The sequence below is a fragment of the Eublepharis macularius genome, chromosome 2, assembly GCF_028583425.1.
Source record: "Eublepharis macularius isolate TG4126 chromosome 2, MPM_Emac_v1.0, whole genome shotgun sequence".
NCBI lineage: Eukaryota > Metazoa > Chordata > Lepidosauria > Squamata > Eublepharidae > Eublepharis > Eublepharis macularius.
In genome coordinates, this window is record NC_072791.1 from 224,645,195 (window position 1) to 224,717,283 (window position 72,089).

Consider the following 72,089-nt stretch of genomic DNA (forward strand, 5'->3'; position numbering starts at 1 on the left):
AGCAGACTCAGCAATAAGGGAGAAAGAAGATACTCAAAATGTATACATTATAAACATCACAATTTTGGGGAGGGGGAGTGGGGCGCATGCTGGGAGACTTATTGTGCCAGATGAGAATTCTTTGTATTGTTTTTATCCTTAAGAAAATGGAGGTTTAAAAAGAAACTGGACAAATGCCAGTTAGTATTTAAGAAGTTTTTTTTTAAAATGTCTTTATTACAGTATTAATGAAAGAGCAAATACACACCTTGTAGCTTAGAGCTATTCGGTTTTGCCACCATTTTTTAAAAAATGATCCATTGGGTTTAAGACTGCAGTAACTCAATAGAATTATAGCATTATCTACTTACTTCCATAAAATTCCTCCCTAGACATTTTACAAAAGTATCATGTGCAATGCTGTTCCTTTAGGATAAGCTTAAATCCTGGGGAAATGACTGAATGTGAAATAGCCCCCCTCTCCAAGAAAGTCATACCTCCTCTGTTCATAAATACTTTAAAAAGAAACTTAACTCATTAATAAAACTGACCCACCTGAAATGAACTTATTAATCAGAATATTTTCATTTGTTATCACTCTGTGGAATATCTTTTTCACTTTCTTATGTTAAACGTCTGTATAATACAAACAAAAGAAAGTGCCTTTTATTCAAATACTAAGGGTGGAATCCAGAGAAACTTAAGTGAAACTCTCCTCATGGAATATTCATGCACACAAATAAAAAACAACAACATAGACAAAGATGTGACAATGCAGAACTTGTTAAACTTGATTTACTAGGAAGACAACAATCTCAAAATTGATCCCAAGATCTGGAACACAATCAAATGACAAGTAATCCTCAGGTTTGGAATATATGGGAATATATGTTGGAATATATGCAGTCTTTAACTTTTTAGTAAGGTGTAAAGGGTTACTTTAGTACCAACACTGGGGGTAAATAGCTTGCAAATTCCTCTGGACTCCAGTCAGAACATTTAATACAAAATACATCATTACATAGTATTTAGAGATTACTGTGTGTACTCAGGCCGAGATTCTATTGGTTTACAAAGTTCTTTCTTCATACAAAGTTATACATTGATAAAGCTCAATCTAGTTTAAAACATGACTTTTGGCTTCTGTGAGTATTAAAGGGGATTAGTTCTGTACAAATTCCAACTGAAATATTTTAAGACTGCCTGCTTAAATCTCCTTGGCCGTTGCCACTGGATATAGGGGGCCATTCTTATTTGAGGGCAGTATTTTTAGAGCCATTTCAGCTGACAATTTATAAAGCAACTGGGCAACACTAAATGAAAAAAAAATCTCCACCTAAACCCCACAATTTATTAAGATTAAGATAAGAAAGAGAGAAGGAAAGGGAAGCTAATGGGAAATGGTGTGAAGTGATAATGCCGTAAAGATAAACTTTGGCGGAACTTGTGAATTGTTTTTCTGTCTTGAGAATGTGGTTGACAATCAGGGCTTTTTTTCAGGGGGAACACGGGGGAACGGAGTTCTGGAACCTCTTGAAAATGATCACATGGCTGGTGGCCCCGCCCCCTGCTCTCCAGACAGAGGGGAGTTGAGATTGCCCTCTGCAGTGGTGCAGAGGGCAATCTAAACTCCCCTCTGTCTGGAGATCAGGGGGCGGGGCCACCAGCCATGTGACCCTTTTCTCCGAGGGCAACCCACTGAGTTCCACCACCTCTTTCCCCAGAAAAAAAGCCCTGTTGACAATGATCAAGAAGATAAAAAAGGAGGAGTACAGAAGGCTCTTAAAGGGAAGACAGATGAGTTATAGTGAATACTGAGGCGAGGAGTTCCAAAGAGTAAAGGATGCCAGAGAATAAGGCCAAGGTGAGAGAGAAATTTAGCCTCTTGCAGAAATACAATTCCTAATTATTCAATCCTTTAGTTGCGGGAGCTTGGGAGAGCTCTTGTTCAGATCGAAGACTTCCATATTGTTTAGCTTCTCTTGCACGGTGCTCTCAGTTTCATGTTTCCTGCCTCAGTGCTGCTGTTTTGGAGTCTTTCTTGAGTTTAACTGCTGAACACAGTTCCTTGGCACGCAGCAAGACTTTTTACCTCTTGTAACCTTGCCCATGCTCCTGTGAGGAACTGGGAAATAAGACCGGTGACTAGGTCTTGCCCTCAGCAAAACCCTGCACTCTCACACACCCTTAAAACAAACAGAAAGGGAGGGATAAGACTGCATCCTCCTGGCCCTTAGAAGGAAGCAGTAGGAGAATTGGCATTCAAATGCAATAAACCCATCTCTTAGGAGGGGAGGACTATTCATGGAGGTTTTATGTTGGCGCATTTATGCCCCATTTTCCTCTCCAATGGAGGCCCAAGGTAACTTCCATAATGCTCCTCTCCTCTATTTTATCCTCACAACAACCATGTGAAGTAGGCTAGATTGAGCGCAAGAGACTTTTAGTAGCTCCTGAAAAAAAACAAACCGAGGTTGAGTATTTTAAAAACCAAAGCTTGTCAGAAGCAACATGTAATAGAAACCTCATAGGATGCTTGACTGCAGGCAGGAGAAACTTCCTCAAGATTCCCAGAAAACAGTCCTCCTCCTCAAGGAAAAGGCCTGGCTAAAAATCTAAGAAGAGGGGGAGGACGAAAGGATGTGTGGACTTTCAAGAAATTCATCCTTCTAACTTTTAAGATGCTGTAACTAACATTGTCAGAGATTCTGAAAGATATTGCTTAGATCGACCAGTGCCCTGAAAAGGCACATCGGCTTATGCAAAAGGAAGGGGGGAAGCCCACTTTCCAAAGATCCTTTTTTCTGCTGCACCCCCACCCCAACACACTCCAGAATTTTTCAGAGACTCCCAGCTCTCAGGCCTAGTTTATTAGGGGCTTAGGCCAGAAGAGCAAGATGGAAAATCCTCTTCCACAGCAGAATTAATAGTAACAATAACAACATTCAATTTATATACTGCCCTTCAGGACAATTTAAAGCCCACTCAGAACAGTTTACAAAGTGTGTTATTATTATCCTTGCAACAATCACCCTATGAGGTGGGTGGGGCTGAAAGAGCTCTGGAAGAGCTGTGACTGACCCTGCTGTCTTCAAACCCGGCTCTCCAGATTAGAGTCCTGCCGCTCTTAAGTTAACCACTACGCCAAACTGAAACTGCTGCTTTGTTTCTTGAACGCCTGAGGTGTTTGGGGAGGATGTTATGCAGAGCTAGTTTAAATAAAAAGCAAGTTTCCCTGTTGTCATTACAGGCTGCTCATTTTTAAGAAATGGAATAATTGGCTTGCATCCTATCACTCCACTAAGCAAAGTTTGAGGCCTTCCTCCAGCCTAAGCTAGGAAATGACCCAATTTTTTCAACTCCCCCCCCTTCCCAAGCGTGACACGTTATTGGCAGCATATCAGCAGGTTATTTATTATTCCAATGTGCAGTATGATTTAAGCCTTCTCGAGTTCTAGTCAGGTTTTAGCTGGATACCTCCACGTCAGTTCCAGTTTGTTCTGCGGAGTTCATATACGTGAAAAGATCACGATGCATTTATTACTTTCTGTAACATTTCTCAGTGGAATTTCATCTCATTTACCCTAACACTGAGAAACACACATCCTGCCTTCTTTCTGTTTTTGTGGGCAATTGCAAATAAAGTTTCTACTATGAGAACAGGGCCGTTTCCAGATGGCTTACTTGCCTCCGGAACGTCGCGCCATCTTGCGGGGAAAACGCGAAATATCGCGTTTTCTCGCGCGAGTTTTGCGCGACGTTGCACGACGTCGCACAAAACTCGTGCGAGAAAATGCGATATTTCGCGTTTTCCCCGCAAGATGGCGCGACGTTCCGGAGGCAGGTAAGCCATCTGGAAACGGCCCAGGGTTCCCTGAAGAAAATGGCAGCTTCAAAGCGCAGATTCTACAGTACACCATAGATTCTAGGGAAAATCCTTCTCCAGATTCTCAACTCCACAGGCACCACTCCATAACTTTCCAGGAATTTCCCCACACCACAGTTGGCACCAACCCTATCTCCCGGAATTTCAAGGGCTCTTCTGACGAGAGAGATCAGTTCCCTTGGAGAAAATGGGAGCTTTGGAGGGTGGACTCTCTGGCAATATATCTCCAGTGAGCCCCCTTTCCAGCCACTGCCCCCAAATCTCCAGGAATTTATTGAGCAACCCATGAGAATCTTAATGAGGATTCTTTCTGCCATTAATTGTAAACATTCACTGCCAAATCTAGTATCTCAGCCCATCACAAAAATGTCTATGCTGCATTTCATGGGGAGGGAGTGTGTGTGCGGAGACCCAAACAAACCCTTCTGTTGTGCTGCTAGTGACTGAAGCGATGGAGGCGTGTGCTGGAAAAACAAGTAGATCTAATGAAGGACATCCTGTAATTACCTCAAACACAACAGACACCACCCATTGCTATTTCAATCAACTAATGTGTTAGACATTGTAAATTTATTGTCGTGAAGTTGTTCCTGTAATTGTAACCATCGTGACAGGCAAGCCAGTCAGGACAGTTGCCCTAGACCTGGGGATTTCTTGTGCAGAAGAGAAGAAAAAAGGTGAAATAACCTCATGCGTCCAACTTGTTTACATCGGAGTACGTTTGTACTTTTCACTGCGAGAGGGCTGATTGGTTAATAAAGTGCTTGCTAAAGAGACACGTGGAAGGGCAGAAGAGCTCAGAAGAGCTGCACACCTTCCCTTCGCAAGGAAGACAGAGAGGGCGGTTGAACTGGTGGCTTCTGAGCAGATGACGACAAATTGGCCTTGATCGCTTTCTATTACTAAAATCCCTCATTAGGTAGCCATTCAGGCCTAGAGAACTGGCTAGAAAGTGCCTGAGGACATGAAATAGCCAGAGTGCAGGGAATGGCGATGTGGTTGAAAGGTTTCCCGACCAGCAAGTTTGTACTTTTTTGCCTCATGCAAAACTATTTCAGTGGCTTTGCGGCCAGCGTATGCTCCAAATCTAAGCAAGCAGTGGTTACACATTTTGGGGTGGCCTTGGCAACCAGCCAAAAATCATTCTCAGCACAGCCTTGAACTGGCAGAGCAAAAATTTATCTCTGAAGTCATCCTGAACTTTGGAAGTGCTTTAGAAATAAGTAGGGAGACGATCCTGTACCTTTAAGCTCCAAGTTTTGCAGGAGCGTGGTTGATCTGTGTTGTACTATGCCTGGAAAGCTCTCTCAAGAATATCTCCTGCTCTGAGGCCTGGGATATTCGCTGTCACTCAGGCTGCTTTTGCAGCTGGAAACGGCAGTCTCTGCCTTTTTTGCCCTTTTCCGATTATGAGCTGGTGCCCGGAAAATGGAACCACTTCAGTCCAGCGGAGAGAATCCTCCCACACTCCAATCAGTTTTGACCGGAAAGGGAAGTACCATTATTGTGCATGCGGGGAATTGTTTACCATGAGACCTGCAGATTTGTGGACTTCTGCTTGCAATGCCTCATGTTCTTACACGACCGCTTTCAAGGAAAGGGATTAGAAAGATTCATGGATAGGTGTCTCAGTGGCTTCTAGCCAGGGCTTTTTTTCTGGGAAAAGAGGTGTTGGAACTCAGTGGGTTGCCAGCACAGGGGGCAACTCCTGGTGGGAGGTGGTGCCCCTGGTATGATGTGCGCACGTGCAAAGTCGCGCACGCTTCTGGGACCACGCAATGACGTCACTTTGGGTCAGCTGGAACAAGGGGGGAGTTTTTAAAAGTTTGAATTGCCCTCAGCCAAAATGGTCACATGTGACCATTTTCAAGAGGTGCTGGAACTCTGTTCCACCGCGTTCCAGCTGAAAAAAAGCCCTGCTTCTAGCCATGGTGAATAAAAAATCTGCATACAGAGGCAGATCATCTCTCTGTACCAGTGCCAGGAGGTAATACTATATCCTGTTGCTGGCTCTCCAGCGTAACTGGTTGGCCTGTATGTGGATCCAGATGCTGGATTAGATGGACCACTGGACCGATTCAGTAGGGCTCTTCTTATGTTAAGGCTACAACAATGAATGTACTACAGCAGATTTTCTTTGTGTGTGGGACAGGGAGGCTTGGTGCTTGCTTGCTTATGATCCTTTGCAAATGCGTTGAATAACTCTCAGGAAAAAGAAGGGGCATTGATACCTTAAAAGAATACCTCCCCCCCCCACAAAAGTCTCTGATGGGAGATCAAAGTTATCAGGATAACTAGAAGAATCGTGTGAGAGAGGAGGTCAGTGGGGGGCGGGGGGGGACAGGTTTTGACAAGTTAGCATTCCTCCAATGTTCTGTTTCTACCTGGTTTCAACCATCTTCAAGACAGATCACAGATAACCCACGACAGATGGGTTAAACACAAATACAGCTCTAATCTGGGCTAGCTCTAACAAAACTACTTCCTGCGAACCCAACGATTTGGAGGTGCACAGGGGGATTTGACTTCCTTCGAACAGAAGCCCTTCAATTGTGTATGACACACTGCTTTTGAAACGTGTCTCATTTTCTTAAAAGAATAGATTTGCGCAATGGTCTGTTTAGGTCCTACGATTTCCGGAGGGAAGCAATAATGGACCTCTGGCAAACTTGCTTGCCAGGCACTTCCCTCTTGATAAGCCCTGCTATCAGCCTCCGCTACAAGGCATAATAATGGTCTAGAGACAGCTTACCCTGACCTGCATAGCCCAGGCAAGCCGGACCTTGTCATATCTGTTGCTAAGCAGGGTTGGCCTTGGTTAGTAATTGGATGGGACACCTCCAAAGACTAGGGTTGCTAGGCAGAGGCAGGCAATGGCAAACAACCTCTGTGAGTCTCTTTGCCTTGGAAACCTGAGCAGGGTCACCCTAAGTCAGCTATGACTTGACAGCACTTTCCACTACCACCAGATACATATCAGGCCCAAGCCTATTTGCTTCCTGTTAAGAGAAAAATTTCCATACCAAAGTGACTCTCTTTCTTGGTCATGTACTTTAACAAAGAAGGCATTCTACGGCAGATATAAAATCTGTAGACGTGCTCCAAAAAAGTACCAGCTGACTTTTCCCTGGATATGAATTTGGTACCATCCTAACCGAACTGTTCTCTGTGGAAGTTTTGTCACCCACGTTGAGGTATATGATCTGTTTCATTAGCGTCTACTTAACCTTGTTGTAAACCACTTGTAGAATGGAGTAGTTTGAAGTTTAGTTAATACAGCTAACTCGCATGGGATCTAAAGAAATACCTAAAGAAATTAAAAAAAAAACTTTTCTTCTTTTAACAGGTTTCACGCCTCATATAACAAACAACCTTTGCAGTTCCCCTTGACTTCAAAATAAGCTTGCCAAGGGGTGTGTGTGTGTGTGTTGGAGTGGCATTGCTGTTCCAAGCAAAAAGCTGGGTGTGATATACCCACAGACACTTGGAAGCATTATCTGATGAACAGTTTTCAGCCAGCTGCTGTTTCCAGTCCTTTTAAGACACCTCTCACTTTGGGACCCATCTGCTCTCTGTGTTTGACAACAGTGGACTGGCCTGGAGCCTCACATTTCAAATTCTGCCTCAAGCATTTCTAGACATTTTAAGAATGTGTATTAATGGGTATTTCATTAAATTCTGCTGCCTATCGTAACACACAGAATTTCCCAGGGCTTTTTTTTCCTGGGAAAAGAGGTGGAGGAACTCAGTGGGTTGCCCTCAGAGAAAATGGTCACATGGCTGGTGGCCCCGCCCCCTGATCTCCAGACAGAGGGGAGTCGACTCCCCTCTGTCTGGAGATCAGGGGGCGGGGCCACCAGCCATGTGACCATTTTCAAGAGGTTCCGGAACTCAGTTCTCCCGCGTTCCCCCTGAAAAAAAGCCCTGGAGTTTCCTCATGCTACAGCTTCTGATTTTGGGAGAAAAACCTGCTCCTAAAGCAGCTTTTATTTAAAAGATTAAAATTTTGTGCTACGTTCTGGCCAACAGTTGCTCAGAATATAAATTCAGAAGTACATGGCTGTAGATCAAGCTTTGTTTTCCTCAAAAGACCACCGCCATGCAAGAATATTAGATTACCACTGAAACAATGACCTCGGGTAACTCTCTGCAGGAATACATGATTAATCTGTGACAGGAGACTGCTTATGTGTCTTTGAAAACACAGTTTTATTAGCAAAAAAAAATTCTCATTAAATTCTTGGTAACAAATACAAAAATCTCAAGTGCGTAGAAACATTGTCTGCCTAGAGGGCTGATACCCAACTGTAGTCGAGTTTTCTTAATTTACGTAGCTCTTTTTCCTGAGCTTTTGACAATTTTGGTGCAACGTCACCCAGACACTCTGTTGCCTGTGGCGCCTGGCTGGGAATTTCACTAACTGCTCCCTCCTCTTCAGATTCGCTGTCTCTGCTGTCAGTTTCCATTTCCATTTCATCAGCAAATTCATCAGCACTGTTAAAAAAAAGAAGACAATCAATAAAAACATACGAGCGAATAAGAACGATTTTTGCTTATTGGAGCTACCAGGGATAACTCAGTGAGGTGTCCATGGCTGAGCTGTCCCATTTCAGCCAACACGTGATGAGAATTTAATGTCTGAACTCCCAACACACACACACACACCACACACACACACACACACACCACACACCACACACCAGCCTACCTTCCTATAAGTACAAAATTAGCACATGGAGGTGGTTAGTTTTTAGAACTTCCCCTTTGACATATTAAGGATAAGGTGTGCAGGTAGCACTTCATGCTGAGGAAAATTCAACAGACATATGATGAGAACCAGTGGTTAAAATGTCAGAATTGAGGAATTGAGGAAACTCAAATACCAAGACAACCACAAAGTTCAGCCCAACCTACTTCACAATGTGTTTCAAGGAAAGAAGGGAACTGTTTACACTTCTCCCGAGTCACTTGGAGGAAGGGTGGGACAGAGGATAATAAATAAATGGTGTTGGGTTTCTATCTGAGCTCTTAGAACTCTAGCACATGTTATGATGTGAATGTGGGATTCCCAGTTGAGGTTTGCCTTGGACAGCTGATGTGAAGAAGCTTTCAGTGGAGAATCAGACGGAAGGAGGGGGACGTGCACTTTACTGCACCCCCCTGGACTGATTCTTATTTTAAAAAATTTGTTTCATGTGTTTACTATGTACAAAAAGGCCTCTGAAACCAGTAAAATTACTGCCACGAAACAGATCAAACCATCGGAACCACGCAACTATAAATAACACAAATAAAAATAACGGCCACAACGTTCAGCCCCCTTCCATACAAACCTTCAAGCCCAGCAACCTTCCCCACATGCTTTCTCTGACAGGTCATGTCAGGAAGTGGGTGTTGCCACCGACAGAGGGGCTGTGTATTTTACTGACAGAGACCTCATGTACCTCCTGAACGGAGGGTATCTCTAGAAGGCAACAAAAGGCAGGCCTAAGTAGGTTAGTTGGCCTATAAGCACGCTCTTCAAATATGAGTCACAGATCATAAAGGTCTTTAAATTAGCGCTTGAATATTGGAGAAATGATTTGGGGGCCCGTCGTGAAATCCCCGAGCTCCTCCCCTTGACTCCACTCAATTCCAGACCGCCCCCCCCCCCCCCGGTTTACTGGTTGACCTCCATTCTTTCCAGGTGCCTTAGAAGTTACTCCTACCGATGCTAGGATAATTGTGAGCCAGGTTTAGAAGAGCATATGCAACCACAAATGAGTGTTATTGTGTTGTTGCTCTTGTAAACCAATCCCATGCAAAGCCCCTTCAGCAATTAACTCTCCCTCTTTCTCTCTGCTTTCTCCTATGCCCCCTGCCCAAAGCCTTGCTCTAGTTATCTCCCAACCTGCTTCAAATCTCAAAGCTCCATGGGATGTGCAAAAAGCGAAAGACCTTTGGAGGACTGTAGCCGAACCTGCCCACCCCATCCCGTCCCGACCTCCTAAGTCAAGATTGATTAAAGACTTCAAAACCAGCTGGAAGCAGCTGAGGAAATTAGTTCACTGCCACTATCCAAGCTAGGGTTTGGTCATTCATGGCAGGTCTAGACCCTCTTCCGTAATCAAATCATGAGTAAGTGAAAACATACCTGGCATTTACCATCATCAAGGTCTTAGTGGAAGGTTCAGGAACCTCCCCATCTACAAACTGAGGGGTGTACTAGTTTAAATTCAGAGCTACTCTGTAGACAATTCTCTTCATGCTACCATCTCCCTTTGGCATAGCTCGATGTCCATTCAGCATTGGGATGCAATCAATACTATTAGCCAGGGCTTTTTTTCTGGGAGAAGAGGTGGTGGAACTCAGTGGGTTGCTCTTGGCAAAAATGGTCACATGGCTGGTGGCCCCGCCCCCTGATCTCCAGACAGAGGGGAGTTGAGATTGCCCTCTGTGCCGCTCAGCAGCGCGGAGGGCAATCTCAACTCCCCTCTGTGTGGAGATCAGGGGGTGGGGCCACCGGCCATGTGACCATTTTCAAGAGGTTCCGGAACTCCGTTCCACCACGTTCCCGCTGAAAAAACCCCCTGCTATTAGCCCACAACCTCCTCAAAGCCTCTTCCAAATCTTACCTAATGAACTTATGCTCATTTGCCCCCCCAAATAAAGCTCTTTGGACAACAGCAAGAGTCCCTAAAATCTCTTTAAAAAATGAACAACTTGCCAAAAACGTTGGGTTTTTGGCAAGAAAGTCAAGGTCAACACACTGCACCTGATCATGGCGAACGTGGAAGGCTTTTGTGCCAGCTCCCCTGCTCCTCCGCAAACCAGGCCTTACTTTTTTAAAAAAACTTCTCAAGAAGAAATCCGTCGACAGTTTCTTACCTTTTATTTGTTTTGGATACCAGCAGCGAGTTAATAAAAATAGGACACAGGAAAGAAGCAGACGGCAAGACATGGGCTGGAGTGTGAAGAAGCTAAAGGAGGGGAGGAAAAAAAGAGGCTCAACAAAATGGAAACTTTGTTAAGGGGGCCCGTTCAGTATTTATACTTTTCCAGCAGGCCTTGTGTGTCTGGGGGCTGCAATGCCAAGAGAGCTTTTCGACCGCTGAGGATGGCTCTACAGCAGCTCTTCACGGGAGAGGAAAGATGAACAGCCAAGCGACTTCAGGCTGCATTTCTGTAGCCAAATCCGTCAGGGGTTGGCACGGGCAAATGAAGTGCTCAGCTTAGCATGGTTGCACAGAACATACAATGGGCCGCTTTATAGCCCATTCACTGGCTTCTGACTGGTTTCTGGGCCCAATTAAAAATACTTTTAACCCCTGAAGAGTCTGGGATCAGGATATACCAAGAGCCCCTCTTGTCCCACAAATCCCATCCAGTTTCCCTTGGTGGTCCCTTGATCTGGATCTGGCTGCCATCAGAGGTAGACTGGGGGTATGTAGGACAGGGACTTTTCAGCAGTGGCTTCCTCCTCTCCAGGGAATCTCGCTTTGCTCTACCTTCTTTGGCTTTTACATTTCAGGAAAGAAAGCTTTTATTTCACAAGCCTTTAAGAAGGCTCCAAAATAGTAAAGAGTCCATTAGCACCTTTAAGACTAACCAACTTTAAAGTAGCATAAGCTTATGCTACAATAAAGTTGATCATTCTTAAAGGTGTTACTGAACTCTTATTTTGTTCTCTGTTTTGATTTATTATTACTTTTTTTGAAAAGCATGACGGAGTCCGTGAAGTTTTACTGGCTGCCCTTGGTGCAGACACATTTTACTAAGCAAACAAAAGAACAGGTTCGATGTATTGTCGAAGGCTTTCACGGCCGGAGAACGATGGTTGTTGGGGGTTTTCCGGGCTGTATTGCCGTGGTCTTGGCATTGTAGTTCCTGACGTTTCGCCAGTAGCTGTGGCTGGCATCTTCAGAGGTGTAGCACCAAAAGACAGAGATCTCTCAGTGTCACAGTGTGGAAAAGATGTAGGTCATTTGTATCTACTCAGGAGGGGTGGGGTTGAGCTGAGTCATTCTGTAAGAGTTTCCCAGGGTGTGGAATGCTAATGGCAGGAGGCTTCATTGTATCCTGAGGAGGTTCTTTTGCATATGGATTGGTGCTTGATGTGCTAATCTTCTCTGCAGGGCTATTGTCGGGTGTGGAGTGTTTTGTTGGCCTGGTGTTTTTCAGAACTGGAGCCCATGCTCTGTTCATTCTTAAGGTTTCTTCTTTCCTGTTGAAGTTTTGCTTATGCTTGTGAATTTCAATGGCTTCCCTGTGCAGTCTGACAAAGTAGTTGGAAGTGTTGTCCAGTATTTTGGTGTCCTGGAATAAGATACTGTGCCCTGTTTGAGTTAGGCTATGTTCAGCCACTGCTGATTTTTCAGGCTGTCCAAGTCTGCAGTGTCTTTCATGTTCTTTTATTCTTGTCTGGATGCTTTTGTCGGGACCACAAAGCGTAGCATCCAGACAAGAATAAAAGAACATGAAAGACACTGCAGACTTGGACAGCCTGAAAAATCAGCAGTGGCTGAACATAGCCTAACTCAAACAGGGCACAGTATCTTATTCCAGGACACCAAAATACTGGACAACACTTCCAACTACTTTGTCAGACTGCACAGGGAAGCCATTGAAATTCACAAGCATAAGCAAAACTTCAACAGGAAAGAAGAAACCTTAAGAATGAACAGAGCATGGGCTCCAGTTCTGAAAAACACCAGGCCAACAAAACACTCCACACCCGACAATAGCCCTGCAGAGAAGATTAGCACATCAAGCACCAATCCATATGCAAAAGAACCTCCTCAGGATACAATGAAGCCTCCTGCCATTAGCATTCCACACCCTGGGAAACTCTTACAGAATGACTCAGCTCAACCCCACCCCTCCTGAGTAGATACAAATGACCTACATCTTTTCCACACTGTGACACTGAGAGATCTCTGTCTTTTGGTGCTACACCTCTGAAGATGCCAGCCACAGCTACTGGCGAAACGTCAGGAACTACAATGCCAAGACCACGGCAATACAGCCCGGAAAACCCCCAACAACCAAAAGAACAGGTTCATCTTCTTACTTCTTTGATGGCAGGTGACTCTTGTGCCAAGGCCTTTTGGGCAGGCGCCTTCCCAACTTCTGCAGCCTCTCTTGTCTGTTGCTGGTGCTTCCCCAGTAGCAGGTAAAACGGGGTCATGAGGTTCTCCTCCACAGCCAACTAAGAAGTGACGCACACATAAGGAGCGAACAGAATCAGCTCTTTCAATATAGGTTGCTCAAAAATTATTAAAAGAAAAAATATTGACCCTATTTGAAGTACACGCTCACTGCAGGAGGATACAAAATATTGATAGTATCTGATTATTAGTAAAACAGCAAAGAGTCCAGTAGCACCTTTAAGACTAACCAACTTTATTGTAGCATAAGCTTTTGAGAATCATAGCTCTCTTTGTCAGATGCATCTCGAAAGCTTATGCTACAATAGTCAGTTAGTCCTAAAGGTGCTACTGGACTCTTTGCTGTTTTGCTACTATAGAATGACATGGCTAACTCCTCTGGATCTATTATTATTAGTATTGCTCCTAATGGCTTTCTATATGGCCAGCGCTATAGGACCCTATATAAGAAGCCTAATAATTAAATAGAAATAAGCCCTCAAACTGTATTACTCACATGCAAATCCCACTGAAAAGTGAAAAGTCCTCATGAACAGAAGCCTGAACCAAAGTTTCAAACTTATACTCTATCAAAGCTGGTAAAAGGCCTGGTTCTTACAAGGACCTATATAAGAAGCCTAATAATTTAATAGAAACAAGCCCTCAACAGTAAAGTGGAAATACTCACAGGCAAATCCCACTGAAGTCAGGGCTTGAATCAAAACTTAATCTCTGTCAGTGGCCTTTTCCACCCTGGGCCTCCTCACCAACTCCTGCCTCACTTACCAAGGGAGTACATTTGTACCCCCCTGCCCCCCCACCAAGGCTGGTCTCCACAGAACTGTTGAAACCCAATATCCCGTTGTGTTTATTTTCTTGCATCAATGCTTGGGCATGTCTGTGTACCAGTAAAACTCATGGAATTCAGCGAGAATCGCTCACTTTCCAAATCTGAACAGGCAAGCATAAAATATTTTAGGCTTTTCAGAAAGGAATCAATAAAGCAGAATTAGGCCGAAACGTGAAAGGGTCCAATCCGAGGTTTGAGAAGCCTACACAAAGAAAGCAAAATTTCTGGCAAAGTTATACACATCATCGCTCCTCTGAATGGGAATCATTGGGCATGGAAGTCCCTGACAGGATCAACTGGGTGGGCCAAAATTCCGCTTTTGCAAGCATCTCTGACATCCTCCGTAACTGCAAACCTCTGCACTATACGACCCGCACAAGTCCTCCAATCCTCCACAACAGCCTTTTAATTGCATCCAGCATTTCATAAATCAAAAACTGTTCAGGTTAAACTCACAAAATGGATTCCCAGGTCTTTTGTACATGCCCTCAACTCTTCTAAAAGAAATACCTGTCTGCTGGAAGGTGTCAGCCTCTCTTCTGGAGTCTTCGTGCTAAATGTCATCAGTTCCTAGACAGTCAGAATGAACAAAACGAGATTCACAATGCAACAGGCTTCCCCTAGAGATTCCAACGCATCTCAAACGATGACGCCCATTCTGCAGCGTTTATTGTGAGGCCTATCATGGGAACAACGCAACAACTTCCTCGTGGTCTAGCTCTTTATTATTGCAGAAATAACCAGATCAAGAGACAGTTGACTTCGATATGGCTGGAGACACTCTGTTCTCCAGAAAATGGCCAGGAGAGCATTTTGCCGCATAAACTGACTTTCACATGAATGGGCGACCTTCAGAATGAAGGTGATGCCCTCCAGCAGTCTGCAGTTGTGGAGCACATGCTCCAGGCACAGTTGCGAGGAAAGGCATGGTAATGTTTTAAAATAAATCAAATCAATAAATAATCTATCCATTTTCCCCTCACACCCTTCCAAGGAACTCAGGGCGCTAGACAGGTTCTCCCTCCCCCAACTTTGTTCTCACAAGGACCCTGTGAGGTAGGTTATGTTGAGGGAGAGACACCACCCCGAGGCTGAACAGGGAACGTCACAGGACAGTCATAATCTGAGCCTGGGTTTCCCACATCTTAGTCAGACACTGAGGTCCATGCAAAATCCAAGAGACAGTGAGGCAGAGAAAGAAAACAGTGAAGCAGGGAGTATCGGTTTCTCACATTTTGAAATGATTGCTTGTTCCCTTACAAGAGAAATTACAGAGCAAATGAATCAACGTATCTTGATTAAGATGTGGCAGCAGCCAGGGCTTTTTTTTCTGGGAAAAGAGGTGGTGGAACTCGGTGGGTTGCCCTCGGATAAAATGGTCACATGGCTGGTGGCCCCGCCCCCTGATCTCCAGACAGAGGGGAGTTGAGATTGCCCTCCGCGCCGCTCCAGAGGCGCGGAGGGCAATCTCAACTCCCCTCTGTCTGGAGATCAGGGGGCGGGGCCACCAGCCGTGTGACCATTTTCAAAAGGTTCCGGAACTCGGTTCCCCCGCGTTCCAGCTGAAAAAAAGCCCTGGCAGTAGCACTGCCTTGGGGTATTAATCTAGTTTGTGAAAGGCCAGCTGGCTATCCCCTACCTGGACAGAGGAACCACCCGGGCAGTAGGCGCCATGTGGATCCTTCCCATGCCATTCCTACTGTCTTGGGCGCTCTGACTCTAGTGCAGCAGTATCTGGATGGGGGCAGCAGTGAAATGAATGGAGCAAACATGGGTTGCTACTCATTGCTAAAGCATGATGAAAAGGGGCAAAACATCAACAAGAAAGCACATTCAAAGGTCGCAACAGAATCCCAGTTAACAGGCAGCGTTTAACTAGCGAAAGGCATTCACTTTAGGAATAAAAATAAATCAATGGGGGGGGGGGAATTGTCTTGGAAACAAACACTTAAATAAGGAATCATTCTTTTTATTTCCCTCCCTCCTCCAAGGGGCTCAGGATGGCGCATGTGACTCTCCCAATCTCCATTTTATCCTCACAACCACCCAGCCAGGTAGCACAGGAAGAATGCAAGAGGAAGTACGTGCACATGCCGCTGGCTCGAGGTCACCCAGTGAGCTACTTGGCTGAATGGAGATTTGAACCCAGGGCTGCACAGTCCCACCACAAACATGCCAGCCGCTGCACCGTGCCAGTCGCAGGTGGTGCCAGGGACAGAGAGCTGAGTTTGGAACGTGAGACCCAGGTTCATCTCCACACTCATCCACGAAGCTGACAGTGTCTCTCTGAATAAATGCCTGTGATAATAAATGTGGTAATGGCAGCGGTGATGGAGAGTGCTGTCCAGTCATAGGTGACATATGGCGACCCCTGCTGGGGTTTCAAGACAAGAGACAGAGGTGGTTTGCCATTGCCTGCTTCGGCCTAGCAACCCTGGTCTTCCTTGGTGGTCTCCCATCCAGCTACTAACCGACCCTGCTTAGCTTCTGACATCTGACAGGAGCGGGTTTGCCTGGGCTGTCCAGGTCAGGGCTGTGGTAAGGACAGCATGATGAAAAGGCCTACAAAAATGACATCATCTCAACGCGACTCTCTGTTCCACGTGGCACTTACAATCCTGTTCCCGTTCAGTTGTTCTTACTTACATGTGTTTCAGTCAGGAAGTAGAACTGCGACTGGTTAAGCCACTGGTATTTTTCTGAGGCGATGCTGTCAGGCACCTCTCTTGGCACAAAGACAGCCCACCGAACTTTGCCTCTGCAGAGCTGCTTCTGGATACAAACAGGCCGCGGCTCGCTGGGTTTAAACACAAACACTGAGAAAAAGAAGGATATGTTTTTTATTTAGTTACATTGTACATCTAAACGAGCCCCCACGACAAACTCCGCTCCTCTGCACAAAGGGCAGATCTCGGGGGTCGGGGAGAAAGTTACACTCCGTGGGTGGAAATGTTCTGTTGTGTCCAAGCCATTGGCTTTGGTAGCGTCTGCACATAAGCTGCCTCTCACTTCCACCTAACGTCTGGATTGCACAATAATACAGCAGCCCAAACACGGGCATTCCCTGTGGAACGGCCTGTCTGAGGAGGTCAGGAGAGCCCCCTACTCTTTTAGCTTTCTGCAAACAATATAGAATTGAATTATTCAAAAAGGCTTTTTACTCAGATAGGAGAGCTGTATTGTAGGGAGGGGATCTCAGATGCCTCGCTAATGAATTAGGGACCTCACCGTCGTTGCTTCACATATTATCTGTTGCTTTAAATATGTACTTCTATATGCTACCTGTGCTTCATGTGGTCTAATGCCAGTCCTAGAATTGATTATGTTCTGTTTCAGCAATTCTTCAACTCCGCATTGGATCCTTACTAATGCTATGTCTTTGTAAACTTGTGTTTAGTTACCCTATGGCATTGTTTATGGAAATGTTTATAGATATTGATAGTACTCATTTCACACTCTGTAATCCGTCTCGAGTCTCAGTGAGAAAGGCGGACTATAAATGACATAAATAAATAAATAATTGTTCAGCCTCTGCTGCTCAGCAACAAAGCACACGCCTTGCACGCATAAGGCGGCAGGTTCAATCGCCGGCATCTCCCAGTTGAAAGAATCGGCTTCCTCTGTCCAAGATTTGGAGACCTAGTGCCAGAATAGGCAATCGCTAGATGGACCAGCGGAAGGGAGGCCTGCTCTGACGTGAGGCAGCTTCATACGTTTGCGTGTAACACTCCGAACGGCATCTGGACCGAGGCCTGCTTGTGGGAAGAGCAAGGGAATCCAGTTCAGGTGGTACGGTTTCCACTTTATATTTTTAAAAGCGTTCTTTTAAGTGGCCTTCTGTTCTACGGCAATAAAATATTTTCCTAGGCTGTACGTTTATGTAGCTGTGGTCAGTCCTCTCGAGGCAAAAATGAAAGAGGCTTTTGTACTCACGGTCCGAGTAGTCCGAGAGGTATGAAATGGCAGCGACGTTTTCAGACAGACAGTCAGGTTGCAGAACCAGGACATTGACTTGGGCACTCCACTCCACTGAAGAGCAAAAACAACCAGATATGAACACTGAGCCACAGCCTCAAGCAAGCATTTTACCACAAGGGGGGCCCAAGACAGGCTTAGAAATGTTAACTAGGCGTTCAAGTCAAGTTTCTCGGATCAGCTATTGTCAAAAGAGGAGCTAAGCGTCATCGCGTAAACGGAAATATTTCAGATCAAGACCTTATGTCTGATCACTGCCGAATAAGTAGTTTAGGATAGTTTTGCAATGAATAGAAAGTTAATAATAAAAATTAGAAATGTTTGGTATTATGCTGAAATAGGATCACTCTTAACGAAAGACAGCACATCTACACAAAGAAAGCAAAATGGTCTTACATGTACAGCTCAACAAGTTCCAGCAGCACAAAAATCCATTACTGGTAGTGCCAAGAAGGTATTTGGAACAACTAAGCCTCCCAAAACACAGGTTTCTGGAAAGATAAATGGCAAAGGAAGATAATGAACTCTACGTCTTTTCTGCGTGAAGCTTCACTACGAAATCACAATCTGAGTTACTTCCTGGATCTAAACGGTGACAGCTGGTAAGTCTGCAGTGACTTTTCTTCAGAGGGGAAGTGACGGGGGCTCAGGAGGGCACCCCTTTGGCATGTAGACGATCCCAGAGTTCAGTTCCCAGCATCTCCAGTTAAAAGGAATGAGAGGCAATTTGAAAGGCCTCAATCCGAGACCTCGGAGAACCTGTCAGTCAACAGACGACATCGACTCTGACAGACTAGTGGCCTTTCTCGGTATGAGGCAGCTTCACGTCTTCAGAGATGTCCGTTTTTCAGGTAGACAAGCTTCATCCATTCCCTGCCACCCCATCATGTCGACTGACCAGATACTTCACCCCGAGGGTTTATATCCTAAGGACAGCTGCAAGTTATTTTATAGGTTTGATACTTGTTTACTAATTCAAGGAATTAATTTCATTTTTAAAATGAAAAACTAAGTACCCTCAAAGCAAGTGGGAAGTCAGATGCTTATGTTGAGGCAAAATAGACATTCGAGAGCGAGCAACCTTTGCCTTTCTTCTGCTATCACCTTCTCGAGCAATTGCAGGACTAGACTTTGGGATAGGTCCCATTTTATGACGGCATAATTTCTCTGACTGTGTACTTGCTCGCCCCCCCAGGCCGCCTCCACTAATCTGTTTGCAATCAAACTGTTTATTCTTCAAGTACGGGCTTAACTGGGATCTACAGAGACATACGGAAGAACAATAACTTCCTACCAAATTGTTTCGGTATGTTCCATTTACGATAACTCTGCAGGGCACAGGTGTTAAAGGGCAACACAGAATTTCCATCTCTTCCAGACAGGCTGAACAGCCTAAGAGCAACTGGCTGCACCCAGGAAAGAAAGGGGCCAGAGATTCATGGCGCATGGAGCACACCTTTATCATGGCCTGCAGTTAATTTACTGACCTAAAATGTACTGTGCTGCAGGAGAACAACCTGCAGTGGGAGACTAGAGCCCCACAATTCAATGGGGCTCTAGTCCCCATTGAATTGTGAAAGAAAACAATTTATTTTTACCTCCATGGTAGAAGGGGGTGGGGGGGAAAGAGATGGAATATTTAGAGTAAACATGAAATACATGCCTACCAAGCCAAAATTTATTTTACTGCTTTAAAAACTGCATTGTTAATAACTTAGTTACCAGAGAACTGTACTCTTTGGCAATATTTATGAAATTTTAAATGTGCAAGTTGGGAACACTCGAGGACTTGCCGGGGTCCCTTTACGGCCCCCTGCATCCTCTTCCCCTTTCTCTTCAGCTGGCAGCCCCCCTATTTTCTCCTCTTTCTCTGCTTCCTCTTCTCCTTTCCACTCACCAATCAACCTTTCTTTTAACTTCCCCCCCTTCAGCTTTATTTATCATAATTTATTTCATTTATACCCCACCTTTCTCCCCCATGGAGATCCAAAGTAGTTCACATCATTCTCTTCTCCATTTTATTATCACAACAACCCTGTGAGGTAGGAAAGGCGGAGAGTGTGGGACTGGCTCAAGGTCACCCCGTGAGCTTCCATGAGAGACTGGGGATTTGAACCCGGGTCTCCCAGATCCCAGCCTGGCACTCTCAGCACCCCACCACACGGGTTCTCAGCTCTCTCGCCTTTGCTCCTCCCAGCGACCCATTCTTGGGGGGAAATCTGGCTCAGCTGAGGCAGCCAAGTTGTGCGGTGGCCGATGCTCGGCCTGGCCAAGTCATGCAAGTTGTGTGGAGGCAGCCAAAGGGCCAAGAAGAGCTGTGCGGCCTCAAGGTCACCACCACACATGGGAGAGTTGCTCAAACTGCACGGTAACCAGTTGCCTGATGGGTGCTGCTGGCCCCGGCCCCAATGAGTTCTTCCCTCCAGGGCAGGGAGGAGCCGGGTTCAACCAGGAGGCCAAAACAGCCTGGAAGGGGGCCTGCCCCTTTCTCCCTACTTTTCATGGACAGCAACCAAGGTTGCTTATCTATCCCCACAACAGCCACTGAGATTTCAAAGGGCATTCATTACTTAAAAATACAGGTGCTGCTTCTGTTATTGGGACGGGGGTGTTTAACCTCTAATGTATTTCTTTACATTTCGGATTCTTCCTCAAACCTGGAACTTTTCTCAGGTTTGTAGAACAAATTTGTCTTGTTGGTTGATGGTTCCGATCTCTGGATTTACATATCAGAAGATGGGGCCGTGTTGTATGTTATTATCCCCGCAACAAAACACCCTGTGAGGTGGGTGGGGCTGAGAGAGTTCTGAGAGAGCTGTGACTGACCCAAGGTCGCCCAGCTGGCTTCAAGTGGAGGAGCGGGGAATCAAACCTGGCTCTCCAGATTAGAGTCCCACACTCTTAACCAAACTGGTGTAGTGATCTAAATGTCCTGCCTGTCTACAAGAAAAAATTGTGAGTATATCCCGTACTAAAGACAGATGGAGCTGCGTGTACCTGAGTGTTTGCCGTGGGAAAGGTAGGGGGGAAAAACAAGCTGAAAGCAGAGAACACCTTTTTGAAGTAAAACAAAAGAAATGTATCTGGTACAGTCACAACATGATGTGCAGCATATGGAGATATCAAGTTAAAGTTTGCAGCACTGAAAACAGAATTCTTAAATAGTGTATCAGACGCATTAAAGCAAATTAGTTTTGGACAACTAAGAAATATATCCTTGAAAATATGGCAAATAACTACTATTTGCACATGAAAAATCTAACTACAGATATTATACAACAAAATTTCATACTACACATTTTGAGCAAGTAAAGCCTTTCCTCAAAATAGGGTTGCCACTCTCCAGGTGGAGCCTGGAGATCTCCCAGAATGACAACTGATCACTAGATTAAAGATCAGTTTCCCTGGAGAAAAGGACTGTTTGGGCGGGTGGACTCTATGGCATTACACTCCCGAGGTCCCTCCCTAAATGCTACCCACACAAAGCTCCACTGCCGAAGTCTCCAGGAATTTCCCAACCTGGAGCTAGCAACTGTAGTAGGGCTGCCAACCTTAATGTTGGGCCTGGAAATCTCCTGGAATTACAAATGATCTCCAAAATATGGGGATTAGGTCTGCTGGAGAAAATGGCTTCTTTGGAGGGTGGTTTGTATTGCATCATACCCTGCTGATCATAGAATCATAGGATTGGACGGGGACATCAAGGGTCATCTAGTCCACTACCCCTGCACAATGCAGGAAATTTACAACTACCTTCCCTCCCACACCCAGTGACCCTTACTCCATGCCCAGAAGATGGAAAAACACCTTCAGGATCCCCAGCCAAACTGGCCTGGGGAAAATTGCTTCCTGACCCCAAAGTGGCGATTGGCATTACCCTGGGGATGTAAGAAGGGGCCACGAGAACTAAGCACTGATGTAGCCCTTCCTGCCCTCCCTCTCATGATGTGCCCAATTTCACAGACTCAGCATTGCTGTTAGATGGCCATGTGGCCTCTGCTTCCAAAGAAGGAGAGCCCACCACTTCCTGAGGAAGCCTGTTCCACAGAGGGATTGCTCTAACTGACCGGAAGTTCTTCCTAATGTTTAGCCGAAAACACTTTTGATATAATTTCAACCCGTTGGTTCTGGTTTGACCTTCTGGAGCAATGGAAAAAATTCTGCGCCATCCTCTATATGACAGCCCTTCTGGTACTTGATGTTCTTCCCTTCCCCAACTCCACCCTCTCCAGGTTCCACCTCCAAATCTCCAGGCGTTTTCCCATCTGGAGTTGGCAACCCTACAAAGCAGCAAAGTGTGAAAGAGGAACCCTTTCTGGTGACGTACTGTATCGTTCCAGGAGGGTGGCAGAAAGTGCATTTTAGGTCCCATGTCTCCGAGTCCCACACGGTGACTACTTCTTCAAAGCCAACGGCAAGCAAAGAACCATCTTCGGAGAAACAGCAGTTGGTTGCCTGATAGTTGTGGTAGCTTCCTACAAAATCACAGGTCCAGCCTGCCCTTCGGTCTGTTAGATATAAAAACACCCAAGGCTGAAGCAGACGGAATGTCTTTAATGGCAAACATGGAAAAGTAAAACCACACAACAGCAGACCTAAGCATATCAAGGCTAAGTCAGGATGTTCCTAAAGACTGCGAGAAAACTTCAGAGTCTTGCAAAAATCATTCCTTTATTTATACTGCCTATTGTTGCTGACACCATGTTCACCAGCCTGCCATATTATGGGGTTCTCCTGTACAAATGTATTTTTGTTAGAAAATAAAAAGCACTAAAATGTTCTTTAAAAGGACTCTCCTTCACCCCTCCAAACCCTTGTGCTTGAATAACAGGCTGGGGAACTTCCCAGATAGAAGCTGATGTAGTATTAAAAGTGCTATTTTAATAACTCTATATTCTAATTTTTTCCAAAATTTTTTTAACAGTAACAATATATAAACTTTTAACATCAAACAACCGGACATTGTAGCAGTATGCAAGGTATTAAGATAAATAGTTTAATACAAAAAGTTATGTGCCATATACAATTAATATAGGGGGGAATCCTTTATTTTTTTTGGTACAGAACTATCGGTAGAGGCATAGTTATTGACATATTCAAGCAAGGGGGACCAGGTTTCTATATATGAGGATTGATAGTTGGGATTATTCACAGATCAGTTATTTTTTTCATTATCGTTAGGTCCCAAACTTTCAGCAACCATTGTTTAGCAGTGGGCATTTTATCTGTCTTCCAAGTCTGAGCTGATGCAGTCTTGGCAGCTGTCAACAGTATAGAGAAACATCTTTTCTCAGATTTGGAACATAATTATCATTCCACAAGTAGTTTGCTATTTTTAAGTGTACAGGATAAACCTCTTTTATCGATAATATATTTATTTTTAATTATTTAGCTACTGATACTCCACTTTTATTCCCAATGGAGACCCAAAGCAGCTTACAACATCATTCTTTTATCCTCAGAACACGCACTCTGTGAGATCTTTCAGGAGGGTAGCCGTGTTGGTGTGTAGTAGAAGACCAAGATTCGGGTCCAGTAGCACCTTAAAGAACTAGATTTCCAGAGTATGAGCTTTTGAGAGTCAAAGCTCTCTTTGTCAGATACAAGGAGCGGAAAAAAGATGGAGTCCTTATTATCTAGGCAGAGAGTGGGAAGGGTATTGTAAAATAGAGTGTCAGGAAGCTGGCTATAATACCTGTTGTAATTAGCTTGACAGAGCAGGGGTGCGAAGTGCAGACAGTCCGTGAGGTGTATTAGGGTGAGAGTGTGTGACTAGCCCAAGGTCACCCAGCAAGCTTCCCCGGCAGAGCGGGGATCCAAACTTGGGATTCCCAGATCCTAGTCTGGGATTCTAATTACTGCTACACCATGCCATCTCCTAAACCATTTCAAAAAACCAGGCCTCGTATTGTCTTTAAAATATAATATCAAAGACCATCACATTTAAAGTAGGTAGGACATGTTTCGTCAGGAGCTACTGAAAGCATAAAAAGAAGAAAGTCTCTTCAGTATTCAGATGGGAAGCAACCTAAACTTTCTGTACTGGAATGAAACTTATTTGGAACAGGCAGATTTCAGATTTGTTGTAAAGTTTTATTTTTCAGAGATGTCGGTTTCTAAAAGATGGTGCCTAGCCTATATTAATCATAAGTAGTTTTAAAGTGATTTTTTAAAAAATACAGCTTACTAACATGGCAACATCCTTCTCCCCTCGCCATTGAGACCCATGAGATAAATATGACATATTCATGGAACAATGGGGAAATACGTGGTTAAAAGAGTTAAAATATACATTTTTTTATAAGATGATGTACCATTGGTATATGACTGTTGAGAAACTGGCTAGAATGTTTAAGGGTTCTTTGAACTTGTGCTTTTTTTGTCTTTATCTTCACTCTCTGAAATTTTGTTTCAGCTTTTCAAAGGTAAAGTCCACAGAAACCACAAAGTGAGGCATCTAGTCCTAAATGAGAAAATAGGAGTCCAGTCATGGTGTGTGGAAGAGGTCTCAAATAAAACGAACTGGGGCGGGTGCACCTTTAGCTCTTGGAGATGCAGTTCATATTTTGGGCACGATGTGTCACTATTTCCTTTTAATGAAAGCTGAGGAGTCCCATTTAGCTCAGAGGACGTCTCCATGTTGGCAGGAGGGATCCCAAGATTCCCCCTGAACTTATTTGCAGTGACATGAATTTTTCTGAAAATGTTCCAATGGCCCCAATTGACAATTGGTTTCTGGTTCAGCATGGCTGACTCTTGCTTTGTATAAACCGCTAAAAAAAGTACACTAAACCAATTTTATGTGCTGCATGAATACCTCAACAATATTTTAAAATAAAATACCTGATAATGAAAATATCAAATTTCCTTTCCATCATAAAAAGGCACTTAAAAGCCCTCATACCTGAACATGCTAATTTTAGCACATTTGAGCTGAAAACACCATTTGACTGATTATTTTACCAATTTCAAGGCCTCTTTCACTAGAGTGCGTCAAAGACAGCTTTATAAAGTATCCAGATTACCAAGTACAATATGAAAGGACAGAAGCCTCCTTTGTCTGTTCTTACTGGCAAAGGCATGAAATGGGAGCATAAAGGAAGAGACACACTTACTTTCCTCGTCGTTCTGAGACAGCAGCATCCAGACTTTAAACTGTCCATCTTTGCCAGCTGTCACCATGGTTAAGGGGGTGCTGTTGGGATCTTCAGTGCCACGGAAACATAAAGCCGTGACCTGATCCTCATGCGGCATATTTATTCGGGTATTCAGAGCAAAGCTATTGCAAAGGAAGAAAAAGAATGTTTTCATGAGTTCAGGAGGTTGACATGCTTCTGTAGTCAGCGGTGGTCTAAGTATATCATTTCAAGCATGAGCATCACACTGGATTTCCTGCATGGAACATGGAGCTGGAATAGATAGCTCGTAAGAACCCTCTCGGACTTCAGAACTCTGCTACGACTGGACACTTTATTTTTCACTTTATCTTTAACATCCATTTATCAAACGAGGATTACAGTCTATATTTATCACTGAATAGTTGTAACAACAACAAACAACAACATTCGATTTATATACTGCCCTTCAGGACAACATCATACCCATCCATCCATACTGCAGCCCAAACTCTGCTTATGACCTGAGTTCGATCCTGGCGGAAGCCGGGTTCACATAGCGAACTCAAGGTTGACTCAGCCTTCCATCCTTCTGAGGTTGGTAAAATGAGTACCCAGTTTCCTGGGGGTAAAGTGTACATGACTGGGGAAGGCAATGGCAAACCACCCCATAACAAAAGTCTGCCAAGAAAACGTCATGATGCAACGTCCCCCATGGATCAGTAATGACTCGGTGCTTGCACAGGGGACTACCTTTACCTACCTTTATATATATACTGCACTTTAGGACAACTTAATACCCATTCAGAATGGTTCACAAGTATTATCATCCCCACAACAATCACCCTGTGAGGTGGGTGGGGCTGAGAGAGCTCTGGAAGAGCTGTGATTGACACAAGGTCACCCAGCTGGCTTCAAGCGGAGGGGAGGGGAATCAAACTTGGTTCTCCAGATTAGAGTCCCGCTGCTCTTAACCACTACACCAAACTGTTATGGATTTATTATGTTGTACTTATGAGGATAAGGAAACAATCTGATCACTGCCTATCAAGCCGTGTTCTTCTGTAAGATCCACTGAACAGTGGAGATGGAGCTGAGAAATAATATAATCTGCTTGCTGTGATAAGTGGACTGCAGACTTCAGCACACCGATGGCAAATGTTTACTCATTGCTGGCTATCACACACTACTGTCCCAAGCAGATTACATGTGCTGTCAGCAGTATATTCTTTGTGAGAAAAAGCACTGCCCTCTAGTTCTGGGAAAAAAACCATCCTATTTTGTCATCAGGTGGCACTGTAGACAACTTGCACGAGTCAAGCACCATGCAGAGTTTACTGGTTACAGCTAGAGCTGGCCAGTAATATAAAGCATACTAAAAATGTAGCATGTTTACCACTGGTCTAGACAATTAATTTGAAATTATTCTGATCATCCATTCAAAGTACCAAGAATACCAATCTTCGTGTGCAGGGATGTGTTTCATTATGGCCCAATCCACAAAGCACACTGATAACAACAACTGCTCTTATATTCAGATTTGTGCTCCAGTCACAGCGGTGAACAAAGTCAGTGTTATCATTATCCCCACAATACAGCCGAGGAGCTGGAGCTGAGAGGAGGGGCTTACCCGAGGCCACCAACTGAGCTCATGGCAGTAGCGGGATTCAAACCAGCAGAGTGCTGAATCGCAGCCCAACCACTTCACTGCGCTTCAGCAGCAACAAGTCAGAGCTGACATTCAGCTCCTCTTTGCACGTGCCCGCAAATGCGTCTTTGCTGCCCTCGCAGGCCAAGATTCAACTGCTTCTGCTCATGTGGTTTTGCGCAAACAATTTGATTCTGAGGTCTCCCTTCTGTTCTAGGACTCTTCCTCTGCTGGGGGAAGACCTCCCCTCTCATTTAGTGGGAAAGAAGCCACTGTATTTAGCGGGCCTACCTTCTGGAAGCGCATTACTTGTATGCAGGGCTTTTTTCCTGGGGAAAGAGGTGGTGGGACTCAGTGGGTTGCCCTTGGAGAAAATGGTCACATGGCTGGTGGCCCCGCCCCCTGATCTCCACACAGAGGGGAGTTGAGATTGCCCTCCGCGCCGCTGTCTCAACTCCCCTCTGTCTGGAGATCAGGGGGCGGGGCCACCAGCCATGTGACCATTTTCAAGAGGTTCCGGAACTCCGTTCCCCTGCGTTCCCCCTGAAAAAAAGCCCTGCTTGTATGTAACACTAAGCATGTTGCTGGAGAGGCCACGTGTGAAGCCGTCACACAGATCCCAGTGACCACGGTGGAATCCACAGGACCAGCTGCAATAGTTCCTTCCCAGGGCTTTAAATACTGGCATGCCATGGCTGCGCACTGATGCATTGCACCCATCGGCATGAAGTGCTACACACTCACTTGGTGCTGATGTCTGAAGACCTGGCCTTCCAGAAGACACAAGAGCTCTGGGAGCAAAGAATACTGCCATCTAAATGTGGGACTGCACGATCTGCAGTGTAGTGTAGTGGTTAGTGTCAGGCTAGGATCTGAGAGACTCAGGTTGAAATCCCCACTCTGCCACGCTGCTCACTGGGTTCTTGAGCCGGTCGTATTGTCATGTCTGTGTACAGCCATGCCATGATTGTTTGGTTGTTCTGTCACCGATGCTACAGTATATTGAATTTACAATGCTTTAATGCTAACCTGATGTATTCTCTTCTTAGCCAGGTCCTTTCCATATTGTAATTGTTACTTTTCCAGACCCAGGATTGGCCCCTCTTGTTATCTCACAGAACTCTGCATCTCCTAGCTAGAGACGACCTTGGAGTCACCAAATGCCAGCATTCACTACTTTGCCCAGGTGCTGGGAATCTATTATTGTGTACTCACTGTTTGGCCATAACTATAAAGGGTTCTCACGGGATCCGTGCAGACTCGCGTGCCAAAACCTTAACAGTTGCAGGAGTGCAGGAAAATCAAGTATAAGAATTCTTATCTGCTTTGCCTTGTCACTTCTACCAAGCTCTACAGTTCAGACCTGAACTGTAAAGATCCTAATAAAAGCTTTTCTACTGGAATCAATGTGTGTTCACTGGAGAGGGACTGAGGGATCTACCTGGCAGGAACTGACACGTATCGTCTCAGACTAACCTTCCTAACAGGGTTGTTGTGCGGGTAAAATGGAGGATAGGTGAATGCTTTTGGTCCTCCCCTACTGGGGAGAAAGACAGGGCATAAATTAAGAAATTCCTGAATGTCTATGCAAGTTTCTCAAAAGGATCTCAGGACGGATGGTGCTCTGGTATGTAAGGATTACAGGCCCAAGACTGCGTTTTGCCAATTTGTTTGGAAGCGTAAGCCTGATTACCTTTGTTTTTGCTCATCGTAGGCCCAGAGCTTCATCTGCATTTCAAGCTCACCACCCTTTTCTTCACGTTGCTCCACAGTAGCCAGCCAGCTGCCCCTGGAATCAAACGCCGCCTTCACCAACTCAACCTGGTTCAGACCATATTGATGAATATATTCCTGTTGCACGATATCCAACTGCAGAATGTTGAGAGAGAAAAATACTTTTCTGATCTCAGACACGGGGGAGACACATTATTGATCCAGAGGTGCTTGTGATAGTTACAAACAGATCTGAGTGGAAAAATCTACACAGCCCTTCACATTTTTAAGGGGACACCAAGGTAGAAGTTACACCATAAGCAGATTTGCCAGGTTTACCGATTTAATTTCTATCCCATCAGCTTTAATCGAGCCCGTGTTTCATTCTACTAAGAAAATAGCATTTGCTGAGCCAGGCCAAAACATTAATTAAATAACCCGGCAGGAATAATTCCTTTATGAAAAGGCAAAAATGTGACGCTGAATTATTTGTTCCGAGATAAGACAGCCAAGAATGAACGTATGAAAGGGGTTTATGCAGGAGGTTTACGTAGCTGTGCACGAAAAAGCAACGGTGTTACCGTTCACAATAACAAAGACTATCAAAATGGTCACAATTGACGGAGGATGTATGCAAGATCAGGTCTTAACATCAGGCCCTCAAAACGTTGCTTTCTACCCTGTTTTACCTTTAAACATTTGCAACTTTCAGCCTGGTGAATTTTCTGGTGAACTCAAAAGCTTGCACAATATTTTGTGTCAATTCTGTTTTTGTTTTCATGATTATGCTGCCAGTTTTCCTTCAGTGGTTTCCCAAGCGTTTGTCCAGGGGAACAAGAGAGTACCCGTATCCTGGACTTCAAGGTTGATTCTATTCCCATTTCCCAAACTTCACGCAGCATCACTCGGCCTCCTTTACCTCCCACCCCCAATTCACGGCTTCAGTGCCCACTTTCTCGCCTGCACCACTTTAATACTTGAAGAAGGCATGCGCAGTGCACGATCCGATCCACTGGTCTAGCTTACATTGTACAGCTGCTTGTCGTGTTGCAGTGAGTAGAACTGCAGGTGACCCGGTTTGCCATTCAAAACCAAAGCTTTTGTTCTTGGGTCCACCGTCAAGCCAGTCTTGACATCACTGCCTGAAGAAAGAAAACGCAGGACGGAATGCAACTTCTTCCACTCAGATATTTTTTAAAAAAACGTGTGTTCCAATTGGGTTTTTAAAAGCGTACCTTTGATTAATCCTTGAATCATTGCAGAGACTTTCAAGTTGCTGTGTATGATGGTTATTTCTGTACGTATCAAAATAAAGAGTCAACAAGGTTAAGAATGAAGATTTGCAAAAGACAAAACCTTCTTGAACAGGAAGAATGTGGCTAGATATGAAGCTCTTAAACAGTCTGATATGTTGGAGTCCGTCTTTTACAGGGGCTGTTTTTACACCTGCTGAACATTCTGCCGTGTCCTCTCCTCCTTAAGGGCCAGAGAATTAACAACACCGCGCATGGGCATGCCCACTGGCCATGCACCACCCCTCTGAGAACCAACTGCATGAATACACTCACAAGGCACGTGTTATTAGGGGATACAGCCAGGGTGGACTCAGTATGGGAAAGGAGGAGGACAACTTTAGGAGAACGGGAATAGCCTTTGCCCAACCTGATTAAAAAAGAGAAATGGAGCACCATGATCGCTTAACAGTTTTGCGAAGAACTAAAATTCTGATTATTTGTAACGAAAGCAACATTTCAGCATGACTCACTCACAATCAGAGCTGTTTTAAAGTTCTTTCAAACCACAGCTTCCTGATTTATAAAAGCAAATGCAGACTGATGAAGCCTCAGTTCTGGGCCTGCTGAGGAGGGAGAATCCCTATGGAGCAACAGTGGGGAGGAATGTAGCCCTAGAGGCAAAGATCCCTGAATGACAATCGCCTGCCTCCTCTCCAGGCACTGAGGCATAAGTTTTATTTATTTATTTAGCTTATTTACAGTCTGCCTTTCTCACTGAGACTCAAAGCAGACTGCAGAATAAAGAAAGAGAAAATATATTGTCAAAGGCTTTCATGGCTGGAGACTGGCAGCTCTCAGTGTCAAACACTGAGTTTGACACTGAGAGATCTCTGTCTTTTGGTGCTACACCTCTGAAGATGCCAGTCACAGCTGCTGGCGAAATGTCAGGAACTACAATGCCCAGACCACGGCTATACAGCCCGGAAAATCCACAACAACCAAAGAGAAAATAAATTAAGTCATACAGTGAACAATACAATAGGACTAGGAATGCAAAATTCAGCAACAACATGAGCAACAATGAGAAAAGCCAACTGTTTATTCAAGGTATTGTGTGAATGAAGCAGAATGTGGGATTGTAAGTCTGGATGTTTTTAGGTGTGTAGCTGTGTTGGTCTGTAGGAGAACAAGATTTGGGTCCGGTAGCATCTTAATGACCAACTAGATTTTCAGAGTATGAGCTATCAAGAGACAGAGCTGCACGATGCTGGGCCAAGATTGGGGTGAGCCAATGATAGGCTCGGCTCCAAAAGCTTCCTTGCAAGAGAGGAAAGCATTTCCTCCAGGATTCTGTGAGCAGGACCTGGCACACAGTTTGCAGGATACAAGTCACAGTTTCTTGGCAGGGACGCTGCTCTTCTGGAGCTGCATTTGTTGGGATACTTGACCCAACTTGTGTGTAATTTTCTTTGCATTACGAAACTTTGGATAACTTCAAAACAAAACAAAAACAGCAGATTTTTAGAAGGGGGAGGGGACTGTCCTTACTGTTATCCGAATGTGAGGTAGAAAAGAAAGTTCCATCAGGTGACGCAGAAATGTTCTGGATTGTGGATCCCAAACGAGGCAAAAACTCCTTAGCATTTGATCCTTCTCGCCACTGGACCAGTACTGATTCAATCCCGCCACTCAGTAAGGTAGTTCCTGTCAATCCAAACCAAATATATGTGCCGTAGAAACAATTCAAAACACACAAATGCATTTTACGCGTTTATTTTATTTATGTCATTTATAGTCCACCTTTCTCACTGAGACTCAAGGCGGATTACACAGTGTGAGATTAGTACAACCAATATCAAGTACATTTCAATAGAGTATCAAGGACATTTCCATAAACAATGCCATAGGGTAAATAGATACAAGTTTAAAAGACATAGTATTAGCAAGAATCCGATACAGAGCAGAAAAAATACTGAAGCAGAACATAATCAATTCTAGGACTAACATTAGACAACATGCAGCACTGGTGGTACATCGGAGTACATATTTAAAGCAACAGATCATATGTAAGACAACACAGTGATGAAGTCTGTGGTCCCTAACTCATTAGCGAAGCATCTGAGATCCCCTCCCTACAATGCAGCCCTCCCATTTGAGTAAAAAGCCTTTTTGAATAGTTCGGCTTTGCACCATTTATGAAAAGCCAGGAGAGTGGGGGCTCTTCTGACTTCTTCAGGCAGGTCATTCCACAGGATAGGGGCCACCACAGAGAAAGTTCCTCAACAAGCATATCGCGAAGTTTCTAACAATGTTATTCTCTGTATTAATTAGATGGACTGCGTATACTCTGGGCTAAAATGAAAAAATCCTACATAGGTCTTCTATTTGTGGAAGGGGGGGGGCTGCGACTTTTGCCCCCAGGACACAGAACGGGGAAGGGGGGGCTGCAATAGCAGAGCAGAATTGGAGAAAACTGCACCCAGCAGCAGGAAATGGAGGAAGTATTAAAGGCATGGAAATTATGGGCCAAAGTAACCCCACAAGAACAACTGCGTTCATTAGACTATACAAGTATTCGTTATTATTTCTTCTTTTTACAGTCTTGCATAACTGATTCTGCTTTTGACTGTCTTTTGTAGAGTGCGGAACTTGCTCTCTCTGGAACTCAACCATTTCTTCTCGCCCTTGCAATTTCACTGCCAGCCCACACACTTTTCGAATTCTGAGATTCAGCATAGCTGCAAATTTGGGTTCAGGTGTTAATTCAGATTAAATGACTACTTTCTCTGACAGTATGGAATGCGGCAGCTATATAGACTGGTATGTCGAGAGCTTTTTTTTTGTTTTGGCAAAGCATATATTTTCCTGCTTTTTATTAGGCCTAGAAACTTAAAAAAACAACAACATTGGCAGCAGGGATTCACAGGAAGCTAAATTCTGCAACCGGCATGAAACACTGTGCTTAGAAGAAGAGACTAGATGGCCACATGACGCAAGGATGAGTCTATGACTAATAGGAATATATGCAAACTGGGAGAGGGAGGGCATGAATAGACAAGATGGTGCCAGGCTCTTGTGGCCCTTTCTTATATGTCCAGGGTAATGTTGATTGCCAAGAGCCCTGTGGCGCAGAATGGTAACCTGCAGTATTGCAACCCAAGCTCTGCTCACGACCTGAGTTTGATCCTGGCGGAAGCCGGGTTCAAGTAGCCGGCACAAGGTCGACTAAGCCTTCCATCCTTCCGAGGTCAGTAAAATGAGTGCCCAGTTTCCTGGGGGTGAACTGTAGATGACTGGGGAAGGCAATGGCAAACCACCCCGTAAAAAGTCTGCCAAGAAAATGCCGTGATGCAATGTCCCCCCATTACCTAACGTTGACTGCCACTTTGGGGTCAGGAAGGAATTTCCCTTCAGGTCAAATTGGCCAGGTATTTTGGGGGTTTTTTGCTTTCCTCTGGGTACAGAGCGCTGAGGAGGTGAGGGGGAATCGCTGTCAATTTCCTGCATCATGCAGGGGGTTGGACTAGATGCCCCTTGGGATCCTTTCTAGCTCTGTATTTCTATTCTGCACTACAACAGACACAGGAAGAGGGCAGGCTAATCGTTTAGAGGGATCAGTCAACTGGGGCCACTGTTCTCCTTCCCTTTAAAGTCTCCTCCCGCCCCCACATCAGCTGCCGTTTTAGAGCTTGATCTCGTGCCCCACATCTCCGGCATGTGGCGACATCAAAACACAAGATCGGGCCATCTGAGCACAACTGCTAATAAGGTGCCAGAATGTTTAGGCATTACGGAAAACAAGCAGCTGATTTAAATGCACATGACAAACACGATTTTAACCGTTTAACATCTGATAAGTGGTGAAAGGTTGTAAACCTCACTTGATTTTCGGTTCAATTAAATAGTCTTTAGGAGGCTAAGGCAGAGGCAGGCGGTGGCCAACCACCTCTGTTAGTCTCTTGCCTTGAAAATGCCAGCAGGGGTCGCCATAAGGTGGCTGTGACTTGAGGGCACTCTCCACCACCACCAGGAAGCTAAGAGGGGAGACGTTTGCCGAGGGCCACCGAGTGAATTCACGGCGGAGGGACGTTTTGAACCAGGGGCTTCCTTACCTTCTACAGAGAAAGCAAGATCCATCACTTCGTCGTGGTGCCAATGCAGTGTGGAGAATGTGTACTCTCTCTTATGATGGAAGTTTCTCCTTTCGGGGAAAAAAAGGCAGTTTATGGATGACTCTATCCAAGAGTACACAAGCAGTCACATAAACATTGTTAGAAAACTCTAGCTATAGTAACTCTTAGGTTAGGTGCCTCATCCAGTGATTAGAGCATGACATTTGTTTTAAAGTCTAGGATAAGAAAGCTGACAAAAAAGGTGATGGTGTAAGGAAGGAAAAAATACTGGTTTATTTGGATAAAAACTGTATGCATTTCGCTAATAAGGCTTCTTTAGGGGAATCTGGCAGTCTTTTAGCATCTCTTTAAATGCAAGAACAGCACTTCCCGAAGAAGCCTTATTGGCCAAACGCGTAGGGAATTTTAATCTAAACAAACCGGTATTTTTCCTTACTTGAACCACCGGCTTTGCAGCCTTTCTTATCTCTAAGACTGGGACAGACCTTTTGTTTTCTCCTTTAAATTTTAGGAGATAAACACCTTGATCCATCTATGGAGACTTGGACACATGAACAGGCTACGTGCACCTATCGCTTGCTGGATTCAAAGGTACCTCCCCCTTCTTCCACAGCTAGTCACAGGTAAACACCTTCTTCGTGTGTAACTGGAATTCGACTGGATACCAGAGGAAGCTTCAGTGCCGTTTCTTTTACAACCGGCCAAGAGGACGGTCCGAAGGCACACAATACAGTCTTATTGCTGGTGGTAGGTCACGTATTGCTGGCGGTGCCTGGGTGCTTGTCTGCAGCTCTCCAGAGAAAGGCTGAAGGCATGAGCTGAAGTTTTCCCAGTGGTCCATGGTCAAATGTTTAAGTTGCCAATACAGCAAAAGCCCCAACGGCAAGCTATTCTTGTTAAAGTTGTCTACCTGGAGATCAGGACTCCGCCCCCCCTTCCCCCCATGAAATTCTGCTGCTGGCTGGGAGAGTCAAGGGATCGTCACAAATAGTACAGGGGCAAAATGGGGGTGTGCAGCGGGAGATGTGAGCTGATGAATCCCGCCCTCTCCCTTTGGATCTAACCGTATTTTGTAGAACGAGAGTATCATCTTAGCTGTGGCTTGCAGCTTGCCTTCAATCAAGGCAGCCACTGATTCCAGTCTTAATCTTTTTTGTCATGTATTTTTGTTTACTTATGTTTTTTCCTTGCTGTAAGCTGCTTTGGATCCTTCGTTGAAAAAAGTGGGATATAAATGCTTAAATCAGTAAATAAAACTCCTCTGCGATCTTCAGGCCACACAGTTTATCCGCTGGACTCAGAAAGAACATTTTGTGAGATGCTTCCGTGTGGCATGTGTCAACATGGTGCTTTTATAGGGCAGACACTTTTCGTTACACAAAGCAGGCCGTCCCTGATTATCACAGGCAGCAGCCATCAGTGCCGAGAGTGACAAAAGCATTAGCCTTACCACAGACGAATCTTGCCATCTTTGTGGCCGCTGGCGATGCAGTCTTCCTTCGGGTGGCAGGCCACGCAGGTGAAGAAGTTGTTGGCCCCTTTGCTGCATTTTGCACTCAAAGGAAAGCTTCAGAGACAGAATGATGGCTTGGGTTAGTTCAATGGTCAGGGAAAGCTTTGTGGATGATTCTTCTGAGACCACCAAATACAGCCTGAAACATGAATTTCACCTCAAGAGGATGAAGAGTATTCAAAAACATCAAGATTTATTGAAATAGATTTAAATTAATAGAGAGTCCAATAGCACCTTTAAGACTAAACATCTCAGATGCTTCACCCACGAGTTGGTGATCATAGACTTCATCACGATTTTTGCCTTATATATTATCTGCTGCTTTAAATATGTGCTCCTATGTACAACCAGTGCTCCATGCTGTCTAATGCAGGGCTGGCGCGCCCACTGAGGCCAGGTAGGTGGTGGCCTCAGGGCGCGGGGGTGCCGGAGGAGGTATGGGGGGGGGGGGGCGGAAGCGCGCGCCACGGAGCTGCAGCCTCCTAGCCCTTCTGCCCCGCCACCAGCACATGCCCCCGGCTGGGCTCAGCAGCCACGGGCAGGCGTCTGCGGCGGCACAGGGCAACTGAGTGGGAGAGCTCGGAGGCCACCTGCGCGCTGTCCCAGCCGCCCGCCACAGCAATTGGGCTGGCGGTGCGTGCATGCGTGCGCCCGTGATGTCACACATGATGTCATCGCGCAGGCCAGTGTGTGAGTGCACGCGCGGGTGCCTGGCCTGCCTGCCCGCCGGCGCCAAAAATCCTGGCACCGCTGCTGGTCTACTGTTAGTCCTAGAATTGATTATGTTTTGCTCCAGTATTTTTTCCTACTCTGTCTTGGATCCTTGCTAATGCTATGTCTTTTAAACTTGTATCTGTTTACCTTATGGTATTGTATTGAAACGTACTTGATACTGATTGTATTAACTTCATACTGTGTAATCCACCTTGCTTCTCAGAGAGAAAGGTGGACTACAAATGACGCAAATAAATAAATAAAACCACAGCTCTCTTCATCAGATGTAGTTGCATCTGACGAAGAGAGCTGTGGTTCTTGAAAGCTTATGCTATAGTAAGGTTAGTCTTAAAGGTGCTACTGGACCCTCTACTATTTTGCAACTACAGACGAACAGGTCTAACTCCTCTGGATCTTATTTAAATTAAAAAACCCTGAAACTGTAAGCCTTTATTGATTAGCAGATTCACTAGATTAACAAATGTTTCCGTGGCAAGGTCATGGGAAAGGGCCCATTTCCATATTTGTTCAGTGGGGCAGAGGACATGATGCTGGCCTGACAGACCCACTTCTCTTCCCCCTCCTTGGAACAAACTGGATGGAAAAAATGGGCTTTACAATTCAGTCTGCATCCAAAACCATCAATTGCTTGACCCGCGACACCCTTTCCAACACCAGAATATGCAGGCAATTAAAGTACATAGTGGTCAAAGGATGCCAAATTCATATCTGACACTTGGATTGTCCATGAAACTAATGGACGTTCTGCTTACGGAATCACAGAGCTAGAAAAGACCCCAAGAGTCATCTAGTCAGGGCTTTTTTTCCTGGGAGAAGAGGTGGTGGAACTCAGTGGGTCGCCCTCGGAGAAAATGGTCACATGGCTGGTGGCCCCGCCCCCTGATCTCCAGACAGAGGGGAGTTGAGATGGCCCTCTGTACTGCTTAGCGGCGCGGAGGGCAATCTAAACTCCCCTCTGGCTGGAGATCAGGGGGCGGGGCCACCAGCCATGTGACCATTTTCAAGAGGTGCCGGAACTCCGTTCCACCGCGTTCCAGCTGAAAAAAAGCCCTGCATCTAGTCCAGCACTGCACAATATAGGAGATTCAGAGCTATTCCCCTACCACTGATCCATGCGCAATGGCCTGGAGGAAAATTCCTTCCTGACCCCAAAGCAGCAATCAGCATAACGCTGGGCATGTAATCAAGGGCCACGAGAGCCTGGCACTAGCTTGTCTATTCATGCCCTCCCTCTCCCAATCTGCATTCATTCATATTAGCCACAAAATCATCCTTGCTGCCAGGTGGCCATCTAGCATCTTTTTATAAGCACAGTGTTTAATGCTGGGTGCAGAATTTAGCTCAGAGTTTACTTTGTATCCCCTTGCCCACACTATTTCCTCTTTCCCTCCTCCTGGCAGCCTCCACATACTCACCTTTTCCTACACCCTTCTCTCCTTCAAACCCACTAAACAATACTAGTATCCAGGGCTTTTTTTTCAGCTGGAACGCGGTGGAACAGAGTTCCGGAACCGCTTGAACATGGTCACATGGCTGATGGCCCCGCCTCCTGATCTCCAGACAGAGGGGAGTTGAGATTGCCCTCCGCGCCTCTGGAGCGGCGCGGAGGGCCATCTCAACTCCCCTCTGTCTGGAGATCAGGGGGTGGGGCCACAAGCCATGTGACCATTTTCTCCAAGGGCAGCGCACTGAGTTCTACCACCTCTTTTCCCAGAAAAAAAGCCCTGCTAGTATCTGCCCCACATCTTAATCTATATGTCTCCGTTTACTTCATTTATGTACTACCTGTTCCTTTTCTTCAAAACCTCACAGAAACTTCGTTCTTTTTTTATATAGCACTACCACTGCAATGACACTTTACAGGGAATACATAATTGGATAGAGAATGGAAATTCATTGGCTATCAAAAGGACCTTTAATCAACTGATAGCAGAAGAAAAAAAAAGGTTAGGACTTGAATTTTTAAAATGAAAGGTGTTCAATCTAAGATGATGAAGGAGGGCCCAAAGGAGCTGTGACGGAAACCTTCCCATCCCAACTTGAATATAAGCCCTGATGGGACCTGAAAGATCGTCATGACCAATCCGCTGCTCCCAGCCAGCATAGAAGTAGTGACTGTACTCACCCTCCTCTATCAGGAACGGGCACACTGCCAATATGGCACTTTCTCTTTTTTGATCAACTGATCTTTCTTACTAAATGTGCCTTTTGAGGCCAGACAAGAAGCCTGTGCTTCCTTTTTACACAGACAATTCCTTATTCATACACAGCATGACAGCCTTGAGGACGTTCCCTCAACCTTACCCTAACAGCTTGGGGGATTTCAGACGGAAGCACCGATTTGGGCAGGCTGATCCATTAAAATCTGACAGTGCACCAGCAGCCGCACCATCTGGTGCGAAACGAAGGAGCACGACCCCTGAGGTCACGCACACTGGCTCGGAGCACTCTGGATCTAGGTGGCTGGATAAAAGTTAGGGATAACTTCCGCCTACAATAGTAAAAACAGTTTATTCAATAGGATTCCCCCCCTCCACCCCACAAAAGGTTTCAGTTGGGCAGCAGGGACAGAAGATGCTAGCCTGAGACCCCATTTCTTGGTGCTGAGAGCATCTCAAAGGACTTCAGTGGCCTGTGCTGGCTTTCTAGATGTGATTCTATAGAGTAGTGATTCTGAAGAAAGGGGGGGGACGTCTTGTCTACTGCAGTGGTCACTAATCTGTGGGTCAAAAATCTCCTGCTGGGTTGTGACTTGAGCCCCTATAGAGCAGTCCTTTTTTCCTTGACAATTGGAAGGACCTGCTGCGGAGAGGGCAAAGATGCCACGCTTCTTGCCTCTCTGGGCATGCACATGGCAAAGAATAGCAAGCGTACGACTTCCTGTCACGTGCTTGCAGTTTAGCAGGTGCAAGGTCTAGAAATGCTGAAGACCACTGCATGCCCCTCAACTGTCATCCATTTGATCATACAGTTGAAGCAACAGAAACAAGTGGAGGCTGCCGGCATTCCTGTAAACACCAGCATAACTCTGGCAACCACAGCTGCACATGCAGTGCGGTCTCATGTTCCATGACGCAATCAAGCTCGTGCGATCTTTCCTTACCTATGGATCTTTTTCTTCTTGAAAAAATAAACGAAGAGGTGAAGGCCCCACACAGATGCCACGTATTCACCCTGTTAGAAGCAAAGCACGGTTTAATGTTTAGCATTCGTCTGATTAAGTGTGTGATGATTTTGAGTGTATCTTTAAATGCTTGGTGTGGTTCAGATGAAGTTTGGGGGTGAAAGAGAGGGATGAATGAGCGGGTGAGATGATTGGTTTATGGCTGAGAGTGTGGGTGGAGTGAAGGCAGTTTTAGACTAAGAGTGGAGAGAAAAGATTCAGCCAGGGCAAGAGAGGCCAGCTGGGTGCCACCTGAGAGTGTCCATGTAATTTTGAGAGAAAGGCAACCTGTGTAGAAGGCTGAACTGTGTGTCTGTCTCTGAAACTATATATTCATTCTATTTGAAACAGGCAAACTGTGTGTGAAGCCTGAGAGAAGATCTATGCTACTATGTCTATGAAAGGAAACTTAAAAGAACTAATAACACTCTCTGAAACCATCAAGCTTAAGAAAAAATATGAAGCCGATACGCTTCTTATAAAAATAAAAGTTTACTTTGTTTTTTTTAATATCCCAGGGTATCTGTCATTCCTATATCCCATTTGTATCCTCAGGGCCACATAGAACAACTAAGGAGCCAGACGCTTGGGCACATTACTAAAGGAGAAATTTAAATAAAATATCTTGGTGGTAGCATTCCTGGTGGTAGCAATCTACCCAGAAGGTGTAAAAGAAAGATTAAAAGCAAAATCTATCCAAGATAAAGAGAGGGTCGTAACAAAGTGCCTTTCTCAAAACAAGTTGGGATAATGAAGAGGGACAGAGAATTGTTTTGCAAATCAGCTCATGTTTTATATCACACACACTATTTACACAGACTCAATTAGTTTTGTGTGCGTGTGTGTGCTGGAAATGTCATCAACAGCAAACTTAGAGGACTGTTTAATAACAAAGAGGCTCCAAAGTCAGGATCTGCCAAATTGTATTAATATAAATTTCAGTGATCACTGGACAACAACCCCAACTCCCACACCAACATCCCCAAACATGAGCTGGACAGAAAGCTGAATTTTACATATAAGGAGGCAGAGCAAAGATACATACAGATTGGGGTGGGGGGAGGAAAAGAAGAGAAAAAAGGGAATGCTGGCAGTTGTTTAAAAAGCACAAGCTCAAGCCGCTTTGGACACACAGAACTATTGATGTGACTTTGTTTTCTACTCAGGGCAAAATTCTGCATTACCCAAGAAAAGAGAGAGGAGAGTATACTTCCACAACAACCTAGTACACAACAAGAAGAAGGAAGTATGCCAAAAATTTGTATATTGCAGTACTACTATATATACAATCAATATATCCACAATGGTTTCAATTCAATTCAATGTAACTGCAATGTATCCAAAGTCCATGCAAAACGAGAGAATCAAGTCCCATGTATTGAAGGAACCTCAAGTTTTTCTCACAACGTCAGGCTGCAAACGGTGCCAATTAAAGCTAGTTGGTGGCGTCCAAAATCTGTGAAGTCAAGGGTGGCGACGAGCTATACCGGTCTAGTTCCTTTCGGCTCGTTTCAGACGCGGTCCTTCATCAGGCCACCAGTATCCTACAATTTATATTACAATCCATCAAAAAACAGCCCAGTAATGGCCGTCCCTGTAGTCCCGTTTGTCAGTCCATACTTACAGTTAATCAAGATATTTCATATCCAAACTCAAATAGCATACAGGTTCACATTCACAAGTCCCCGTATTGGATACAGGCGAACCAGGAGCCTTAAAGATCTTTTAGTACACTCGGACTTTATAAACCGAGTTAAACAAACCAACTTACCGCTCGGACATTTCCCTTGCGGCCACTGCAGTGTGTGTGCCCTCAGTACAGATCTTAGCACACTGAAGTTCCCTAAGCTACAGAATCCAATAAAACCTAGAGACTTCTCTACTTGCAATACAAATAATGTAGTGTATCTCCTACAATGTTGTTGTCCATTGTCATACGTAGGCTGCACCAGCCAGCCTGTGCGCCTACGCATCCAGGAACATCTATCAAGGGTTAAAACCCACAGTGAAGACACACCCCTTTATCAACACCTTCGGAGGAAACATGGAGGGGACAGAATGTTCAGATATTCCGTCCTGGAAGTAGTGAAGAGCCCTGGTTTTAACAAACGTATGCTCCTTCAAGCAGAGATAAGATGGATATTTAGGCTAGATACTATGTTCCCAGAGGGTCTGAACAATGCCATCGACTACTCGGTGTTCCTTTAAGTCTAATACGCGAATTTCAGAGGTGTATAAATAATTCCCTTCCTTCTATTATGAATAAAGCACTTTCGCCCTTGTCCCCGACTTCCTCTTTCCCCTTTCCCCCCCTCCCTTTTTTCCCCTCTCGCTTCCCAGTTCCCGTTTCCTTGGCGTTTTTCTCTTCCCCGTCTTTCTCCCCCTTCTCTTCCCCCCCCCTTTTCCGTTTTCCCCCTCGGTTTTTCTTTCTTTTTTCTTCACTTATTTTCCTTTCATGCTGTCTCTTTTTTTCTTTCCTTCCCCGTTCCCCCCCCTCCTCTCATTCCCCCCTTTCCTTCTCCCTCTTTCTCCTTCTTTTCACCCCCCCTTCCCCTTCCCCCCCTCCCTTCACCCAGACCCCTTCGTTAATTCTGTTAGATTCCTTTTTAGATATAAGTTATTTTGGAGTCAGTATTTTACAATATAGGAGTGCAACGGGGTACAATATAATGTATTTGGTACCTATATGTCTTTAAATGAACTAACTGTGTGTTAATTGGCAATTTGGCCTTTAGGCTTGTATTTAATTGATGATACACATGCCCCTCGCACCTAACTCGGAAGCTGGACTTGTGAATGTGAACCTGTATGCTATTTGAGTTTGGATATGAAATATCTTGATTAACTGTAAGTATGGACTGACAAACGGGACTACAGGGACGGCCATTACTGGGCTGTTTTTTGATAGATTGTAATATAAATTGTAGGATACTGGTGGCCTGATGAAGGACCGCGTCTGAAACGAGCCGAAAGGAACTAGACCGGTATAGCTCGTCGCCACCCTTGACTTCACAGATTTTGGACGCCACCAACTAGCTTTAATTGGCACCGTTTGCAGCCTGACGTTGTGAGAAAAACTTGAGGTTCCTTCAATACATGGGACAAAATTCTGCATTCACAAAGGGTCTCTAGATTTGTTTTCCCGAATAGCAACCATGACACCCCCATTGCATTTTATTCTGCCCTTTTCGCCCCAAGGAGACTCTTGGGGAGCTTTAATCTACTTTCAGAATTGAGGGAAGGGTCACAAACAGTCCAAAAAAAACAGGTTTCAGTCTCATCATCCAGCCCCCCTGCAAATAAAGAAAAAAATCCACAGGGCAAGCCCATCAAGTAGCTATTTAGGTTCTACTTTCAGACTTTTTTAAATAGCAGATGCTCAGGCAACTTTAAATATGACTCAAAGAGACCCAGGTGAAATACAATCAAAACGTTGTTGGGAAATATTGTTAGCATCATTAAAGATGTTTCCTGTGGTTGTTAGGATATCTAAAAGAAGATGCTGGAAAAGTGAAGAATCTGTCTACAGTTTATCGGCAACGGCAAGCGTCCTTGAAGTACAGGACTAGAAGCAAAAACTTGCTATCCCATAGTATGGGAGAAGTTCCAGTTTTTTGAAGGATGTTAATGTAGGGAATATTTTAAACAACATACAACTGTAGAATTACGTTAAATTAAATGAATTAACTAAGTTGTGGCAGGAGCCTGTCACGTATGATTTGGGAAAATATTAGAGGATTTGTTCCATTGTATGTATTATTTTTATTCTGCCTTTTCTTTATGGAGTTCAGGGTAGTGTGCACTATCCTACCCGCCTTTATTTAAGATTTGCTGCGAGGTAAGTTAGCCTATGAGAAAGCGAGCACACTAAATCTTTCTATATTGAATTGTAGGCCCCCGATCTGGATAGCCCAGGTGAGCCTGCTCTCGTCAGATCTCGGAAGCTAAGCAGGGTCGGCCTTGGTTAGTAATTGGATGGGAGACCCCCAACGAAGACCAGGGCTGCAGAGGCAGGCAAGAGCAAACCACTTCTCTTAGTCTCTTGCCATGAAAACCCCACCAGGGTTTGCCATAAGTCAGCTAGGACTTTAGGGCATTCTCCACCATTGAATTGTGGGTTTTTTCTTCTGGTGTTTTTTCCCCACAGGCTGCCCTTCTGTCTACCTCTTCTCTTGACCGCCTGAAGAGTTATGCTTAACAGGCACAGAGATATTTTTTGGCAATTCCACCTTCTGGATGCAGCTGGTGCCTGCCACACAGCTCCTAAGAGTCCCCCCAAACACCAGTTTTTTTTTTTTAGGGGGTGGCAAATTTGCAGTAGTCTATTCCATGACCATGCGCCATTTGCAGTTCTTTGGGATCCAACCCACTACATATCTAATATTTAGTACATATTGCATACAAATACGGAGAAAAAAGTATACTTCTCTTCCGAATGCAGTACACTTGGGTGACTCGCTGATGCCCTCCAAAACCAATTCCCACTCGCTGGCGTCCACTTCCTGACCAGGGGTCTTCGGCAGTTTCACTGAAACTAACTGGTATGACCCTAGTATAAGAAAGACTTTTGTTAATAAAATGATGCTGTGTGTTTTATTTACGTAATATTAGAAACACAAACACAGTAAACAGTGGTTGTATTCGAACAACAGGGAAGTGGGTTTCTAGCTTCTCCTGGAAGTACCCTAATCCTACAACATTATCATTCTGCCGGACACACTGGCTGGTTGGAGGTTAAAGACACACTCAAAATCATTACACACTTAATCAGACGAGTGTTAAGAACTGTGACCGCTGTTATGAGATCAATGTCAGAAACCATCTTTCCCCAGTAGTGTGACACAGATGGTCCATTCCCACACCTCGTTAGTAGAGCCAAGTTTCAGATTTCTGGGTAGAGTTCAGAATGCGCATCACTCCATGAAACACCCACAGGTTCTCACAGCTGTCTTTTAAATGCACGAGGATACAGGTCATATATCCAAACATGTCCTATTAGCTGTGTTTCGTCTGATATAGCATCTAATAGATGCCAATACATGCTATATGTGGCATCTAAATAGAATCATAAAATCACAGGGGAGGAGGGGAGGAAATTCACAACTGCCTCCCCCCCCCCACACCCCTCACTGCATCCAAAGAAGCATCTCAGCATTATTTTTTACTTTTGCCTCAATCAATTAACAGGGCACAACTAAAACTATATATTAGGGGTCAGATACTACCATTCCATGCACTAACATCAAAAGATCTTCCCCTACAGGAAAATTTCCCCCCCTCTTTCTCCCATTTGTTCTTGGCCTTTCCAGTATGACATACCCAGGGCACCATCATTTTATTCTCATGAAAAGTTAGCAAGGTAAGATTAATTTTGGAGACTTGCCCAGGGGGCCATTCACTGTGTAAAAAAAGGTAAGGTAAAGGTAGTCTCCTGTGCAAGCACCGAGTCATTACTGACCCATGGGGGGACGTCGCACCACAATGTTTTCTTGGCAGTCTTTTTATGGGGTGGTTTGCCATTGCCTTCCCCAGTCATCTACACTTTACCCCCAGGAATCTGGGTACTCATTTTACTGACCTCGGAAGGATGGAAGGCTGAGTCAACCTTGAGCCGGTTACCTGAACCTGGCTTCCACCAGGATCGAACTCAGGTCGTGAGCAGAGCTTGGGTTGCAATAGTGCAGGTTACCACTCTGCGCCACGGGGCTCTTAACATATATCATTTAGACATCATTCACTGTGTATGATGTCTAAACGATATATGCCAGTTAAAGGCACTGCAAAAATTGTAATTTGTTTAAATGCAAATAACAGCTGCGGTACAAACTGGAAGTTATGGACAGAAGCCTGTTTATGGGCCAGGCAAATGTTTCTGCTTAAGAACAATTGCCATACCTACTGAGACTAAGTTTGCACTGTAGAGGCATTGTGTATGTTCATTTCTACAGCAGTGCTTCTTGAGTTATGGTGCCCTGACCCCCTCAAATGTCAGCTATGTTACAGTGGCATATTTGAAGCAGTATCCCAAGATACGCAGAGCAACAGAGTAAATTTGCTGGTTATGAAGAATTCGTTAAGCAAAACTGCATTGATGGTTTAACTACCATACCTTTACAATGTGGATCAGCCTTTCTTTGCACAATGGTTTCAGTTTGATTGGGCTTAGTTGGGTAAATCTAAGCTTTTGCACTTGTGTGACATTTTGGACAGGTGTTCTAGAGTCCAAATGCTGTCACTGTACTGCTCCCTTAATACTCTTTGGTCAGGGCAGCATTTGACAGGGCAGGACTTTGGGTTTAAAACAGCAAAAAGTGACATGCCTGTCTGCACATACTATGCATTTTTCACCTGTAGAAATAGCTAGCTTATTTCATTTATGGCCACCCAAAACAGCTTACAACGTTCCCCTCCCTTCTGTTTTATTCTCACAACCTTGTGAGGTAGATTAGGCGGAAAGTATGTGACTGGCTCAAGGTCACCCAGCGAGCATCTACAGCACAGCACAGATATGAACCTGAATCTCCCATACTGGAGTCCAACACTCTTACTGCTATATTAAACTGCCTCACAAGTTTCCTATGGCAAAAGACTATCTTGTGTTAAAATATGTTACATAATCATAATCTGCTATCACACAATCCTCTTCACCTCCCTTTTCTTGCAAAGGGAAAAGAGAGAAACTATCACCAGATCACTTTTTTAAAGTGAAAGCGACCTTAACAGCACAAAATAGAAGAAGGCCTCATACCCAATCTTTCATCATTATCCTTCGGAATGATAACGAACGCTGAACCCTCAAAACTTGCAACTGCATAGAACGCAAAGAGTTTGGGCCCAACCACAAATGTCTGAAAGAGAACATACACACATAACATCGCTTAAGAGTAAACGTAAAATAAGGCTGAATGCCAACAAGCCAACTCTGCTGGAAAAAAACCTTCAGGTTTATAAAAAAAAAAGAACCAGCACCTGGGGCATTGGGATTGTATTGAGCACTCTTGCTAATTTATTTATAGCCTGCTTTATCAGTGATCAGGGCTTTTTTTTCTTGGAAAAGAGGTGGTGGAACTCAGTGGGTTGCCCTCGGAGAAAATGGTCACATGACTGGTGGCCCCGCCCCCTGATCTCCAGACAGAGGGGAGTTGAGATTGCCCTCTGTGGAGTTCCGGCACCGCTTAAAAATGGTCACATGGCTGGTGGCCCCGCCCCCTGATCTCCAGACAGAGGGCAGTTGAGATTGCCCTCCGCGCCGCTCAGGCTAAACTCCCCTCTGTCTGGAGATCAGGGGGCGGGGCCACCAGCCATGTGACCATTTTCAAGAGGTTCTGGAACTCCGTTCCCCCGCGTTCCCCCTGAAAAAAAGCCCTGTCAGTGATTATGTAAAACGTGCAGCTAAACTCAACTATTAAACCCTGACAACAAGTGCCAACCATTTTAAGCCTGATGCAGTATGTTACAGGCAGCTGGGTAAAGAAAGAGAGACCCCACACGAGTCTTGGCAACAAATTAAACATTGGAAGACCAAACCAAAAGGTAATGACAGCATATATTAAGTATCGAAAAGGGCCAATTTGGCCTTTTGTGCCCCCGTTGAATGCTGCAGCTCACATGTGCAAGAGCTGAAGATTTACCCACAGAATATTAGCCCTTATTTACAGTGTGCCCCCCCATCTTGCCATTATTATCTTTTATTGCAAACTGAAGGTTCTGAATTATGAATTATATGGAAAGAATCTATTGCTAACTACAAGACCACTGAGATTGCATTAACTCCGTGTAACTTTTCCAGTCGTTAACTAACCTTGATGAGAATTCCATCCAAAAAATCCCAGAGTTTAATGGCGCCATCTAGAGACCAAGAATAGAGCTGGGAAGGGGAATAAAGAAAACGTATAAAGCAATGCGAAAACTTCTATTTTGGGATTCAGAAAGCATTTTGATTCTCAGCATTGCTTATCACTGTCGCACCTGATAAACTTAGTAACGAACACATATTCTAGATCTTTGAAAACCGAACTGGCTCTTTTTTGCAATGGTTTATACACTGCACTCCCTGTGCAAAATAAAAAGAGCTTAATGCATTTAAAAACCTCATTACAATAAAAATCGGTAAAATAAAAATAAAACCCAACAAATGGAAAAATACAACCCCAAAGATTTCAAAAGGTCTCAACTCAGAGATACCACCTCCAGCTGACAGTAAAGAGCAAGAAATACTTTCTGGAAAAGTCACATTTTTACTTAAGTGTCAAAATGGTACTGGAAGAACAGAGTTCCACAACGGGATCACCATCTCAGAGAAAGTGCAACTCTGAAACTTTACAGTTTTTGTTTCTGCAATAGAAAGACAGAAGGCAGCACTCACCAGAGAATCTGAGTATATATTTGGAAATGATTCTCTTAAAGCTTGTATGCTTTAAAGGTTATCACCAGAAATTTGAACTGAGCCTGAAAACTCACAGTAATTCAGTGCAGCAGAGCCAGAATGGAAGCAACATTTGTGCTATGATCATACTTGGAGGTAGTCACTTAATCTATGCTTAAAGACAGTCAATCTAGGTAGCTAATCAGTTGTCCCACAAGATGAGAATAATTACTCCTATTTCCAACTTACTCTTTCCCCACAATTAGCCCTGAACTGTGCTGACAAGTGACATTTAAAACTTCTAAATTAAAAAAAGTAAAAATCTGATGTACACAGGAGTATGACAACCACTATTGAATGAATGAATGTATTTGCGGTCAGAGACCATTACAATGGCAATACATCCTAACAGTCAATAGAATAATTAATTCCAGCATGAAAGTGTAAAAGGACATCGAAAAATACATTTAGCATTTAAAATCTTAGAAGACACATTAAAATGTATATACTTCTCTAGGAACAGATGTGATTCTAACATTTAAAATACTGACATTAAAATAGTTAAAATCATAAAAAGAGCAGGACAACCATTATAGAAATTGTTATCAACCTGGAGATGATTTTGGGGATTCAACTGGACTCCAGTCACAAGGTTGCTGTGACCCTGTAGGACATGCAGACACTCCTCTGTAGCTGTACTGTAGACCTTCACGTAGTCACCTGAAGCACACAAAAGGTATCTGTAGACCAATGAAATAAAGGCAAAAAATCTTTAGTACTCCAGGCTGACAGAAGATACATTAGTGTGAATAACCCCCAAAGTTAGCTGGCAAACTTCAATCTTCAAACTATCTAACACTGAAAGTAAAGACGAGACTCTTTCCCGGTGTGTTTATTTTTCTGCTAAGAAGAGTTGTATTGCATAAAAGCTGCTTATCATTTCCATGTGACCCACGGAAGCGCATGCACCTCACAATCATAGGGCAGATGGAGGGGAAAGCTATGTCTTAGCTGGTGTCAAGGCCAGGACTGGAGGCAGGAAATTAGGTTTGAATTGTACTAATTACATGCACGTGAATTAAAATACACAAACATCTCCTTTGTTGTCTTCTGTAAATAACCACTGTAAACAACCATCTAGGGGCTAAAACCATTGCCTTAGAGGAATATATAATCTAATGTAAATCTAATCTGGGGATCACATAGATTCATGGAGAATAGGTGCATCAAAGGCTACTAACCAAGGTAACTAAAGAGAACCTCCATGTGCAGAGCTAATAAACCTCTGAATGCCACTGTTAGAGAGCAGTATCATAGGAATACCTTGAGCTCTATGTTCTGTTTGTTAACCTTCCAGGGCAACCTATTGTTTACTGCATGAAATAAGACACTCGGCAAGATGGGTCAGCAGCCATTGAGCAAGACTCTTCTTACAAAGCAAGAGAGAGGATTGGAAATGAAAGCACCTATTTCCATCTTTCTTTTATTGATACAGCGCTTTATTTATTTATTTATTCAATTTATATACCGCCCATCCCAGGGGCTCTGGGCCCCCCAGTGAGGACCCAAAGCATCTTACACCATTCTCTTCTTCTCCATTTTATCCTCACAGCAACCCTGTGTAGATGAGGCTGAGAATGTGACTGGGCCATGGTCACCCACCAAATTTCCAAGGCAGAGTGGGGATTCGAACCTGGGTCTCCCAGGTGTCAGTCTGACATTCTAATCACTTCGTCATAGGAACCATGAATTCCTGGCTGAAATTTATTTCATTTACATCCCACCTTTCTCTACAACGAGCCCCAAAGTGGCTCACATCATTCTCATCGCCTGTGTTTTATTTTCACAACCATCCAGTGAGGTAGGTTGTGGTGAGAGTGTGTGAGGGGCCCAAGTCATCAAGGAGCTTTCATGGCACAAAGGGGATTGAACCCGAGTCTCCCAGATCCTCACCCGACATTCTCATCACTGCACCAGACTTCATGTCTAACCCCAAAGGCTTTAAAACCCTTCATTTCGACAGGGGTGGAAAACAGCATCCACAAAGCAGACGGGAGAAAGAGTCCACGAAGAACGAGCGCATCCAACATAACAGCGCCATATCAGTAAAATCTTTATTTCCTTTCTACCCTGCTAGAAGTAGCTTACCCCGGCCTCCTCCTCTATTTTATCCTCACAACAGCCCTGCAAGGTAGGTTAGGTTGGGAGTGTGTGACTGGCCCAAGGTCACCCAGAGAGCTTCCAAGGCAGAGCGGAGATCTGAACTGGGGATCATACTTAGGGATTGATTATACTGAGTTCGGAGTGAAACAAAAGCCAGACACGCGAAGCCAAACCAGGCTTCACACGTGTACCCAAACCAGAGCCTGGGTAAGGGGGGGAAGCAGACACGTGTATCTTTCGAATCCAACCCATGAGGGCAGCCGGAGGCCGCCGCCCTCCTCCCAAGCGCCTCTGGGGGCTCCCAGCATTGTTCCCCCCCCCCCGCCACTCACTTGGCGTCGGCCGAGAAAACGGCGCGGCTCTGGCTGAGCGAACTGCCCCCGCAGCGCACCACACGCAGCCGCTCCTGCGCCACCATCTTCCCCTCAGCAGCCGGAAGCGCCACTCCAGCCAGGCACTTCCGCCAACTCGATAGACTTCTCTTCTTCGGCCGCAAACCACTCAAGCCAAAGAGACTCGGAGTCTGCGCTCAGAGTCTGTGGTAAACTTCCGGTTTACCTTCGAACTGCCTTCCCGCTCTATCTTCCATTGAGATGGCCATCCTAGTTTTATATGCGCTCATCCACCGAAAGACGCTTCGGATGCTCCCCTCTCGCTAGTTCTGCCCCTCAGCCCGCACGTCGAATGGAATGCGGACGTGGCGACTATTTCGCATTCTATAGAGCCACGGGCGGGGAAGGAGCACGTGATGAGCGGAGCTGGGCGGGGCTTGACAGCCTATATAAAAGAGGGAGCTGCGCCACGTTTTTGTTCTTTGGCGCGCGGGGGATTGGTGTGGGAGGGAGGGAGGGAGAAGAGGAAGGCCTCAATTTTTTAAAAAATAAAATAACTATTTTAATTAAATAGTTTTTGAATTGCATAATTAAGAAATTAATTTTTTAAAAAATAAGTTAAAAGAAGTGGAGGGGATCGTTATAAACCTGAATAGGGTGAAATGCATCTTACGTAGGTTCCTTCTGTAATTTCTGTATGATTGGGAATATCCAGGCATCTTGCTTTATTTAAAATTATTAGATGTGAGTTTAGAAAATATTTCATGAGTGTCTGAAGAACCAAGTCATCATAACCCCACATTCGATATAGTAATTTCTATTTCTGAAGTTAATAATATATTTGTTTTTACTTATTTCCTTTATAATTTTAAATTAAGTAATTAAAAAAATTAAATTAAAAATGAGATAAACCATGCTTGGTGCTGGTTTTAGTGGAGTGCAGAAAGGAGTGTGTGTGAGAGAAGTATTTATCAGGCTACATGGCACTTTCTGGGAGAGTTTATTTGTATGCTGCCATTTAAGCAGGTGGTCCCCAATGCTTTGGTAGAATTTCTTAGGTTTTTCCCCCCCTTCCTTGGACAAGCTTTTCCCCAACGTCTTAAAAATAACAAAAAATTCAGATGCAGAAAGTTCTCCGGAGATGGAGCTCATGGTAGATCCATCCCGCCTCATTATTTTTGGCCTTCATTTGAGTGAGAATAACAGAATTGTGCACAATCCTTTAATTTTTTAAAAAAGTTTTAAGTTTATACAGTACTAATTAATACTAATAAACAATACTAATTCCTTTTTCTCCAATATGCTTGTGTGAAGAATTTTTTTACAGCCAAAAGATAAAACAAAAAATTGGAAAGAGTTTAAAATACAAAACTAATTAAAGAATTATTAAGAGGTGACTTTGGAGTTTCTCTACGACAAATACAAATAAAATCACAAGCTTAACACTATAATTACAAAAATAAATCTTTATTATTCAATCCCACCCCCATTTATCAAATCCCCAAGTCTCATCAATTCATTTTTTTCTATTTCATGCAAAAAGTCTTTAAGGGGTTTCCAGGTAACAATAACAATTACTTCTTTGCTCTAATCAAAAAAGTAAATTTAGCCATATCTGCAAATTCCATCATCTTCACCCACCGTTGGATGGTGGTGTGGGTAGTGTTGAACTTTTCCAATTTTTTGCATACAAGTTTCCATGACTTTTCTAGCTGTCTCCATTTGTTTAAAAAGAAAAGAATCTAGTTTGATTTGAACATTCCGTATCTTAATACAGTTATTTTGAAACAACATGAGATTCATATTTGTCAGCGTCATACCCAGATACTTTATCTTCTTTTCAAGTTTAAAGCTAGTTTTATTCATCAATTCTGTTTGCTGTAGCCTTTTCATATTTTTGTTAGCATCTTAGTTTTCTGTTATTAATTTTAAAACACACTAATGCACCAAATTCTTTCAGTTTAATCATTAATAATTCAGTTCCCTTTAAAGGGTGCTCCAAGGACAAGTCATCTGCAAAGGCTCTTTGCCTGTAGGTCTCGTCTCAAATCTTTACTCCCTTAACCCTTTCATTGTTAATTATATCTCTGTTAATACTTCAAGAACTAACGTAAACGGGGGAATAGTGGACAACCTTGTCCTTTTTTGAATCCTTTGAAATACTACTGCCAGATGTTGGAGATGCTTTTTCCAGCCTTGTTAGTAATTTTATCAGTCAGCCTCTGGAATGTGGCTGGTGTGTTCCTTAGACCAAAAGCTAAGAGAGTGAACTCAAAGGGTCCCTCTCTAGTTACAAGGCAATTTTTTGTTGGTCTCTGGAATTCATAGCCTCTTACCAGTACCCTTTGGTCAAGTTTAAAGGGGAAGATGAAGTGGGCAGCCCAAATTGTTACTACCAACTCACCCACCTGTGGCATTGGATATACACCAGGAACATTTACTTTGTTCAACCTCCGCACTGATCCTGGCAGTGATAGCCGATTTTGGCACTAAAATAATAGCGGAGGCCCATGGACTTTCTGAACGTACTATTAGTCCAAGGTTTAGCATTTTGATTTCTTTTTCTATAAGGGTGGTATTCAAACTAGTTATCCTATACGAAGGAAGTGCAACAGGCCTTACTGGTGTGGCGAGCTGAACTTTACCAGGAAAATTAGAACGGATTGAAATCTTGCCAAGACGGCCTTAACCTGTTCTTGCTGGTCTTTTGCAAAGGATGAGGTTAGATTTACCTCATTCATAATACTTCTCTTGGTGATCTTTCTCCAACCCGATAAGTCAGTCTCAACTTTATTCCTGCTGTTGGTCATAAAGACCAAGTTACTCTGGTTATAATAAGGCTTTAGCATATTAACATGAAGTTTACTTTGCTCCCCTTCAGCATTTAAATTTACCATATAATTTACATTGCAAAACCTTACGCACCGCTTGAAAAAGGTCCTCCTCGTGCCTTTTCAAGTTTGTGTTTCCTGTGGGGCTTTAACACAAAGACTTGATCGCCACTCTTGAAGACTCTTTCTCCGGCTTTGCAGTTGTACCAGGTTTTCCGTTCCTCCTGTGCAAAATATATGTTGTTTGTAGCAGCTGCATGTAGTCCTTTTAGCTTCTCTTGAAGCTTCTGGAGATAGGTGATGTCATCTCAGCTCTCGATGTCCTTGTCACGTCTGTTGCCCACAGTTCCTCCATCTTCACTAGTTTTGCAATCAACCTATGTGTTTGCGTGTCGATTCTTTTCACGGGCCATCCAGCTCCTGGGAAGACAGCACACTTAATCTCGGATGGCTCTCCGCAGCGGCCTTGGGACGGTTCCTTCCTCTGCTCCCGCAGACTATGCCCAGCTGGTTGGGCACTGAGGGTGGGGGGCTTACAGGGAATGGCTGGAATTGTGTAGCAGGCATTCCTTACGTCATTCTCAACAAGTGCTCTGTGTACAGCCAGATGCTATTATTGCTTCTGCATATTCTATGGACATATGTACGCTATAATTTGCTTTCTCAATAAAAATCCTTGACTCAAGAGAACTTGGATTTCTTGCTGCAAGGGGGGAAGTCAGATTCCATGTATCCTGTTTTCCATAGACTGACAGTCCTCTCTGCCCATCCAAGTTTCAAGATGCTCATAGGTCCTCTTGCGTAATGTCAGAAGAGGAGGACTGAACCCAGAACTCTGAATCTGAAGACTAAACGCTGGCATCTGGTCCCAGTCATTGGGATGCTTGGCAGCATACGTCTTTAGCATGTGGTTCAGTGTGCTGTTGAACCATTCATTAAGATTATTAGCTTGTGGGTGATACACTGACATCATGATGTGCTTTATGCCACGAGCCTGCAACAGTTCTTAAATGACCTGAGATAGAAAGGTGGTTCCTAAATCAGTGAGAATCTCATGTGGAAAACCTAATCTTGCAAAAACTGAAAGTAAAGCACCTGCAACTGTTTTTGCCTCAATGTCTCTCAAAGGCATTGCTTCTGGATACTTGGTAGCAAAATCCACAATCCACTGAGGTGGTGGGGGAGGACAGTTTTATTTCACTATCCTAGTCTAACTTCTCCACCTGCATCTGAAGCCAAAAGACAGCTGACCGAACGGTAAAAAGAAAGACGAATTTGATGCCTGCAAAGACTTACCATTTTGTATATAGTTTTATCAAGGACTGACAATATTATTTGTAAATTTCTGTAACTTCATAAAGGATTACAGATGATTTACATTTTATTGCGCAATTATTTTTCTCTTATACCAGTAGAATCATAGAGTTGGAAGGGGCCATTCAGACCATCTAGTCCAACCCCCTGCCCAGTGCAGCATCAGCCTAAAGCATCTCTGACAAGTATTCATCCAGCCTCTTCTTGAAAACTGCCAGTGAAGGGGAGCTCACCACCTCCCTAGGCAGCTGATTCCACTTTTGAACTACTCTGACCGTGAAAAAGTTTTTCCTAATACCCAGCCGGTACCTTTGTGCATGTAGTTTAAGTCCGTTGCTTCGCGTCCTACCCTCTGCTGCCAACTGGAACAGTTCCCTGCCCTCCTCCAAATGACAGCCTTTCAAATATTAAAAGAGAACAATCATGTCCCCCCTCAACCTCCTCCAAACTAAACATTCCCAAGGCCCTCAGCCTTTCCCCGTAGGGCTCAGTCTCCAGACCCCTGATCATCCTCGTCGCTCTCCTCTGCACCCTCTCGATTTTGGCCACATCCTTTTTGAAGTGGGGCCTCCAGAACTGCACACAATACTCCAGGTGTGGCCTGACCAAGGCAGTATAGAGAGGGGCTATGACCTCCTGCGATTTCGACGCTATGGCTCCTTTGATACACCCCAAGATTGAATTAGCCTTTTTTGCCACCGCATCACACTGACTGCTCATATTCAGTTTACAGTCCACTTTTACTCCAAGATCCCTTTCACATATACTACTGCCCAGAAGTGTATCCCCCATCCAGTAGTATTTGTGCTTCCCATTTTTGTAATCCCAATATACTCATTCATTTCCAATGTGAAAAAAGTCTGAAGGCTTTTTCCATGAATGGCCATATTTTCGCAACCTGCACATGATACCATGCCTAATTTAAAGACTCCAAAGGTACCACCTCATCCCGGGGCCCTGGTTTTTCCCTGGGGCAACGGAGGTCCTGCAGTTGCCACCAATGGGCATTGAGGAAGAGGTAGCCGTGATGACAGCCACTTCACGTATCCGCCGTGAAGTGCATGGTTTGTCTTTTGGCACCCGACGATTCTTTTATTACCATCGCTCTCACACAGTGGTAGAGAGCGGGCAAGACTCACTGGCCAATGATCCACCGCGCTGGCATTGTGAACCAGGGGGCAAAATGACACAGCAGCCTCCGAAAACCCACACCCTCCATGATGGACAAAGGAAGGCTGCCCAGCGCAACCATCTCCACCATCCAAGTGCTTGCCTCCTGAGCCCTCCCCCTGACTCTTTTGCTGGGAACTGTCACTGACCTCGAGGGAACAACCTCCTGCGGGGTAGCCTGCCTGGATGTTCCCCTCCCACCTGCAGCACTCTCAGTGCAAGGCTTCTTGCTTGAATTTCCTATTCTTCTGCCTGATCAGAAATCCTCTTTGTCTGCCAGCAAGGTGATTTGCATGGCTCTGGAGGCAATAGGCTTTGGGTGGTGCCTCTGCAGATGCCTGCGGAGGGCGGTGAACGATGGGTGCTTAGGGTCACAGCCCCTGCTCACCAGGACATGGCAGTAATGGCACCACGTCGCACAGGGGTTGTTGGAAAGGGTCTGGAAGTGCTGCCAGAGTGCTTGACTGAAACGGGGACTGGGAGTTGGTGGGTCAGGAGGAGGACAAAGGATTACTCACTGTGGTGTAGAGCTGGGCCAGGAAGACTGAGTGGGGGTGGGCTGCAGGCAGGGACAGTCCCTAGAGTTTGGGATGTGGAGGAGCTGGATGTTTGCCCCAAACCCCGCCATTCATCCTGAGATCCCTCCTCCTCCTCAAAAAGTTTTAGGATATCTACTTCTGCCAGCGGCGAGACTTCTTCTGCCTCCTCCACAGCCTCCGCAGGCAGATTTTCAGTAGGAGTCTCTGGTGCAAATCCAGCCCAAAGCTCCCAAATCTACTCTCACTCCAGATTCCAGCAACAGTTCCTTTTTCCTCTGTCTACTGGAACTGAAAGCATGAGGCAGAGAGCTGTGCCTTACATAATAATGCTCATATAGAACAAAACAGGAGTTCTCTGGTTGGCAGCGAGACCTGTCTAACAGGGTTTGGAGGGATGAAGTTGATGTTCTACAGAAGGTCCATCTCCTCAGTTGCCTAGGGCAGTGATGGCGAACCTTTTTGAGCCTGAGTGCCCAAACTGCAACACAAAACCTGATACTGCTTTCTAACAGTGGCATTCAGAGGTTTATTACTTCTGCACATGGAGGTTCTCTTTAGTTATCTTGATTAGTAGCCTTTGATGCACCTGTTCAGAACTGGGAACCGTTGTTCAAGTAGATAGAATTTGTGGTGTGGATTTTTTTTTTAGCTATTTGATCTGTAATTTTTTGCATAATGAAATGGTTCCATATATGGACTTACCAGTTGGCAATGGGTGAGTTTTTCTGATTCCAGATTGATACTATTGTTAGTTTGGTGATAGCTAATAATGAGAATATGAGATTTAATCTAGCATTAGGGATGTTGGAATCTTCCCAATAATTCAGTAAAATTACTTAGGGGTTTTGGGGATCTTGTAACCTGTGATATGTTCAATGTCTTTAATTATTTTGTCACAAGGATAGATTGGTTCATGTGGTTGAGTTTAACTGGAGTCACATACAATCAATCAATCAATCAATCAATCAATCAATCAATCAATCAATCAATCAATCAATCAATGGGTTTATTACGGTCACAAGACCAGCCACGTAAAATACAGATAAAAACAGTTTTTAAATACTTAAAATTGGTAAATACATGAAAAATAAAATCATATATATATCTAACAGTAAAAACTCACTTCGTTAATTCACTTTCCAGCAATTGACGTTTCCTTCATCAAATGATACCGCTTTCTGAGTGCTGTCACACAGAACTTTGTAACTGCGTATGATACAGTTCTCTGGCTATCCTCTAAAAGATACACCCGAAGGATTTCAGAACTAAAATCCATGTAATACTCTAATGGTTTAAATCTATAGAGTAGTGGGATAATTAATTGTATCCGTTCTTCTTGATAGAATTCGCAGTGCAAAAGTATGTGTGTGATATTTTCGACCACTTTATTTATATGGGTTACGTATGTATTTAAGTCAAGTCATGACCCCTTTATTGGGTGTGAAGAGCAGTAGATTTAATGATAAAACAAGTAGATAGCGATGTAAATGTTGATTTACGTGGGTCACCATGGGCACGTCCTGCATTTGTTGCTGGACACAGGACTGATGTTCCTGTATTCGCTATCTAATTGGCCAATTAAATTGCATGTGCACCTGACTAAATAAACAACGTTGGCCGTGCTGCATGTCGAAAAGGCAGTCTGACAATCTTTAAAGTGGCAATCTCCTGAGAGTCCATTGCCAATGTGCAGACACTGCAACGGCCACATTTATGATGTCCTACTGGTAAAATCCTTTGTCTAGGAGCCCTCTCGAAACCCGACTTGATAACCTAGTCTCTAATGTTACAGATCGTGTGGAAAGCTACAAGAAGGATCCCTGCAGCCTGATACATCTTCTACTATGTGCCACTGTTTAAGAATGGACATGTTAGTAGTGAAAAGTCAAATATACATTTAAATTTAAAGGTCTCATCCCTGGATTGTGATTGGAACAAATCTTTCCTGTTATGATGCAGTGCCCTTTGTTTAGCCATTTGTAGAATTTCCGTGCGATATGCTTATAAAATCCTCGTTTTTAGTTGAGTTTTTTAAAAGCCAGAGATACTGGCCGTAGGATAAATTCTTCCTAATATGCCCCGGGGTGAAATGAATGGAAATGTAAGTATGAGTTGCGGTCAGTTGACTTTTTAAAGCGGCGGACTGCCAATTGATGAATTTGTGTTCTATAAACCGTAACATCTAAAAAAAAATATTTCTCTGATGCTGACCTGCCTGGTAAATTTGATGTGTTCATTAATACCATTTAACCAAGAGCAAAAGTGTTCAGTCTGGGTAGGATTTTTAAAGACATCAGGTCATCAATGAAGCACAGGAATGCAAGGATATTCTTAAAGAAGGGATTAGTAACTGGATGGTTGATGAAATTGCTATCTATCTTATACTCTTAATGCTGTTTCTTCAAATAATAGAGGATGCCCTAGTGGTGGATTGGCATGTTTGATATCCACAGCTATTAAATGTACTGTAATACTTAGTATAGTATAGTAGCTTTGGTTGTTTCAGTAAGGTGCTTAATTTGTAGATACTCTTGTCAGGTTCTGTCTTGGGCATCGGCCTGTGAGGTGCTGGCCCACCTGACCTTGAGATGGGGATGCCGTCAGGGAATATGCAGGTTCCTGCTCTCTGGACAGAGGGGGGTCTACATCACCCTCCCTCTCATTCCCTCTGCAGGCCTGCTCCACCTGACAGAGTCCTGGGCGCCTTTCCTCCCTCCTCGCCTTCTACAGCCCCCAGACTCCTGTCCCTTTCCTTCATCTTCCATCCTCTTTCTCCTCTCAGCTTCTCTTGTTCTCTCTCTCAACTCCACCATCCTCCTATACAGCAACCTGCCAGCCACGCTCTCCCCTGCATTCTAGCTACAGCCTTCGATGTTTCAGGCAGCTACACCTGGGTTTTCTTGGCTGGCTGCCTTGATCAGCTACAGTTGTGCTTTCCTGGCTGGCTGCCAAGCTTTCCCTGCTGATGGCTTTGCTCCCAGCTTTTCCTGGTCCTGGCTAATCCCCTCTAGCTTGCTGGAGGCTGGGCAGTGGTCCTGTCTTTGCTGCTGCTTTTTCTCCCCTACCGGTAAGGTTGCTGGCTGACTGCTCTTGCTTTCTGAGCCTTCTCCCTTGGGGCTGTTCCCTCCCTGGTGGTTCTCACTCTCCTGGCCTGACCCTTGGGCCTTCCCCCGGAGGGTGGTGCTAGCTGGCTTCAACCTGCCCCATCTGAGTCTCTGGGGCTTGGGTGCTGCTTTACCCTCCTGAGACTGGGGCGTCTCTCTCATTCTGTTGTTGTCCTGGTCTGGTCCTGCGTGTCCACTGGTTTGTCTGGGTATCAGTCCCCCAGCTGCCTCCCATCCCCTTCTTCTGGCAAGTCCGGGGGCTCAGCCCCAGACTCCGGACAACTCAAATCAAGGAATTTGTGTTGTTGTGGTCTTTTCTAGTCTCCTGTAATGCTGGCGTGGAACAGTGGAGGCAGTCACTGGCATGACCCTCCTGCTGGTCTTGGCGGCAACAAAGGAACCCCTTCCCCCTGGCGCAGAGGAGACAGTCCCATGGATCGGGGGCCCTGAAACCGTGTTACATAATTTTATGTGCAACACCATCCCTCATGTAAGGAGTGGTGGTCGCAGGCATGCCCCATCTGCTGTACGTGGCGGCAATGATGGATGGAACCCTTTCCCCCTGGCGTGGAGGAGACAGTGGGTCCCATGGATCGGGGGTCCTCCCACCATCCTATACAACTACATGTGCAAAGACGTCTCTTGTGCCGAGGAGCGGTGGACACGGACATCACTGACCCATCTACCGGCTGTGGCAAATGAGAAGGATGCTTCCCCCTCCTTCAGGGGAGGCTGTTCTAAGTCCCACCGCTCTTCATGGTGCGCATCCCAGCATGAGCAGGGGCAGCTTACAGGCAGCAGGCAAACTGGGCCCTCAACGCATGCCTCTTTCAGGGCTTCCAAGGGTGGGGCCCACAACACAGAACATGCTCAGAAATGGTTCTACCCTCGTCCCAGATAGTCAGTACTGCCATGTCCCTCCCGCCAGCCGTGAGTGGAGACCTGGCCCTCCTGGAACAGGAAAGCAGAGTAACATGGCGACATTGTACGCGCCTCTCCCTCGCATGGAGGGGCACAAGTCTAGCTGGACGGGGTGCACAAAATAAGCTGCCCGGACGAGGCCAGACCAGGAAGAATGCCAGGTGTAGAAGTGGAGGCAGGCTCTGGAGTGCCAAGTTGAGAATCTGTAGATGATTCATTATCTATCAGTAACGAACATTAGATCTTTCATTCATTCATCATTTTTCAATTGAGAACAGAATCTGTTCTTCAAGTAAAGTAGTAATAGACTTCAACAGATCCACAAACCTAAGTAGGCTTTGCTCCCAGCTTGCTCATTGCTGGTTGATAGCCACACATTGCAGTAGAAAAACACATCATTGGGTTTATCTTCAAGATCCAGTTTTTCAATAAAATTCTTGAGCTGTCAGTGGGTCTTCCCATTTGAGTGTAAGAAACCGACAATTTCTGGAACAGATTTCATAACATCTTCATACTGGAAATGCCTGGATGCCGGGCGTTCATGATGAATAATGCAACGAACATGGAGAAACTCTGGAAAGCTAGGATCACCTTTCATAAATGCAATTAATCCTGCATTTTGCCCCGCCCCCACAGTTAGGAATAAAGAGGGAGATACAAAGCTTGGGTATGAAAGGGTCGTTTTTTCTTTAACATACAACATAACTGTCAATATGGCAAAGGATCTAACTGCAGTACAGGTCAAGCCCTGGTGTCTGCGCCAGGACTGCCGCCTTGCCCTCTCTGGGTGAGACCTCCTGCCCTGGATGCAAGCTATCCATGCGTATAGTTATAACCTGGCCGGCCAGGCCAATGGTTCCCCCCTTAAAGCTCCAACCACTCCATTATGAAGCCCAAGGGAAGGACTTGTGCAGGGGATCCCAGCGGCAATCTGCCATATCGGCTGGTTGCCATAAAGTCCACCAGCCAATCCTGACAGTCCCTGATTCCTCCTAGTAGAGATCTGCCAAGGGTGCTCATTGGCCCACTCCCGTTTCCCAACTCTATACTGCCACCGCCAGAGCCAAGCCTCTCCTTAGGCCCTTGCGTCCCTTAGGAGGCTTATGGTGTTACCAGAACTGCTCTTTATTATAAGGGGAAATTAGCTTTAGCAGTCTGTAACTAAAATTAGCGCGGATCTGACCTATATATACCGAGGTCCTGATTCCAGACACTCTAGTGAAAAAGAGGCAGACTACAAATAAGTTCCAAACACGTGTATTTAGTGTGGCGTGAGCCTAAACTTGCACAAGCATACAAGAGAACACACAAGATCTGAGAAATACAGAGTAGGAAATGCAGAGACTTCCGCATTAGCTGGTTCCCAACGATGATAGGGGGGAATACTCACTTATCCTGAAGCGAAGCAGAGACACGACAGCGAGGGTGGCCCAATGCCAGCAATGGAACCACAGGGGGACAGCAAGGAAGTCTGGATAGGAATGGCCTAAGCACCGTGTGGTCTGGGAGACCAGCTTAAATACCCCAAAACGTACCCTGGGGCTGGTGCTGTACCTGGTGGTTCTCACAGTTTACAACAAAGGTTCTAATGGGCTACTGAATGGCTTGGATGGGCCACTTTGGTAATCAGATTGTGATAAGTGACACCTCAGGAAGAGGGGACAAAAGAGGGAGGGGGAAATCCGAGTGGGCTGAATGGATGTTCCAGCGGACAGGGCTTGTCCTGATGTCATCAGCTCTGGAATGCGGAGGTTTCTTTGAGATGCATTCTCTAAGTGCTTGGGATGGTCGGCACTTAGTTCCTTCTCTTGGGCGGCTCCTAAGATATGCAGAGCGGGGCGAGGTACTCTTGCTGCGGACGTGGTGTGCCCACTTCGCCGAAATGGCTTCCCAAACCAGGCTTCTTCCCTGGGTCTTCTGGCTGCCTGGGAACATGGATGCCGGCTGGGCATAGCTGGGGCTGGATAGCAGGCTGCCCGGTAGCGAGGGCAAGCTCGGGGACCGACCTGCGGGAGACTCCAGGCGGGAACTGACCAGGGAGCGCCTGGCCAGGCTCGCTGGAGGTTTCCCTGGCAGGCGCCCGGCTGCTAGCAGCGGCTTGGGCCCATATGAGGCAGGCTTCCATGGAGGCAGGGGAAACAGCACACAAAACACAGTCCAAAGCAGGGAACAGGCACGGTCCGTGGCAGATGGCAATGCAGGCACGGGGCACACTTGTAACACAGTCCAAAGCACACACTGGGAAGTCCAGGTACAGGGCAGGGCAGGGCTGCCCAGAAAGAGAGTCCTTTGTGCAGTTATCCAAACATGGAGTCAGTAAACTACACAGTCTATTGCAGCAGCAAGGTAATTAACAAGCAAGCAGGAAACTGACACGTGTATCAGGACACACACGTGCAAGGTAGTCTTTGTGTAGCAGCAGTGAAACAGCAATGCAGGAAACTTTAACACAGTTCATGGCATGCCTTAAAGCAGGAGAGGGGGCCTACTTGGCAACAATGGCCAACCTGAATCTCTGCAGTAGAAGAAAGGGGGGCTGACCCCTGCCACCAACCAAACCACCGGTGTGAAGGGAAGCACAGGATAAACACAGCCTGTTACTTCTCTCTGCTCACTCGCCACCAATCTCGTCGCTTGGAATAAGTGAGCAAAGCGTGCTGTCTCCTCTTTGACCACGAGGGGCCAGCTGAGCGGCTCTGGAGGCAGAGCTGCCTTACAACGTCTCGGCTCCTTGTATGCCAGGAAGGAGAGAGTGACACTGCTTTCTCCTGGCCCCTGGCCACGACACAGAGCCCCATGCGATCTAGCTGTATATTTCTCCACCAAATGGTGCAGGATGGAAGCATTGATCCATTGTAGAACGACCACTTCTGAATCCTGTTTGCTAAGATGTTTTCCTTGTCAATCCAATCTCATAATTTCCAGTATAGATATCTAGCATGTTAGCTTACCCACCGCGCTGAGCAGGCTGATAGGACAATAATTAGGGTCATATCTCACCCCTTTTGTATATATTTATATACCTATGACATGTATTCAAAACATACATGTTTGTTAATTATTCTGATTCTGACTTCATTTCTTGGATAGTAATAATAAGCATTCATTTATTCATTCAAAGTAAGTATGTAAGCTTTTCTGCAGTCCTATCTTTTAGTTTTTCAATTGATTTGAATACAATTTTTTTTAATGGCATGTCTTCTGAAGACACATTGGAACTTTCAGCCACCATATCAGACCTCTTCTCTTGTTCTGGGCCCGTTCCATTTTTAATCTTGCCAGTAGGGAAGAAAGATTTTCCCGATGGAGAGTCAGTCACAGGGGGCTTTGTTTTTATCTCCCCCAACCTTCCCCATGTTATCGAACTATTGCAGCTGAATCAAGTTTTAAGAAAATCACCGATTCGGGAGAACGAAATCAAAATGGAACGGGAGTTCTGTCTTCAGGTGTCTGCCATGACTTGCATGTGACGTCACGCTTCCATGCTGATTAAGATTCTGATCTGTATCCTGTGCTTTGCAAGATGTCTCTAATTTTTTTATATAATTAATATTGCCACCTCAGCTACCTCTCTGTATATTTTTAAAGCTTTTAGGCATTCTAGTTGCTTTTGATTACACACACCTTTATTGGATCTTGGTGCAAACAGACTAGAGGCATGTATTTCCTTTACTGTTTGCGTGGGGAGATGTGTAGAAGTTGCAGCTAAAACGGAAATTGAGTTTGTTGGTCCATGAAATCATAATTCTTTGATTAAGTTCACATTTGAGCATAATGTATCTACCTGTGCTTTCTAGCAAAACATCCTCCAATTGAAACAGATTAGTATTTATTGCTATCCCTTATATTTATTCAGATTAGAATCTGCAAATGTTCCATCAAGTTTCAGGGCCTTCAAATAACTCGTCACCTTTTAAAATGAGATTCTTAAAAGAATATAAAATCTGCTTTTTCCTTCTTTGTTAATCTAATATAGTGTCTTCTTCTGTTGGACGAATTTACTCCCTTTACATGTATGAATAAAATTGTTACAGGTTTTTTTTGTTTTTGTTTTACAGGATTCCTTTATGATTTGAATAACTCCTGGTGTATTTCTGTTTTTAAAAACTCATTTTGAAAGGAATATCACTTTGAAAGGAATATCCCAACTGTTTCTAATCTTCAGAGATCTTAGTTTACTGGTAAGAAACTGAAATTGGTGTCTTTTAATAATTAAGGATCTGAATTTTACAATTATCCACAACCGTATTCGGTTGTTCCGTATTCCGTTCCGTATTCACAAAGCCAAACACAAATACTAGGGGAAATTGAAAAGCTCTGCACTCCAAAATAAAGTTTGTAGTGGCACATGTCATACACATCCATATTCAGCAGACTACCCTCTAAGTGGACTTCTACTGGGTCATCCTACAAAGCCAAGTTCATGAGTTAACAGCTTAAAAGTAGAGTGCCTCTAGAACAAATCAATAAGCAGAAAGGGGGGGCAGCTGCAATGGGAAAAAAAACCTTGAATCACCCCAAATCACACAGCCCTGAATTCCAGAGACTGTCACCTATAAGAAAACATGTGCTGGTGCTGATGGAAACACTGGTTCTGGAGCTTAGACCTCCTTTTTTTGGGTTGACTCCAAAAGCTTGTCAATTGCTATGAATAAACATCTATCTCACCCAACATCCATTTTATTAAAAGTGTTACGCACGTATTGATACCACTTTTAATGCCATTTTGTACCAGTCTTTTGTTCACTTTCAAGATACAATGTAAGTTATAATGCCGATGTGTAGTATCTCTTTTCTGGTGCCTTCTGCAGTAGAACAGCCGTACTCTTTTTTTTCCCTCCTCATTTCACCAACTATGTCAAAGCCACCTTGGGTTAGTGCTTTTTAAAAAATAATATTAATTCATTTGCTTTTTATTCTGCTTCTCTCCCATTTAGATCTCAAAGTACTATTTTTGCGCTGCACACATGAGTAGAGGAACATTTATTTGGAATAGCCCCAAAGAATAGTGGGCTGGAGAGGAAAATGTGGAGGAAGGAACAGGAACCTGGTCCAAAACCATATATTTAAGTCTCAGGCACCCCTTGCTACAGTTGAACCTAGTCCACTGGAAGTTCCCCGCACAGTACAGTCAATTGTTAGTCTAGGAGTGTGAAAAAACAAAATTATAGGAGAAGGGTATCAAATAATTTATTCCAAAAATTCATATGAAGTCTTGGTATTTTGAGTCAACAATGCTGGGGATGTAGCATCAATTTAGGTTCGTGATTGACGCACAGCAACAATGTGGTTTGGAAAATGGTGTCTCTTCAGAATATCACTGAAGACAGCTTCTGTGGCCTCTCTGTTGCTGTGTCCTGAGCTCTGTTTTTCCTTCAGTCCGTCATATAGATGCCAATGGCCACTCTTTCCAAGTTTCTGGAAAGAAACAAAATGCTGTTCCGTGTTATATGTTATGCCAACAACTTTGTATCTGCAGAAGAGAAGGTGTTAATGGTTTTTATCTGCAGCTGTTCATGCATGATGCTGTTGGGGTGTGGAAAATACATGCATGCCTTATTTTTTTCCTTCTGACTTTGTGAAACAGTAAATACAACATCAAGATTTTTCTCACATATACATTTGAATAAAATTAATGCCACTAATTTCTACAAAATGAGAGAATGGTTTAGCAACATACTTTCTGCTAGGTATTGAGATCTCAGCTGGGAAGTTCTGCAGGTCATATTAGTCGGTGCTTCGGGATGGATTTTTGCCTGCAATAGGAATAATGGTATTCCATTGACAAATAAACAAGATCCCAGTTGGCGTGGGCCACTGCATTTTTAAAATACTTTAAATTTTAATTTTACAATATACTAACCTTACATAACATAATCATAATATTATATAACACTTAATACTAACTTTTTTACAACATTAGTGAAGGGTAGTAAACAATACATGATGATTAATAAAAACAAATCAATATTTTTCTTTCGTAAAGACATATACATTGAGGCGTAACTTGAAGTATAATAAAAAAATGGAAACCATTTTTCCAAATAGCTTGATTGGTATGTTGAGTTGTCTATTATTGCTATTTGTGATGAAGTTTTATCCGTTACAACCAAATCCCAAACTTTATGTAGCCATTGTTTTATTGAGGGTATTTTTTCAGACTTCCAGTACTGGGCTAACAAATTTGGCTGCTACCAGCAATAATGAGATAAGATCTTTTCTAATGGCTGGTATGGACGAACTATTCCACCAATAGAGTAATACAGTTTCTGGGCATTTTGGGATTTGCTACCCTGTAATTTTTTCCACATAACAAGTAACTTAATCCCAGAAGATCTGGATTTTTTTGGCAGGACCCCACCAAGAATGTACAAATGTTCCCATCGCCCACATCCCTTCCAACACCTGAGGTCATTGTTCGATATGTTATAAAATAATTTCCAAGCAGTTAAATACCATCTTGAAATCAATTTAAAGGCTTGTAACAAGAATGGAGATTTGAGGGCCATATTGAATTCCATTGATTTTCATTTATTGTTATGCCACAGTCCTTTTGCCATGCTTTCTGTTGTGTTGTCGTTAGTGACCACTGTTTATTGTTTAGCAATTTATAAAGAATAAGACATGTTCTCTTTGGTGCCAGGAGGGTTATTTTTTTTAGCAGGGATTCAAACGGGTTAAGCTCTCTATCCAATAATGTGGCCAATCCTGTTTTTACAAACATGTGGTGTAGTTGGTGATATTAGAGCCATGATATTTTAAAGTTATATTTTGTTTCCAGTTGTGTTTTTGACCAAATATGTCCTTTTTGACTAATGTCACACAGTCTAAATACCTTTTTTCCATCCATTCCTTAAAGTTTTTGGATCCCTTCCAGGTACAAACCAACTTTGTCCCAGGAAGGCTGACACTGAGGAAGTATTGGGCACCAAAATTTTCCTGTATTTGTCCCATAAATTTAATGTTGTTAATAAAAAGGGGTTGGATAGAACTTTCTGAGGTCTTTCTTTTGGCCCATCCCAAATTAATTCATGTAAATAATAAGGGAAAATATAGGATTGTTCAATTTGAATCCAAGCCTGTCTGTTTTTGGCCATATAACTCAGTATGTTTTTTAATTGGGCTGCAACATAGTAAGAGTTTAAATTGGGAAGCCCTACCTCTCCTAAATTGGAGGGGCAAGTTAACAGTGGGAAACTTACTCTGGATTTTTTATTGGCCCAAACAAAATCATTAATTCTTAATTTACTTTGATATACCAATACAGGTGTCAGGCTATGGCATTCCAGTTGGCTAGAGTCTGTCTTCCTTCTGCAAGAAGACAAAAGGTTTTATTTGAAAGACAGCATTCAGGCCCAGGTGCCCATATTCCAGGACCAAGCAGATCCTGGCTGAACAAAGCTTTGTTAGGAATGAGTTACAAAATGAAAGTTGCTACACTTCAAACTCCCAAATCCCAGCCTCCCCCAGAGTTCACATAGCAGGAAGCCTCTCTGTGCGAACGCTGGTTCATCAAGGTCGGCTAAGAAGAAAACAGATAAGACGCAGCATCCTCTCCCATGGAAGGCACTTGAAGGGACCTGGAAGGGAAGAAAGACTAAACAACTACAAGAATTAATATGGTGTTACACAGGTTACATTTCCTCCGCATGGCAGACCCTGACAACAAGAAGACAGAAATAAAAATTGTGAGTTCTATTTTTAAGGTTTTTATAACTGTAATCAAATAGGTCCTTTAGATCAATAGGGATATTGACTTCAAAGTGCCTCACAATATTTGTTACCCACTTAAATTGAAAATGGTTTGGGGGCGTGGCGTCGACGGAGAGGAGGAGGGACGCTTAGTGCAAGAGCTCCGTCCCCCCCCCAATTCCCCTTTTAAAATCGTCACAACGGAAAGAAACGCATTAATTATGGGAAAGCAGATGTCCGAGAAAAAGAGGCACCAGGTAAAGGCAATAAAAAACTTACAGAACTTCTTTCTGAACCGGAAAACAGCACTAGAGCCAGGGAGAAAGCAGGGAGAGGAAGACAAAATGGCGGGCGCAACTAAAACTGCCAAAATAAGCTCACCCTCCCAACAGGACAGCTTTTCCCAATTGATAAAACAAATGGAACAAAATCTGCTTGACAACATAAAAATGTTGTCACAGCAATTTACAGCACAATTTGCTGAAATGAAAATCGAAATAAATAAAGCAACCCACAGTGCTAATAAAGCGGTAGAAATAAACAATGCAACTCAGATAGAAGTCAAAGAGCTTCAGCGTACAAATGCTTATCAACAGGAAAGATTATTAAGGTTGGAAATGACCATAAGACAGAGGAACGTTAAATTTAGAGGATTTAAAGAAAATATTAATACAAATGAAGAGCTGCCTAACTTCTTGGTGTCATGGCTAATAAAGCAACTGCAGTGGAACGAAGACGAAGATGAGACTATAAAAATAGAAAATGCTTATAGAGTGGGATCAAGAAACAGCAGAAAGAACAAGTATTCCAGGGACATCATTGCTACCTTTCAAGATGGGAACATTAAGAAAAAAAATCTTGCAACTGCTAGAGCGAGGGGAGCTCTTGACTACAACGGAACCCCAATATTAGCCTTCACTGATTTACCACCAGAAGTACTGAGCAAAAGAAGAGAACTGAAAAGAACATCTGAGGCTCTAAAGAAACCTCAAATCAACTATAAATGGACTAATCTTGTTCATCTAGAAGTCATACATCAAGAACAAATTTACAGAGCTATTGATCAAGAGTCTGGAGAAGCACTTCTTAGAGCCATTGGAATTGACCCCGCAATAGAAATGGAGAGGAACACTCAGAAAAGAAGAATGTTATCTGCCGTATCTCCCATTAAGAATAGCAAAATACCAGTTCGTTTGAATTAGAGGATTGTTCTCAATAAGCAAGACATAATTGTTCAAGATGCCATAGGGGATTGGGGCGGTAGGGGGGATAGGGGGTAATTGCACTTAGCCTTTATTGTCTTTTCCTGCACTTGGAATTGGTATTCTATACCAATAACCTGTTAAGTATTACCTACAGGTCACCGTGTCAGGATTGTCTATATGTGGGGTTAGGGGAAGGGTAGAAAGGGGAGGGGGATGAGGAGGGAGGGAAGAGAAAGGAGAATTTATGGTTGATGACTATCTTTAGGGGGAAAAGAAGGGGGGAGGGAAAAAGGATTTGGTCTCGTAATGTTGAAATGATTCAATGATAGTTACATATTATTGCCTTTTTTCTGTTTTCAAGCCCAAGTTTATGACTAAAGTTTACCTTTTGTGAAACAATTTCAGACTATCTACTAGAAAGTTATCTTATACTGTAAACCGCAAAAGTTTCACTTAGAATATTTAAAAGCTTTGTAACTATTTTGTATTGTAAGCATTATTAATATCAATAAAAAATATTTAAAAAATTGAAAATAGTTTTTTTTGGTTTTTGCTTTGAGGTAAATTGGATAAACCTCTGTTTTTAAATGATTTATAATTAAACCAGATATTAAGGTAAATCTCTGAACATTTTTTACTAATCTATGTAAAGAATTTACTGGGTCACTGGTATAAACCACTACATCATCAGCAAAACAAACTTAATTTATACGTTGAAGATTTAATTGAAATTCCTTGAAATTCTGGGTCCCTGCTGGATTGTCATGGCCAAAGGTTCTCACTGCATTTTAAAAAAGTGATTCTGAAACAAATAATGAAAGGGTGTTATGTATATAAGAATTATTTCAGTCATCGGATGATGTCTTCAATGCAATTTACTATTCTGCATAGGTGGTGAGCCAAGGTGGTGTACTTTTTAGAGTATGGTACTACGGTTCAGAAGCCCAAGGTCTTTATCCCTGCTCTGCCATGGAAGCTTGCTGGGTGACTTTGGGCCAGTTACACACTAACCGACATCACAGCATTGTTGGGAGGAGGGAGAGAAGAACAATGTCTGCTGCCTTGTGTCCCCATAGGGGAAAAAGTTGAGGTATGAATAAAGAAAATAAATTCTAAAACAAGCATTGGACACAATACATCATTCTTGACAAAAGCCTTTTAAAACTTTTAAATGTGGGTGGAACTTGCTGTGGTCCCTCCACACTTCCCTGTTCTTAAATTAGGGATTACAGTGACGTTGCACGTAAATTCTAGTAAAAGGAAAATACTGTGTATAAAGAATATATAAAGAATATACGAAGAGCCCCGTGGCGCAGAGTGGTAAGCTGCAGTACTGCAGTCCAAGCTCTGCCCGTGACCTGAGTTCAATCCTAGCAGAAGCCAAGTTCAGGTGGCTGGCTCAAGGTTGACTCAGCCTACCATCCTTCCATGGTTGGTAAAATGAGTTCCCAGTTTCCTGGAGGTAAAGTGTAGATGACTAGGGAACAGCAAGAAAGCAAGCAAAAAATGGCACCGTGAATACCTTACTAACAAAGTGAAATAAACTCTATTGATATATGTACAGTGTATCAAGAAATAAATATACAAAGAATCAATAATACATTAATTCAAATTCTCGTGTACGGATTCCCACCCCATGTGAATGGTTCTGCTAGCTTAAGACGGTTCTGATTTGGAATCTCACTGCTCCTCTCACCACTGGTCAAGGGACCCTTCTGACAGGGAATAGAAATATGGACCACTTACACTCTGGCTCCGTAGGTGTGTTGTATGTCAGGTCCTGAATACTGTCATGTATGCTTTTGCTTAACCAACTCCATTTTCTAACCCTTCCAGTGTTTAAGTGCTTTCTTCCCAGGTGTCAAGGTTCCCAGGCAGCTATCTCACAGAGAAGAATTGTTTTGGCTACCGATGTTCCACCAAGATCCGGCCTTGAAAGATTCCGCTTTCCCAGCTTCAGAGGGAATGTTTTGAGAACTATGGGGGGAGGCTGGGCCTGCTGGGATCTGTTACTTTGTGCCTCATGCTTTGCCTGTCATTGGTAACAATTCTCATGTACCATCCTGAATATTGCATTCAGGCCAGTGGACTATAATGAACTATTTCTTCAGTAAAAACCTTTTGGAAACAATGGACTTTTGTCTGATTGCAGAAGGTAGTCTGGAGTAGGGACATTATCTAGCCACAAGTCTGACATCGTAGACCTCTTCTCATGAGGCTAGAACTCAGGCTGGAAGCTGGTTCCCCTCAGGGCATATAAGATAGGCAGGAATTATCAAACCGGACTCAGATAACTTTCCTGAAGCACATGTTATCTCTCTCCTGCACAGCCTTAAACGGTTAAACGTTCCAGATACCTCATTAACTAGTCCTCCTCAGAGAACTCTCTAAACACATATGAGAGGGTCCCTTCACTGCCAAAACTCACAACTCCCTATTCTAAATGGTCTTAACTGCCCTTCACTGCCACTCTCTCTCAACATTCTATTCAGGACCTGTCACTCAAACAGGGCCTGTCCGTTACAGCATCTTATTATAATGCATCCACAAAGTCCTTTGAAAATAAGCTTAACAGCAGACTGTTTAAGTGACTTATGCATACAATGCTAAAGTGCTAGTGCTGTGAGTTACATAATTTTATACAACACCAAAGTCTTAATGAGACAAAGTCCAATTCATTTCCAGGAGAAGATGTTCAAATAATGGAGGTGTAGTAGAGGTGTAACTGCAACAGGGGTACCAGTATTTCCTTCCCGTTTCTTTATTCCTCCCTCTTGTAGTTACCATGCTATAAAAATACATTCATATAAATTACATTCTCATTTTTAATACAAAACTTAAAACACAATTTATAACAATACAAAGCCACTACTCCATGAAGAAGAAGAACATGTCCGAAGTAATTCCTATGTCCACTGCAGCAGCAATTCATGAAACTAAGAACCTCTATTTAAACAATACTGAACAACTGGGGAAATTCCCTCATTCAACAAATTTAAAGAAACAAAAACAGTAAACCAAATGCCCTCATGGCTAATTAAAAAAAAATAAATCCATCTTAACATTTAATCCAAAAGGTGACACTGTTTTTAATTTATAAATCCACCATGATTTTTTCCTAAGGAGGTCTCCTAATTAATTCTGTATTGGTAAGTTTGCTGACGTATAAAACTGTGAATGTGAAATCTTTTTCGCAATGTCCCACCTGGGAGAAATGAGGCACTAAAGGGGCCTCTGATACATTTCTCCGAATTCTAGACTGATGTTCTTCTATTCTCAGTCTGATAATGCAAGTGGTATTTCCAACATACAGCATATTGCAATGGCATTTAATTAAATATACCACATATGGTGTGCCACGTACTAACCTCCTGACTACTCCT

At 44.0% G+C, this 72,089-nt stretch overlaps 1 protein-coding gene across 1 annotated transcript; it reads right to left on the reverse strand.

Annotated features, from left to right (window-relative positions):
- Window positions 1-8,097: 8,097 nt before the first annotated feature.
- Window positions 8,098-50,017, reverse strand: WDR75 (WD repeat domain 75). The gene is made up of 21 exons (XM_054972325.1): window positions 49,931-50,017; window positions 48,046-48,175; window positions 46,872-46,937; window positions 45,819-45,918; window positions 43,495-43,619; window positions 39,011-39,081; window positions 35,110-35,226; window positions 33,639-33,727; window positions 31,075-31,230; window positions 29,527-29,586; window positions 29,318-29,433; window positions 28,272-28,447; window positions 24,931-25,094; window positions 22,143-22,323; window positions 18,212-18,306; window positions 17,774-17,869; window positions 16,487-16,656; window positions 14,351-14,410; window positions 12,915-13,052; window positions 10,733-10,824; window positions 8,098-8,359 (listed from the first exon to the last, which is right to left on the reverse strand). Exons 1-21 carry the CDS (start codon window positions 50,014-50,016, stop codon window positions 8,152-8,154), a joined length of 2,496 nt encoding a protein of 831 aa, XP_054828300.1. The 5' UTR covers window position 50,017; the 3' UTR covers window positions 8,098-8,151.
- Window positions 50,018-72,089: the final 22,072 nt, after the last annotated feature.

Coding starts and splice junctions, on each gene's coding strand:
- WDR75 (XM_054972325.1), bottom strand. CDS start 50,016: ATGGTGGCGCAGGAGCGGCTGCGTGTGGTGCGCTGCGGGGGCAGTTCG. Junction 46,938..48,045: donor ATCCCCAAAATCATCTCCAG/GTTGATAACAAT, acceptor TCCCCTTCCCAG/CTCTATTCTTGGTCTCTAGA. Junction 14,411..16,486: donor ACTTCCTGACTGAAACACAT/GTAAGTAAGAAC, acceptor CTGACTGTCTAG/GAACTGATGACATTTAGCAC.